This window comes from Mustela nivalis (genome assembly GCF_964662115.1).
Source record: "Mustela nivalis genome assembly, chromosome: 4".
In the NCBI taxonomy this organism is placed as follows: domain Eukaryota; kingdom Metazoa; phylum Chordata; class Mammalia; order Carnivora; family Mustelidae; genus Mustela; species Mustela nivalis.
Window position 1 is genome coordinate 147,554,771 of NC_139023.1, and position 72,089 is coordinate 147,626,859.

At 37.6% G+C, this 72,089-nt stretch overlaps 1 long non-coding RNA gene across 1 annotated transcript; it reads right to left on the reverse strand.

Moving 5' to 3' along the window:
• Window positions 1-2,096: 2,096 nt before the first annotated feature.
• Window positions 2,097-31,594, reverse strand: LOC309862686. The gene is made up of 2 exons (XR_014310655.1): window positions 31,349-31,594; window positions 2,097-2,485 (listed from the first exon to the last, which is right to left on the reverse strand). It is a non-coding gene; the product is annotated as an uncharacterized lncRNA (long non-coding RNA).
• Between the last annotated feature and the right edge of the window lie 40,495 nt (window positions 31,595-72,089).

Sequence of the window (72,089 nt, forward strand, 5' to 3'; positions counted from 1 at the left end):
GGTTTGTGGGGCTCAGCGGGTTAAGCCTCTGCCTTCAGCTAGGGTCATGATCTCAGGGTCCTGGAATTGAGCCCCACATCTGGCTCTACTCAGTGGGGAACCTGCTTCCCACCCCCGCCTGCCTCTCTGCCTACTTGTGATACCCCTTCAAATAAATAAATAAAATCTTTATACAAAAAAAAAAAAAAAATCCTCTGCTTTTGCCTTTCTCTCTGATTTGGTAAATTCTGTCCTTCCCCAAACTGCTTGAGATGCAGAAGTCTGGGTGGCAGTGGGATGTCACCAAAGATTTTGCGCGAGGTGCCGAGAGGGAGGAAAAGGAATGAGATTCTCCTAACTTCTGGTTAGGCTCAAAGTTAGATAAATCCATCTGGGAAAACTTTGGTGACTCTGATGATTAGCATTCTGGGGCAGCCAAGGGCAAAAAAGCTCCAAATAAGATTACTTTGTGCCTGGAAATAGTGGTAACCAGTGGGCTAGTCTTTGCTCTGGAAGAGGAAGAGGTTGGTTCTGGTACTCCAAGGTGGCAGAGATCTTAATGCAGTCAGTAGTTCTTCACCTGGCACACTGAAAAATATGAGTGAGTGTAGGCAGCAGATCAAATACGTCTGCATGTACAGAAGTAAGCCCAGGCTTTAATATTATTTAAAAACTCTGCAACTCATGGAATGGAAGAAAATACTTGCAAATCATACATATATAATTAAAAACAAAAAAACAAACACAGCTGAAACTGGGCAAAGGACCTGAATAGGCATTTCTCCAAAGAAGATAAACAAACAGTCAACAAGTACATGAAAAGATGCTCAACATCATTAGCCATCAAGCGGCAAATCAAAATCAAAATGGGAAACTTCACACCCAATAGGACAGCTAGATTAAAAAAGTCAGACAACAGATGTTGGTGAGGTTGTGGGGAAATCAGAGCTCTTATATATTGCTAGAAGAGATGTAAGATTATTCAGTCTCTCTGAAGACAGGCTGGAAATTCCTCAAAAGGTTAAACATAGACCATTTGGCCCAGAAATTCTACTCTGAGATATATAGGCAAGAGAGTTAACCAACTTATTTTCACTTAAAAGCTTGTACATGAATGCTCATAGCAGCATGACCTGTTATAGCTAGAAGGTGGAAACAACCCAAAGGTCCATCAGCCGATGGATGGATAGACATGATGTGGTGCAGCCACACAATGGAATGTTATTTGGTTATGAAGAGGAATGAAGTACTAATACATGTAACATGGATGAAGCTTGAGAACATCCTGATGGAAGGAAGTCTGTCACAAAGGACTACATTTATATAAAATATCCCAAAGAGGCAAATGTATAGAGACATGAGTGGATTAGGGGCTATTTAGGGCTGAGGAGGATGGGGACACAGGGATCAGAGGGGTGATGCCTTGAGGGTATGGAATTTCTTTTTGAAATGATGAAAACGTTCTAAAATCGTGGTGATGATTATGTGGCTCTGTGAATATACTAAAGGTCACTGAATTCTAATCTTTAAATGAATGAATTGTATACTATATAAATGACATCTCAATAAAGCTGCTACAAAACACACAACCAAATAACCAAAATCTTCCAAAGTGATTCTAATATTGAACTAGAATCGAGAACCTCTCATCTATCTATTGTAACTTATTCCTGGAGGACAGAGATTTAGGGCAGGGTGGGCTGGAAACAGGGACAAACTTAGTGCTTAAGAATCTATGAACTGTACCCTTGAGAAACCAGGTCTATTTGGGCACGGAATCTCCTTGATTGGATTTCCCAGTGGAGGTGGAGCCTGTGATCCTCCCTCCCTTGCAGAAACAGGGTAGCTTTGACACCTTGCCATTATGGGCAGGAGGACAAGGTTCAATCTGTTCAGTGTCCCCTCAGATCTGGGGAGAAATCAGGGCCAAGCAGCAGTGGTTCTTCACTGGTGAATTACTGAATCACATAAAGGGTATGGATTAAGATAGGAATAGCCTGACTATTTGCTACTAGTCCACGATAGGCCATAATTCACATCCCAGTTGAGATATCGACATGCCATTTATATGTGGGGAAGTGCACAGTGAGACGAAAAGGGAACTGTGGACCAAACTGTTTGTTTAATTGAATTTAATAATGTGAACATGGTTCTAAATCAATGGACAAAGGTCCATCTGTTGAGTAAAAAGATAATCAGTCACAGAATTTTAACGATGGATTATTCCTCAAGGAGTGTTAAATCTAATGTATTCTCGGATGACCAGACAGGGCACCAAAAGGTCAGCTGACAATACCGACATTTAAAAATCTGCTTAAAGGACTCCTTCTATTTTGAGCGGCACCTGGCTGGTGCAGTGAAGTGGGCCTCCGACTCTTCATTTCAACCCAGGTCATGATCTCAGGGTCATGAGATGGAGCCACGAGTCAGGCTCTATGGTCAGTGCTGAGTCAGTCTGGGATTCTCTCTCTCTCTCCTTCTGCTCCTCCAGCTTGTGTTCTTTCTCCTTCCAAAAAAAAAAAAAAAAAAAAAAATAAGGAAATCTCTAAAAAAAAAAAAAAAAAAAAAACGAATGAAAAAAAAAATCAAAACCCTCCGTCCATTTTGAGAGGGTAACTAACATTTCCTGGACACAAGCTATATGGTCCCTTGTTTCCCTGGAGCCTATCCTTCCACAGAAAACACAGTGTCAGTTGTATGCTCTACAGGCTTTGACCTCTCAGTGTGGAACATCTGGATGCATTCTTCTACATGTACTAGAAAATTCTTTTTGTTTTTTTAAAGATTTTATTATTTATTTGACAGACAGAGATCACAAGTAGGCAGAGAGGCAGGCAGAGAGAGAGAGGAGGAAGCAGGCTCCCTGCTGAGCAGAGAGCCAGATGCAGGGCTGGATCCCAGGACCCTGAGATCATACCTGATCCAAGGACAGAGGTTTTAACCCACTGAGCCACCCATCTTAAAAAAAGAAAGAAAGAAAGAAAGAAAGAAATGGTAAGAAGATGATGATATCCCTAAATTTTCTAGCCCCTGTACTAGAAAATTCTTAACTCACAAGGGCAAGGAGAATATGCTGCCACTGTTGTACTTTGAGTAGATAATGAAGGCTGAGAAAACTGGTGAGGTCCAGAGCAGCTGGACAAGTTCACAGAAGTGACACAGATTGAGCAGTGTCTTGAAAAAGGCTGCTTTTCCTCAAGTGGTGAGGAGAGAAGGTTATCTAGTTGAGAAAGCAGCATGAACAAAGACACAGGTCTGGGATTGGCCTGAGGAAGGGGGCGGGGTGACACAGAGAAAGCAGCCTGATGGGAACAGAATCCGTGCTGGAAAACCGGAAGACACAAATTGCAGGGATATGGCACCTTAGAAACGCGACTGAAGAATTTAGACTTCACGCAATAACAAAAGGAAGCCACATTCTGCAGAAGCTGGGCATTTATCTGGTGAAAATGGCATTCCAGAAAAAGTTGTCCATTTGGTTAGTGTAATACTGAGAGACAAACAACTGGTCAAAACAGGAGTCTCCAATGGCTTCCTTACAACCAGTCACCTAAACCATCATAACTAAATGTATTTCACTTAAAGTATAGTAATAAAAACTATCCAATAATAACAAAAAATTGATTTCATTCTGCTCTTGGTGTGCCGAAAATATTAAGAAGCAAGTTCTCCAGGCTTTACATGAATTTCAGAAGTGTATTCCCAGTTTTACATATGGCAAACTGAGGCGATGGTTTCAGAATATCATGTAACCATGTAACCTGATAGTCTTAAGAACTGTTGTAGGGATCATCATTTTTAATTATGTTTTCATATTCTCCTTTCAATAATATTGTGATCAGTCTAGAAATAGGCTTGTAGTTGGGGGATTTGTCTCTTTTATTTCCCTTTTATGCAGAGCCTAACTTTGCAAGGAAAATGCTTTTGGAATAATTGAAAACTGCAGTGTGTGGCTGCTTACCATTTGACCAACATTGTTTCTCCCCAGTGCATGATTAGGAACAGAGCCATTTCATTGTCACAGCACAATAATTGCCACTTTCCAATTCAGAGGGGAAAAATGTAAAAATAATTTTATAATCAACAGTTCTCAGACCTTACATATGGAGGGTACATTTCTAGGACAAGTGTTAAGATGCTTAAGCTCATTCCCAGATTATCCCCAGCTATTAAAGGGAAACAGAGAAGCCATGTTAGCAGAGCCACATTTATAATTCCTTTAGGAATGGTAAGAAGAGGGGCACCTGGGTGGCTCTGTTGGTTAAGCATCTGCTTTTGGCTCAGGTCATGATCTCGGGGTCCTGGGATGGAGCCCCATGTCAGGCTCCCTGCTCAGCAAGGAGTCTGCTTCTCCCTCTGCCCCTACCCCTCATTCATGTGCGTGTTTTCTAAATAAATAAATAAATAAAATCTTTTAAAAAATGGTATGAAGATGATGATATTCTTAAATTTGAACTTGAATATCCATATCATGTGTGCAGACCTATCAGATAGGTTCAAATGTTCTGTTTCTTCCCACAAATCACACTACACTCCTTTTTGAGTCAATCTGGATGTAGACACTTCCGTCAGAGACTCGGGAGAGAATTATATATCTTGAGTGACTGATGCTGTTCCTTTATTTTTCCCCCCCTTATAAAATGTTGTAATCTGTGTTACAAGAAACCTGATCCCAAAAAAGTCAACCTCCCTTTCAAACTGCAGTTAAAAAAAAAAAAAAAAATCCTTCTTAAAGGTGACAGTAAGAAGGAGTTGAATTGGAGAGAGTAGTGCTGCAGAAATGAGGGGTTAAAGCCCTGGTCCTCAAACTTAGTTGCATGCTAAAATTACCTGGAGAGTTTTCTTCAAAGATAATAATGCCTTGATCTCACCCCCAGAGATTTGGATTTGATTAGTGTTGAGTGCAGCCTGGGTACTGAGATTTTCAAAAGCTCCCAGGTGATTCTACTGTACACTCAAGGTTGAGCCACTGAGGTAATGGCCATGGGTTTAAGTTGAGCACTAGTGGAGGGTGAGTCATACAGACCCTGGGTACCTTATTTTTCCTGTATGTGAAAATTAGATAAATACCAGTATCTTACAGGGCTATTGTAAGGATCAAATAAAGTAATGGATATGAAATTTCCTTGAAAACCATAAAGGGCCACATAAATGTGCACCATTAGAGATATATTTAGACCCTCTTTACTCCAAAGAAATAATTTAACAATCTAATTTGTACAAAAGGTCATGCTTCAATCACTTCTGCAGGAAACAAAGGTCCTGCCAATTTTTAAGATCATCATTCATCACTTGACAGGTTTTAGAACCCAGTGATCGTTCTGCATGATATGTAGATTTTATACTACAGAGGAATATTTCCATGCTGTTGGTGAGATGGATATATGCATAATTTAGCAGTCCACGAAGTTTCTTTCATCAGGTCCCCCAAGTGGAAAACTGAGGTAGATCACATTGGCTGTAGGATTTTATCTCTGCATAAACTAAATGTAGCAAAGAAGGGGAAGTTTCTGATACCATAAAGAAAATGAAACCTTTAATGAATGTGCAGAAACCTGCAAAAGACAGGGAAATTGCTCATAAATAAGATTTTCTGAAAAAGGGAGGGGAGAAAAAGAGCAAATAGTGGTGAGTTTGGGGGCCACAGATAGTTTATTCATAAGGTACTACAGCAACTAGAATATACTTGGATACTAGTAGGATTGATTCCTGGAGGTTGGAAGGATCCACGGAGGGAGAGCTGATTGAAAGAAGATCTAATTGCCGGAGTGGGGTCCTTCAGAAGGTGTTATAGAAGCTATCCAAAAGGAGTAGCGTCTGGTAAGATAAGAGGTGGTACATTTTTTTTAAAGATTTTATTTATTTATTTATTTATTTATTTATTTATGTATTTATTTATCAAAGAAAGAGAGTGTGTGCACAAGCAGGGGGAGCAGTAGGCAGAGGGAGAGGGAGAAGTAGGCTTCCTGATGCAGGGAACCCAATGCAGGGCTCAATCCCAGGACCCTGGGATCATGACCTGAGCCAAAGGCAGACACTTAATGGACTGAACCACCCAGGTGTCCCGAAAGTATACACTTGTAACAAGAGGGAAGACAGACATTATAGACAAAGGTGCCAGCTCATTATAAATTTAAGAATGAAAAGACTGTTCCAATTTTCTTGATAAAGTTAGAAGCAAGGTCATCCATTAAGAGTGTTGGGAGAAGGATTCCTGCAGGCAGAGGAGATGGTATGTGATACTCATCTTAGAGGGTGGAAAGCATGCTTGGTAAGAAAATGAGGTAAGATTGCTGATCAGTGTTCTATGTCAGTTTACTGTTGGCAGTCATGAATTCAGTACAAGGTCAGTCAGTACAATGGGCATGGGAAGGTAGCTGTTGAGTTTAAATAGCAGGGTGGTTTTGCATGGGGAGGATGATGTTGTTATATTGGTCAATTTAGTATCATGAGACATTTAATGAACACTTGTCAGTGGGGTTTGGAGGTGAAATGTATAGAATACCAGCAGGACCTCTTCTTCAAGTGTCTCTTTCTTAGATCAGTGCAAGATTCGCCTAGTTAAGAGCCACATTTGGGATGGGTCCAACTGGGAAGCTTCAGAAGATCAGCGTGGTGTCTCAGGGACTCAACATCATTAAATACATCAGAAAGAGAGGACCAACTAACTCATGTTTCCACATCCTCTCTTTATATAGCTGACACTGGTGTATTGAATGGTGGCCTACCAAGGTATGTCCCACTGGAACCTGTAAATGGGAAGTTGTTTTGAAAAAGGGCATTTACAGATGTAATTAAGGATCTCAAGATGACATCAACATGGCTAACAGTGGACCATAAATCCAATGACAAATGACTTTATAAAACAAGAGAAAGAAGAAAGAAAGAAAGAAAGAAAGAAAGAAAGAAAGAAAGAAAGAAAGAAAGAAAGAGAAAGAGAGAGAGAAAGGAAGAAAGGAAGGAAGAAAGAGGAAGGAAGGAAGGGATGGAGAAAGAAAGGAGGGAAGAAGGAAGGAAGGAAACAATGAACACTCAGAGGAGAAGACCATGTGAAGACAGAGCAGTGACTAGACTTTTGGGGCCATAAACCAAGGAATGCCTGGAACCCCTGGAACAGCATGATGCAGGGAAGGATTCTTCCCTAGAGCCTTCAGAAAGAGTCTGGCCCTCCAGGCACCCTGATTTTGGATGTCTGGCCTCACAAACTGTGAGAAAATAAATTTTGGTTGTTTTAAGTCACCATATTTGTGGTGATTTGTTATGGCAGCCCTTGGAAACTAATGGAACAGACAAAATGTAAATAGTTCCTGCTCCCAATGAAATGAACAGTGCCCTCAAGTAAATAATAAATCTTGCCAGTGTTGAGTGTGCTTGCAACACGCACATGACAACGTACAGGGCATGACATAGGGCCAGGCACTAATCCTTAACCAGCGGGTCGAGAGTCCCCTGAAGATAGCAGCAGAGCCATCCAAAATTCTGAAATAGAATAGCGCATGGCGTAGAGCTGTTTTTCGAAAAGGAATGACTCATTTTCTTATCTAAAATTAAAAAGCACTAATATCCTATCTAAGAACTTTTTTTTTTTTTTTCCAGAAAACTGAGAAAGAAGACTCAAGAGAGAACAATTGCTAAAGAAAAAGCAATGTTCGGTTGTTGTCGTCCCCGCCCCCCACCCTGTGGAAGTAAATCCGTGATTATGTTCTTGTTACTCCTGTTTTGGGTAAACGTTCCATGCGTGGGATCTGATTCCTGTCTCAGTTTTGAGTAGAAATTAGAATAATATTTTATTTTCTGCTGTTTCAGATCATTAACGTCAAGATACAATAACTGAAATTGATTGCATTAGTTTTTGGGTTTTTTTTTTTTTTTTTTCAGCGAAATGGCAGCTCATATAGTGAACTGTCATTTGACTGCCCCTGACATTAACAGCAAGGATTCTGCCTGGTGCCTGGGATGGAGAAGATTCTGATCGTATTCTGGTCGTGAGAGCATGAGTCCCAGGTAATGATGACTTTCTTTGTATGGCTGGTGATATGAACAGAAGTAACACAGCATGGTAAATGGTTCAGTGTTTGTGGGGGTTGGCAGGGGTATCAAAGCATCAGTTTTGCTATTGCCAATTCTAGACTGAAAGATATGGCTTAAACTTGAGAGCAAATGTGCCATTTTACTCCTGCTTCTGAATTTAACGTAATTGGTCCCCACCAAAGAGCAGAGTGCTGAGTTGAATTATCTGTCGAAAGGCTGGAGCAGAAGGATGAGACACCTAGCTAGAGCAGTCTGTAAGGTGGGATGCAGGTCTGCATATCCCAGGAGATCTGTGGGTATGGGGTCTAGTGACTGAACATGAGAGGAGCTAGAGAAGATGGAACCTGGGTTTTTGTTTTGTTTTGTTTTTAACAGGGTGGTAGAGAATATACCCAGCTCATGCGCACCTCCCCCTCCCACCTCTGATTTCACTATCTGAACCAGTGATGGAGGAGAGGGAGAGGAAGATGTGGGGGAAAAGTCATTTTATTTTCAAGTTTCCAACAAGTGCTGCTTCCCAGATTCAAGACATAATAGAGGATTGCTAATGGAAATTCTGTTTATAAACTTGTCTTGTAGTTAATAAACTTAAAATTACCAAACTGTATTTATGATCATCGATGTCAAATAAGCATCTGAATTCTCTGTGGAAATTTGTCAGTTGAAGATGTTTTCTGTTATAAAAGTGAACCATGTCAGAAAATTTAAAAAACACATTTTTTCCAGCATGAAAGCAAAAACAAACAAAACAAAAACCTCAAACGAAGCCAATAAAATGGATTTATTTTATCCATGGTTGACTGACTGATGCTATCTAGTTATGTGACAAATCATAAAATGATAAACAATTCCAAATAAGTTATAGTGTTAAATTCAGTGCAAGTAATAAATCCCTTAGGTTGAACTCAGTGAAGGAAATATACACTTCCATTAATCATTTCAATCAGTCTGTGGACACCGTGGATCTTGGGCTAGCCCTGCCTGTTATGATATGAGGCTAGGCCATGTCAAGGTCTGCAACCCAGAGAAATACTCAGACAAGAAAAGGCAGGTGATGATGAAGACTCAGTGTTCGTTATTCTGTGATATTCTGTAGTTCAAACATACCACCTCCCTAGTTCTTCTGCATTTGGTGGGGATCAAAATGATAATGAAGAGATTCATTATCAATGGGCATTCGAGGTATCTCTTCTCCACCCTACTTGCTCTTTTATACTATATGACACATTTATTACTTCTTTTTGAGAGAGATTCATATCCAGTTATATTATTAAAGCCTGTCGATATCAAAGGAATGGTTTTTTAAAACAAACTTTGAGGCAGTAATTTACTGAATTTAATAAGCTTACTTCCTTAAAACTGCAAAACATGAGGGATACTCTGCACATGCTAAGACAGGGCCCTAGACAACAAATCTGTCAGAACCAAAGGAAATCAGAGGTGGGAGAGAATCACTTTGGTCATATTGCCAGGAAACCTATGTGTCTACTTCCTTTTCTTTATGTTCCTATCTAGTTCATTGTTGGGTACGCCTTAACGACATGCTTTCCTCGTCCCTTCAAGAGAGCACCCCGTCTCCATTATTCTCACTGAATCATTGACATCCTTTTCTACAAGAACCACTGCTTATTGCTTATTGTCCACAATCCAGACACAAGTGTACGTGCTTTACATTCACAAATTTATTTAAGCTCCACCATAAGCCATAAAGACAGTTACAGCTTTTATGCCATTTTGTAGACGATAAAATGGTTGACACTCAGATAGTCTGACTCAAGCCCACACTCTTAACCAATATGCTACTCTTCCACTCTCTCTTGACTCTTCAATGGCCATTTTGCTCATGAGGATTCCTGCACTGTCTCTTCACTGAGTCTTCTTGCTATAAACGTTTCTGATAAGTCACAGAGAGATTAAAGGGCTCGCTGAAATTTGCACAGTGAGCAAGTGGTGGAACTGAACTTAAATCCAGGCCTTCTGATTCCAAATCCTATTATCTTTAATGACATCACACTACTGGATATAGCTGAAGTTTTCAATTTAGGAGGAACTGGCTCTGAAACAAAATAGCTGGCACTGTTTCATTTCTTTCAGAAATAAATTCCAGATGGATTTAAGAATTAAATCTTGCAAATGAAACCATAAAAGTACTGGAAGAAAATTTTGGTGAATATTTATGTCATCTTGGGGTGGCAAAGGCCATTCTAAAAATGGCCTTAAAGTAGGAAAGATGGATACATTAGATTGCATAAAAATAAAATTTAAAAAGTCTGCTTATGAAAACACTACAAATAAAAAGGAAAGGCAAACAACTCAGTTTGGGAAAGCAATTCTCTCTTTTTATTGATAATTCATTTATTCATTCCAAAAATATTGGCATCAGGGTCAATGGAGATTTGAGACAGATGCTGCCCCTGCCTTCATGAAGTTTATAACCCAGAGAAGGAGGCAGATCCTGACTGATGAATGTGCAACCACAAGAAACAAAAGGGGCAGGGTTCTACTAGAGTAGGTTGCGGATGTGCCTAAAAAGGCCTGACACCAAATGAGATGACAGGAATGGCTTCCTGCAGAGGAACATTTGAGTGGATTTCAGAAAGATGAGTCCAGGAGGCCTGGGGGCTCAGTTGGTTCAGTGTCTGCCTTCAGCTCAGGTCATGATCCCAGGGTCCTGGGATTAAGCCCTACATCAGGGTCCCTGCTTGGCAGGGAATCTGCTTCTCCCTCTCGCACTGCCTGCTGCTCTCTCTGCTTGTGCTCTCTCTGTATCTCTCTGTCAAATAAATAAAAACCCTTAAAAAGAAAGGAAGAGGTAAGGAAGGAAGGAAGGAAAAGAGGAAGGAAGGAAGGAAAAGAAAGATAGATAGATGAGCCCACATTGAGGGGAAGGCAGCAAAATTCCAGACAGAGAGAATAGCATACCCTTTTTGAGTTGAGTACTGGTCCATTTTAAGACAAAGAGGCCAGAAGACCCAAAGCCAAGGAGTAAGAATGTTGACCAGATGAGGTGGAGAAATAGGCATCATTCAATGATAAAGAGACCACAGGAGATGAGTAGGTTTGGACAGGATGGAAGATCAAGAATTTGATCTTGGACGTGTTAAGTTTGAGATAGTCTAGAGAAGTCCAAATTAATGGTTGGGTATAAGGATTCAATGTGTAGAGGATAGGACTGGTCAAGAGATATAAATTAAGAGTCATTGAGATTGTATATATAATATGCAAATACATATTTATGGGCATATATATGTGTGTGTGTGTATATATATATATATATATATATATTTTTTTTTTTTAATGGTCAAGGAGGGGATGAGCCTACACATGTAACTCAGAAGATTGAGCCAATAGGAAAGCCCAGAGAGTGATGTCATGGAAGCAAAGAAAGCAAGTGTTTTAAAAAGGAGAGCCAAAAACAATGCCAAGTGCTGTTTAAAGATCAAATAAAATGAAATGAAATAAGCTGGAAAATACCCAGTACATTTAGGAGCCTAAAAGTCACTAATAACTTTAGTAAATGCTTTGTTGGTGGAATAATGATAATAGAAACCATACTGGAGTTGGTTAAGGGGTGAATGAGTAGGGAGGAATGAAATTGAAACAGTACAGAACATGTTTAACAAGTTTTTCTGTAAACAGGTAAAGTGAATGAATGAGAGTAGAGAGACATAGGATTAAAGGAAGGGTTTTTTGTGGCTTATTAATTTACTTTAGATAGGAGAGAGTTATGAATATAGTGGTATAAGTCTGAGTTTACAAATTTAGTGTGCAGGATGTATAACTTCTGAATTTTTCTTAAACTGAACATAAGACATAATGTCTTATGTCACCAGACTGGTAGAAATTTAAGCTCAGTTAATTCAGAACAATTTTTCCTTTCCTTAAGGCAGTATCTAAATTTTAGGTGAGTCCACCCCGCTATCCTCTATGCTCTTATAATCTCTTGCCAGGAATTCCCCATCTGTCTATGATACACTCCACAGACTCTACCTCTCTAGGTCTGGCTGTTTCTTGGGATCTCACAGGAATGAAGGACTCCTTGCTCTGGAACTCAAGGACCTCTCCCTCTTGTGCTTCTCCCGTACTCTTTTCCCTGACATTGAAGCATCTTTCCTAGTCTGAGTGGTGTGGGCATTGAAGAGGAAACCTTTCTCTCTGCCCTGCTTCTCTAATACTCCTCCTGGTTTCACTATGATCTGATGCAACCCAAATGAAGAAGACTTGCAGTCATTCTGTTTTCTATCCTATCCCTTCTCTACAACTAAAATTCATTCAGGTGATAGTTCTGCTCTCTATTTAGCAAAACTGGCTACAAGCTTTTGGAAGTGAGACAATAGGCTATCTTGTGTGCTGTTATGTCTCCAATGCTCATAACAATACCTGGAAACAAGAAGCTTTCAATGACTATCTGCTGATATTAAAAAAGGGGGGGGAGGAGGGAGGGAGGGAAGGAAAAACGAAACTATGTGAGGTAGCAAGGAGAGAAGGAAGGAAAAGATGGGAGCAGGGAGACAGGGAAAGAGAGAGAGAATTGGTTGATGGGTAATAACAGTGTCCACTTCTCTTAAGAGTCTTCGATGTCAAATGTAAGTGAGAGCTAGCCTCTTAGCAAAATCTCCACTCTGTAATCCTTGATTGACTGATGCATTACCGAGAAATTTTAAAATTTCTCTACGTACTGCCCATGGAGACCTAGAAGACCCTTTCCATGTACTCTCCAGGTGGGCTTTTTCCTCTTCATATGGTGACTTGAACATGAATTGGCCCTTCCTTCACTCCAACTTCTTGTTTCTTGCAGATATCTGTTAACATTTCTGGCACTTGGATGCCATACTTCTCTAGTTCACAATTCCAATATAGTCATGCTTGCGCTGCATTCTTAGTTGGGAATCTAGAGGAAGAGGTAAGTATACATAATTTCCATCTTGAATCAGAGTCTGTGTAATTTTAGCAAATGTTCATTCTGCAGCAGCACTGGAAAGGGAAGCTACTGACTGTCCAACATAGTCAATGGACTCTTTGAGAAGGTTGAGGTCCTTTTGCTCTAATTCCAAGTAATTTCATTAAAGCCAGAGCCAACTTGGCCAAGAGAAAGACTGCAGTGTTTCCACTAATGGATGTCTATGCCTATTTCTTTCCCTGCAAGAAAGTGCCCTCAAGGCCAAAGGAAAAGGAAAGAGACCAGTTACCAGCAGAAAGAAGGTTTCCCTTGCTCTAACCATGCCCAGGACAACTTGGTCCTCAGGCAGTAGTGCTGAACTGTCAGAGCCTGAGCATAGAAACACATTTTTGCATGCGAAGAACGTCTAGCTGGAGGTCCTCTCTGTCATCTCTACTGTTCCTGTCCTCTAAAAGAGGTTTTAAAAAATTCGCTGAAGGAGTGCTTGGAATCTTTTCTCATTCTTTTCTGGCTTCCATCTTGCTTAGCAGCAGGCATTCTGTAACCTTCTATGGAAGTAGAACGCAGCCTAAACAGTTGTCCTCAGTAGAGTGGCTCCCCATCACTCCACCCCCATGAGACATTGACAATGTCTGGAAACACTTTTGATTATCATGATCGTGGGGGGCAATGTTGCTAGTGGCATCAGTGGGTAGAGGCCAACGATGCTGCTAAACATTCTGCAAAGCATAGGATAGCATCCACAATAAGAAATCATCTGGTCTAAATGTCAACAGTGCTGAGGTTGAGAAATTTCGATGTAGAGATATAAATATTCCTTCAAACAATCTCTTGGAGCAAAACCAAAACAAAGCAGAAAGTCTTGAGGCTTGGTTATTTTGGGGGGGTGGGGAGGATGTACAGAAGGGGAACTTTGATTTTATTTCTCATCTATTTTACATACAATTCTCATATATTTCACAAATAAAGGGGAATTTATAGACATAGGTTGTGGAGTCCAGATAACAGGTTTCACCATGATATGTAGTCAGATATACTTAATGGACCCTTTTTCATCATTTCCACTTCAAGACCAAATTCAAAACTTCTTTAAACATCCTTAGTAGAAAGACATATGGATAGTAATGTATTGTTTGAGTACTCCCTTTTTTAACTTTAACAACATTGTATATTTTCCCACTGCCTTTTAACTTTATAGCTAATTTTAATAGGCAGTTTATACCTGTTCCTTCTTTTAAAGATTTTGTAGAGCTTTGTCCAAAAATAAAAATACATTGATTTAATGTAACAGTATTTTTTACTATCATCTCTAAATTATTCAATTTGTGTGCTTTTTATTTTCATCGTGCACTTATTTTACTTGTTTCTGAGAATAAGTTTATATTGCTTGACTTAACTCCACAAAAATGCTTATAAAAATTTCCTGTTCTTGCTCTAAAGTTCTCTTGGAATTATGAGCACGTGTTTTATACACAGCTTCTTCATTAAGAACACCCAGATGGCTAGGAAGTTACTCAAATTGGGATTTCAAAAAGAACAGTGAATAAATGTTTAACTTCTTCAGAACTGACTCCTCAGTGGCAATTTTTAGGACATCTGATTTTTTACATATTAAATGTGGTTTATCATTGGGAACTGCATTTGTTTGTAAATGACAGAAATGAATACTGGCTTGAGCAGAACAGGATTTTTTTTTTTTTTTTTCACTCTTAAAATAGGTCTGGAGACAAGCAGTCTGGGACTGATACTGTATGATTGGCTTCATACTATCCTTCCCCGCTGAAGCTCCTCGCTCTCAGTTCCTTCATCCTCAACGCATGGCTTCTATCTTTAAGATCTCCCCAGAGTTCAAATTGAGGGCTGGAATTCCAACCATCACCTGCACTTTCCAGGCCACAGCAGAGGACAGGGGAACAAAGTGTGACCTTACCTTTCAAGGACTCTCATGTAATACATCTGCTGGCATTTCATTGGCTAGATCCTCATCTCTGTGAGGGAGACTGGGAAATGTAGTCTTTTGAGCGGGGTACCTAGCCATCCCAAATATGATTTGAATTCTGTTACTAATGAGAAAAGACTTTTATAGCTAAACTGTTTTTGAAAACTCCTTTGGGAGTCCACTCATTTTTACTGATTTCCTCTGACATTACTTTTTCCCTCTCAGCCCTCCCAAGGTTTTCGATTTCCATAGAATCCTAAGGATTTCATAGGTTTGAAAATTATTAGCTATGATCATTTCTAAAGGTATATACAAACTTTAAAATTCTGATTCTTTGATTTTGTTATGTCTCGAGTATCACATTTCTCTATTGATGTGCTTTTGAAATTGTGGTTGCTAAAATATAGGTGTAACAACTCAACATTTTAATTAATTTTCCTCTATCTGAGCACTCCATATTCATGAAACATTAGCTCCCCTTTCCTTCCAGGCTTCACCAAGTTCTAAAAATGGATAAGGGTGAATTTGATTTTACATGAATACATTTTTTTAAGATTTATTTTATCTATTTACTTGAGAGAAAGAAAAAGAGACAGAAAGAGCATGCAAGTGGGGTGAGAGGTAGAGGAAGAAGATCTCAAGCAGACTCTGCATTGAGCGTAGAGTCTAAAGTGGGGCTTGATTCAACAACCCTAAGATCATGACCTGAGACAAAATCAAGAGCCAGAAGCTTAACTGACTGAGCCATCATTGTTAAAGGTGCCCCTGACTGAATGCATTCCTAAATTAATTAATTAATTATTTAATTAATTTTCTGTTTTCTTCTTACCATGTATAAGCAAAGTGGTGTTGGAGAAAGTTATTTGTCCTGAAATTGGGTTGGTTGTGTTTTATTGACCCCTGCATTTTCTGGATTATTTGTAAGGCACAATTTATCCCCCTCCATAATTAAAAAATAATTCTGCATTTTATCACTAATGTAAGAAGTTGTAGGAAAAACAGGGGTATTGAGAACACACTCCCTTATTTTCAGATATTGTTTCTGAAAGTTGTGAGATCATAAACAAATTAATTTTCTTACAAGTTTCTTCATTTGTAAAATTAACATTATCTATCTTGTTGATTTTTAGAGTTAAATGAAATAATGCATTGTTGGTGCTCTGTAAATGTTAGTCCTTTTAAAGATTAAAAGTTAATTACATCACAAGTAAGTCTTGGGGTCCTTCTTTGAAAGTGAAGAGCTAGAGGGGGATGGTTGTGTAGAAGGAGTCATAACTAGAAAGGCTTGTCTGGGGACTCATGTCAAAGAATCAAGGAGGCAAAAAGTGTAGGACACAGGTTTAGGTATTTAATCTCAATCTTACATATAGTACTATTCTTGCACATTCACATGTGTACAAACCCGCACACACATGCACACATGCACACATACACACCCACACACTATGTGAATATGAAACATGAACCATCAACAGAAACATGACAGCAGAAGAAAATTTATATTTTCTATAACAATAGTCTGGTCCTGATTCTAAAACTTCTTGGCTCAAAAAGTAGCATTTGTCTGATTTAGGTTTATTCTTGGCTCTCCCATGAAAACAGCAGTCCTGGCCAAAGGCTAAATTATGGATCTTTCAAGTTTGACTTTGGCAAGCAACCTCCTTTCAGCACCTTTCTGACCGCCAGAATGGGGTAGAAGGAAAGAATGGAGAGATAGTCACCAAAAAAAGAAAAGCTTGGGTATGTACATCATTACTAGCTTCAAGGATATGAGGGAATGATGCAGAACACATCAACCTAGAGTCCAGAGTTCCTACTTTGAGAAACACTGACTTAAGAGAAAGTTTCTAAACATGTTCACTTTCCTCAGGAGACTATAGCTGATCAAAATATCTCACCCAGACCCAGCTTAGAATGAGGTCTATTACCATTCTTGTAAAAATATGTTAAGGACAAACTTCTTGAGGAAATTAGAAGATACACTCTCTTTGGCAGCTTTTTCTTTCTTCATATATCTCCTTCCTTCATTTATCAACCTTTCTTTATTCAACCCATTTCATAGGTAGTGATGTGTAATACCTACAATCTCCAACCTTGATAACAATGGCAATTTAATGCCCTGAAAAGCTCAGTCAGCCCCTGACTCTGTACCTATCTGAAAGACCAAAAGTAGTTTTGACTCCTTACTCCTACTTTTCAGTGCCTGGGTTGATTTAGTTATATGCTTGGGTGCCTGCCTTGGTTTCTTCATCTGCAGTCCAACTCCTCATAAGTCTTCAGTAAGTTCAGTAAGCTGAACTTCAGCAAGTTGTGCTAGAGCCTTGCCACTGCTGACCAAGACTAGATGTCTTTCACAAGGGACAATCTCATCCTTACCCCCATGCCAGGTTTTCTAGCTGAAGTTTGCCTCAAATTCTTCTTCTCACTGGAAGCTTGTGAATTTCTATTGTTTGAACTGCCGTTTTCACCAACTTCTCTTACTTATTACCGTTGATCTAACCTGAAACAGGTTTGTTGAGCTTCTTTGGATGGTTGGTCACAACTTTTGAGGATTACTTCCACTGAGGAGTTAAGATTTTCTACAGCCAAGCCTAGCATATCCTATGACCAAGCCCCTGAAGAACAGTGCTCATTATGTCGTTATGTAGCAATGATTGCATTTGAACAATACAATTGTGCATTAAAGATTGCCATGGGACATTAGACTCTGAAAGAATATCAGATGAGGTTTATTTCAAATGCTCTCTTCATATCTATGTTAAATTTCAATATATTTTTAGGTAGGTTTCTGGACTCATTTTTATCCTTGGGCTTTTTGTCTCATGGTGTACCTTTACCACACTATTATAATTATTATAACCTTAAAAATATGGTTTAGTGTATTGTGGAAAAACTTTCTACTATTACTTTATTTCCAAAAATTTTGGTTATGTGGATTTACTTGAGCTTAATTATTTTGGATAACGCTTTCCTTTTTTGATCATTTTCATGTTTTGGCATTTTCCTCTGAATACTAAGAAAATTTCTCAAGCTTTTATTATTTATTCTATTGGACGCAATGTTGATTCTGTTATTCTCTATATCTAAATTCATTTAAAAAATCATAATTCAGGAAATCAGGGGATCCAAGATGGAATGAAGAATGTGACTAAATCAAATCATACCACAAATATATAGAATCTCAGTGAAGGTGATGGGAGGAAAGTCAATAACCTAAGTTATTGGAAATAATCAGAGTCTGTAAGACTAAAAGTAACTGCACATAAGTACTGTATTCTAACTGATAAAGTTGTTTCCCTCTTGGTGTGGGTTAATACTTCTGATACCACTATACACGTATACTGATATGGAACAATTAAGTAAATCGATGGTATATGGTGGAAGCCAAATTTGTCACTGATGGACGTTATTGTTAGAAAAAAAGATGCTAGAATGATCTATGTGGTAATGGATTAAGATTTAGGGACATCAATATTAACTCATGTTTAGCTTAATACAGATACAGAGAGAGGTACATGTGTAAATATTTATAGGTATGTCTATATATTTGGGTCAGTACACAAACCTGTTTTCTTGCACTGACAGCTAAGAGGTTCTAGAAGAAATGACATCCCAGTGTCAATAAACATTCCTAGTGCCCAGATTTTGGTGTCTAATATATTTATCCAATAAAGGAAACCAGGGCTCCTAGAAGAAATACTTAGTTCTTGAGCTGGGAAGAGAAACATATAAGATGAATCTGGAACAACTTGTAGTGCCAGAAAGTAAGGAGATACTAGAGTCTGCAATGATGGGAGTATGCCAAAGGGACATAGGGGCCAACTTAAAGAGGTTCCAATGGCCAAAGGAAGACCATTTGAGCAATAAAATAAAAAATAAGTGAAGTAGGAATATGTGGTCCATAGACACTATGGAGTATTATGCCTCCATCAGAAAGGACGAATACCCAGCTTTTGTAGCAACATGGACAGGACTGGAAGAGATTACGCTAAGTGAAATAAGTCAAGCAGAGAGAGTCAATTATTATATAGTTTCATTTATTTGTGGAACATAAAAAAAAGCATAGAGGACATGGGGAGTTAGAGAGAAGGGGGTTGGGGTAAATTGGAAGGGGAGGTGAATCATGAGAGACTATGGACTCTGAAAAACAATCTGAAGGGTTTGAAGTGACGGGGGGTGGGAGGTCGGGGTACCAGGTGGTGGGTATTATAGAGGGCACGGATTGCATGGAGCACTGGGTGTGGTGAAAAAATAATGATACTGTTATGCTGAAAATAAATAAATGAAAAAAAAGTGAATAATGGATTATAACCCAAGTATAAAGGAAATATCTATGACACCATACTGATTTAAATAAATGATTGAATAATTAAATAAATGTGAAGACCATACAAATTACTAATGCAGAAAAATTCCAAATAATTTATGTAGAAACTCTGCATTCAAGGAGGTGGAACACAAATCCCTACTTATTGAGTGTGGACTGTACATTGTGACTTTCTTCCAAAGAGGAAGGATGGTGGTAAAAAAAGTATGAATGGTGAAAGATGAACTTCACAGTGGAGAAGTCTATAAGCACAACCTCAGGCAAGTGAACGAAGTCAGTTCAGCAGTCATAAATCATGTTAGTAGGTTTTCTTGATTTGATGGGTTGAAAATGGCACTTTATCACTGTGGCCTTGGTCTCCAAAACATATAACCTTGGTCTAATCATGAGGGAAAAAAAATCAGCTAAATTCCAACTGAGGTACATTTTATAAAATTCCTGACCATACAGTAGTCCTCAAAACTGCCAAAGTCATCAGAACCAAAAAAATCTTAGAATCTGTCACAGACAAGAGGACCCTAAGGAGACATGACAGCTAAAACTATTATGGTGTCCTGAGTGGGATCCTGGAACATAAATTGGACAAGTGGTTAAACCTAACAATATCCAAATATGCTCTGGGCTTTAGTTGAAAATGTTATATCAATACTGTTATAATTACTTAAGACAAATATACCATATAATGGTCAGTGTTAATAATAGGAAAAAACTAAGTGTGGGGTATATGGGAATTCCTTGTACTATAATTGCAATTTTTCTGTAATCCAATATTGTTCTTAAAAACAGTGTTTATTTTTATAAAGTTACCATGGCATTTTTTTCTGCATTTTTTTTAAAACACTGTCAGCTCTCTTATCATCTCAGTCTCATCTTTCTCTATTTTTACATACAGTTTTGTTTTATTTAGCTTTTTTGTGAAAGATACCAGATGATATTTAAAATCTCATCCCATTTCCTGTAAGTTTTAGGACTTCCATTTCTAAACAAAATGAAGTAAATGGGACTAGATTTATTCTCTGGCTTGAAACAACCAATAGGCCAAGAGAGACTATATATGAGACAATAGTTTTTAAGACACTAGACATCAACAATGAGAGACAGTGATCTCAAAGAGATGGAAAATAAATCAAATGAACACTATAAATGCCCAACCTTACTGCCTTGAGATAATATTTAACCCTCAGAACAAGAAGGGGAAACCAGGTTGAGCATGGTAGGCTTCTTGAATTGAGGGCACAGAGCTGAAAGTCCAAGTAGAATAAAGACAGCTGAAGTTTGTAGGACTTGAGTACTGAGGAAGAGAAAACTGCACTGAGAGAGAATGTTGGAGATCTTCACAGGTCCCCTTAAGTGGTCAGCAGAGTATACAGCACCACAAGAAAAGAGAGATATTTGACCTTGGAGAAAGAAAATTCAGAAGAATTAAAGGAAATAGTACCTGGTGCTCATAGGGGGCTTTTAAAAGTGCCTCTTTCCGGGGAACCCTCCTACACTGTTGGTGGGAATGCAAGCTAGTGTAACCACTCTGGAAAACAGCAGTGAGGTTCCTCAAAATGTTGAAAATAGAACTGCCCTATGACCCAGTAATTGCACTACTGGGTATTTACCCTAAGGATACAAACATAGTGATCTGAAGGGGCATGTGCACCCGAATGTTTATAGCAGCAATGTCTACAATAGCCAAACTATGGAAAGAACCTAGATGTCCATCAACAGAGGAATGGATCAAGAAGAGGTGGTATATATATACAATGGAATACTATGCAGCCATTAAAAGAAATGAAATCATGCCATTTGCGACGACATGGATGGAACTAGAGGGTATCATGCTTAGCGAAATAAGTCAATTGGAGAAAGAAAACTATCATATGATCTCCCTGATATGAGGAAGTGGTGATGAAACATGGGGGGTTAAGGGGGTAGGAGAAGAATAAATGAAACAAGATGGAATTGGGAGGGAGACAAACCATAAGTGACTCTTAATCTCACAAAACAAACTGAGGGTTGCTGCGGGGAAGGGGTTTGGGAGAGGGGGGTGGGGTTATGGACATTGGGGAGGGTCTGTGCTGTGGTGAGTGCTGTGAAGTGTGTAAACCTGGTGATTCACAGACCTTACCCCTGGAGATAAAAATATATTATATGTTTATAAAAAATAAAAAAATTTTTAAAAAGTGACTCTTTCTAACAGCTAGACTAAGAAACTTTATAGTTAATGGAGAGTTGGATAGAATACTGAGAAGGTTAGTTGGAAATAATTATAAATAAATTAAATGCTGCTCTGGTCCTGTCTAGAAATTCTTATTAGCATAATCAAAAGGCTCAAGTTATTTCCCAGATACTTAATTGCATCCTAGAGCAAAGCTCAAAAATCTTCATGGAATACAAAAATATCCAGTATACAATAAGGCAAAATTCACAATATCTGGCATTACCACATATACCAAAAAAAAAAAAAAAGCAAAGAAATATAACCCATAGTTAAAGGAAAGATAGTTGAAGCCAAACAAAACTGAGACAGGTGCACAGAATTAGCAGAAAAGGACATTGAAACAATAATAATTGAATTCTGTATGTTCAAAATGTTTAAACAGAGACATGGGAATGAGTTTCAAAATCTATATAAAGCCTCTAGAGATGAAAACTAAAATATGTGGAATGAAAAACAGTTGGGTGTGATTAATGGCAGATTAGATATTACAGAAGAAAAGATTATTAAATTTGAAGACAAGCAATAGAAACTACCAAAATTAAACACACAAAGAAAAATGAAATGACAAGAGCATTAATAAGGTGTGTAGCATCATTAAACATCTGTTATATGTAATTAATTTTTAAAGGTGAGGAGAGATGAAGAACAGAAAAAGTTAAAGAAATTGGGACTGAATATTTTCCAAATATGATCAAAGTTATAAATCCTTAGCTCCAAGAATATAAACAAGGCCATGAAGAAAATTTGCATGAAAGCCTGTCACAATCAAATTGCTCAAAACCAATGATAAAGAGTATTTAAAAGCAGGCAGAGAAAACTGTACATTATGTACACAGGAACAAAGATGATGGAAGATTTCTTAGAAATAATTTAAGCAAGACAATGAAGCCACATCTTGAAAATAGGGAGGAAAAAAAAGCTATCAATCTAGAATTCTTTATCCTTGGGGGAAAAAAGAACTTTAAGAAATGAAGGCAAAATAAACACTTTTCAGATATAAGAGAGATTAAAAAAAATTCATCAGCAGCAGACCCACACTACCAGAAATGATTCCTTTCAGGTAGAGGAAAAAATTATACCACATTAAAAGCCTGACAAAAACCTATACAAAGCAATGAAGGGGAACAGAAATAATTCTGTACTATCCAAAGGTAGTGTTCCTAATAAAAGCTTTTATAAGTGAAATGGCATGAAGTGAAGAATCCCATTGCTTTCTAAAAGTTTGCATTATGCCACCTCTTTTTTAGGAATCCCTTCATTAGGACAGTAAGGAGGAGAGATAAAGAGTCTCCCAGACAAACAAAAACTATAGGAGTTCATGACCAGCTTTGCAGGAAATAATAAAGGGGGCTCTGAGTGCAAAAGAGAGACCAAAAATGACAGACATGAAAGGATGAGAGAAAATTTCCAGAAACAATGACAATCAATCAAGATTCATGATTTAATCATGGTAATTTTTATGTTTTTAAGAATTATCTGGTTTTTCCTAAGTTATCAGATTTGTTAGTATATAATTGCTTATAGTAATCTTTTATCATACTATGTATTTCTGTGGTTATCTGTTGTATTGTTTTCTCTTCCATTTATCATTTTGGTTTTTGAGTCTTCTCTCTCCTTTTTCTTAGTTACTATAGTTAAAACATTGCCAATTTTGTTTATTTATTTATTTTTTGAAAAAACTGGTCATTACTTTCAATGCTATGATATTCTTTATTCTTATCTCTATTCTATTTATTTCTGATTTTCCTTTGTTATTTCCTTCTTCTATTAAATTTCAAGTAAGTTTCTTCTTTTCCTAGTTCCTTATGGTATAATATTAAGTTTATTTGAAATTTTTTCTTTACACAAGAATTTATAGCATAAATTTCACTCTAAAATCTGCTTTTGTGGCATCCCATAGGTGTTGGAATATTATGTTTTTCTTTCATTTTTGAGACATAGGTTGATTTGCCATTTGATTTCTTATTTGGCCCATTGCTTGTGCTACTGTGTTAATATTAACATATTAAATATTTAATATTTACATTTAGAATTTCCAGCTTTGTTTCATTTTGGATTTTAGTTTTGTAACATTGTGGTTGGAAAATTTATTTGGTATGATTTCAGACTACTTAAATGTGTAATATGTAATTTAACCAGGAAATTATTCTATGTGTGCTTGAAGAAAATGTGTATTCTATTTTTCTTGGATGGTATGTCTTATATATATTTTTAGAACTGTGTATGCTTCAGGTAAAAATTGTTCTTCTTGAAAAAAAAATAGTAACTTTAATGAGGGTACTCATTTAAAAAAAAAGCATATCAAATGGGAAAAGGGTAGGGGGATGGATGAAATAGAGGAAGGTAATTAAAAGTGCACATGCTTAGCGAAATAAGTCAAGCAGAGAAAGACAACTATCATATGATCTCCCTGATATGAGGAAGTGGTGATGCAACATGGAGGCTTAAGTGGGTAGGAGAAGAATAAATGAAACAAGATGGGATTGGGAGGGAGACAAACCATAAGTGACTCTTAATCTCACAAAACAAACTGAGGGTTGCTGCGGGGAGGGTATTTGGGAGAAGGGGGTGGGATTATGGACATTGGGGAGGGTATGTGCTTTGGTGAGTGCTGTGAAGTGTGTAAACCTGGTGATTCACAGACCTGTACCCCTGGGGATAAAAATATATGTTTATAAAAAATAAAAAATTAATTAAAAACAAACAAACAAACAAAAATGCACTTGTCATGATGAGCACTGCGTAATGATGTATAAAATAGTTGCATCACTACATTGCATACCTGAAACTAATATAACACAGTATGTTAACTATACTGAAATTAAAATAAATATCTTAAAAAATAAATTCCATGAATTTGTGAGTTTCTAATAAAAAATAAAAGGATTAAAGTAGTAAAAACACATTCCTTCAATTCAGGTGAAGTGAATTTGAGATCAATAATAGGAAGATATTTTTAACAATCTTGAATTATTTGGAAAACAAATAACACTTCTAAATAATTCAAAAATTGAAAAGAAATAAAAAAATTACAAAGTATTTTTAATTGAGTAAAATGAAAACACAGCATATCAAAATATGTAGAATGTCACTGAAGTAGTATTTGAGGTGTAATCTATAGTATAAGCCAACTATATTGTGAAAAAAACAAAGTTCTCAAGTCAGTGATCTCTGCTCCAAACTCAAAAGAACTAGAAAAGGGAGAGCAAGTAAAGACCTAAGTGAAAAGAAAAAAGGTAATAATAAAGATCAGAGGAAAAATAATGTAGAGTACAGGTAATATTATGTAAAATCACTGAAACAAAAAAGTATTTTTTTAAAAAAGTAGTAAAATTGATAATCCTTTAAAAAGACTAGGGAAAAAAAGAATGTACAAATTACCAATATTACAAATAAGGTGATAACATTACAAAATCTACATATATTCAAGATTAATAAAGGAATATTATGAACAATCTTTTGTCAGTAACTTCATCAATTTAGATCAATTGGATTATTAATTGAAAGACACAACCACCAAAGCTCATTTTAAAGAAAAACAGGGGACAACTTTTGAAATTATGTCATGAGGAGCTCCATGGACCCACTCACCAGCAAAAGAAGCATAACCAGAGAAAACTATCACAGACATTCAATGATTTTAAGCCTCTGGAGATTGTCCTAAGGGCATATGGCAAGTGAAGAAATATTTATTCAAGAAAATCTACTAACTCTTGGTAAGACAGCAAGAGTCTGTGGTGCTTGAGACATATCTCCCTTCTCATGTCCATTGCACCTCAGTATGTTAGTTTCATTCTATGCACTTAGGGTCAATATGATGGAACTCCATTTTCCCCAAGTCAAGGGCTATGATGTATCCCTTAAAGAAGCAGGTTGGCAACATTTTTCTTTCCTCCCATTCCATGTTACAGAAGCAAGATTCCAGATGTGTGCAGCCAAGAGTTTGAAGGCTCCCATTTTTCAGTCATAAGGTAGAGGCTTTACCCCAGGTATGGAAGGCTGAGAATACTGGGAGGCCAATCATCTTCACCATAGCTTTCTCATGGTACAGAGCTTCCACATTGTTATAGGCAAATGGACATGACCAGAACCACTGCTCCCACTCAGTGCCTCACTCATAAATTATGATGTCACTCAAAAAGAAGTGGGCTACTATACTTGTTCCCAGCCCAGAACAGTGGCTCAGAGATTTTGTCCTGTGGATTAGGCAAGCTATAAAAACAGAGTGCACCAAAGCTCTCCCCAAAGGAATTGATTTAATTTGGAACAGAGTGTATGGAATTTGAAGTTTAAGTATTCTTTTGGAAGTAATAAAGATTTTGGTAATAGACAATTAAAAGGAAACTGGTAGCTCAAAGGGAGAGTAACAAGTTAAACTATAGCTCTAGTTTACCAGACAGACCCCCCCAAAAAGAGAGCCAGGAAGAGACTTCCTGCAATCAGAACAATTCTCAAAGACTGGCCTTAAAAAATACTCCTGGAAAGGGGCCTAAATTTAATTGGATCAGACTGGAGCATTTATGTCTCATGGCCCTGTTAAAAGAATAATCAACTGGAAATTAGTGGAACCTAACAGCTGAATGTGATACCAACAGAGACAGAAAACTTAAGAAATATAAGGAAATAAACAGCCAAAGACAACCCTTTAAGATTACTGTCTTCCAGGATGACTATGTGCTTGCCCAAGGCTGCACCCTGAGCAAGGACATCAGAAGTTTCACACTGTGGGGAAAATATACTTAACTAAAAGAGTCTAGTCAAGTAATTAACAAATACACAACCATAAGTCCCGGAGAAATGGGGAGATTGGGATGGAATTCAGCATCCAGAATTGCTGCAATATACAATAAAAAATGTACAATTTTTAGTCAAAAATTATGAGACATGAAAAAAAAAAAAGGCAAGAAAGTGTGACCCATTCCAAGCAAAATGAAGGCAAGAAAAACGGCTTGTGAGAACATTCAGATATAAAAAAAAGAGATTTCAAAGCAGCATTATATATATGTTCAAAAAACTAAAGGAAGCCATTTAAATAAGTAAAGTGAATGACAACATTTCATCAAATAGAGAATATTAATAAAAAAGAGAAAATACAAAAATGAACCAAATGAAAATTTTAATTTAAAGATTAAATAACTGAAATATAAATTTCAACAGAGGAGCTAAACAGTAGATTTGATCTAGCTGGTAGAAGAAAGAATCAGCAAACCTGAAGACAGATTGATATATATTATACAATCTGAAGAACAGAGGAAACACAGAATGAAGAAAATTTAAATGGAGGTAATGTGTATCTATAAAAGACAAAATAAATGTATATTTTAAAGTTTTCTTCTTTTAACTGGTTTAAAAAGCAGAAGCAATTGTGTGAAACCACATGTATATAATTATACATATAGAATACATATATAGAATAAATATAGAATAACATATAGAAACATACTATACAATAATAGTTCAAAAGAGGTGGGTGGAAGCAAAGTGTATTATAATAAGAAAATGACAACAGATAGTAACTTGAATCTACCAAAGCAAAAGTAGAATTTCAAAAATGTAAAGAAAATAGTTAAAATAACAAACTTTATAAATATATACTGCTTTCCTTTCCTCTTTTTAAGCGACATAAAACTATATAAAGTCATAATACATTTAAATGATATAAAACTATATAAAGTAATAATTGTAACAAGTTATTGTAACATATGTTACATATGTTTGTAACATGTTGGTAACATATATAGTTGCAATATATGACAAATAACACAGATAAGGGGGTGAGGGATAGACCTACATAGGAGTAACATTTCTAGATTCCAATGGAATCACATTAGTATGAACTTTAAGTAGCCTTTTTCAAGTTAATATGTATATGATAAGCCCTAGAACAACCACCAAAGGAATAGCTAACAAAAAAATGAAAAAAAATTATTACAGATAGCACCTAACAACAGAGCCCTCAATATCTGAGAGAACTGAAGAGAGAAATAGACAGTTCTTCAATAATAGTTGCAGACTTTATTACTTCATTTTCAATAATGGAGAGAACAATTAGGCAGAGGATCAACAAGGAAACAGAACACCAGAACACCATGATAAGCCAACCATACTTAATAAATATTTATAGAACACTCCACTTCCAATAATAGCAGGATACATATTCAAGTGCACAAGGAGCATGCTCTGATATGCTAAGATATCAAATAAGCCTCGATAAATAACTATAAAATGATATTACTTCTATAAAATGATAGAAGCAATACAAAGTATCTTTTCTAACCATAAAAATGGAATAAATTAGAAATTAATAATGAAAAGAAATTTGGGAAACAACACACTTTTAAATAACCAATGGGTCAAAAAAAGAATTCTGAAAAAAATGGCAAATGAAAAAGTTTGAGACAAGTGAATGAGAAGAGAATATACCAAAACTTAGAGGATACAGTTAAATCAGTACTTAGAGGCCAATTTATAATAGTAAATGTCTATATTAAATAAAAAAGAAAGAACTCAAATTAATAATCTGATCTTATACTTGAAGACATTGGGGGGAAAACAGCAAACTTAACCTAAAGAGAGTGGAATAAAGGAAGTAATTAAGATTAGAGTGGAAATTAGTGAAACACAAAATAGAAAAAAAAAAATAAAGGGAACAAAAAGCCCATTCTTTGGAAAGACCAAAAAAATTGAAAAATCAGTGGCTAGATTGACCAAGGGAAAAAAAGAGAAAAGATTCACATTAAGGGCATCAAAAATGAAACAAGGGACACTACTATGGACCTTACAGAAATAAAAAGTATTATAAAGGAATAATATGAACAGTTGAATGCCAAAAGTTACAATATTTGATAAAATGGACAAATTTCTAAAATGATATAAACTACAGAAACTCAAGGAGAAATATATAATTTAACTAGAACAATAACAAGTGAAGAAATTAAATTAATAATAATTTTAAAAACTACTCATAAAGAAAAACTCAGACCCATATTGCTTCATTTGTTGCATTCTACCAAGCATTTAAAGGATAATCAATCAAATCCAATACTTCATAAATTCTTCCAAAAAATGGAAAGGAGGAAACACTTTCCCACTCATATTATAAAACCAATGTTTTTGGTTTTATAAAAACATTAAAAGTAAATAAAAATGCAAACCAATATCTCTTATAAATAGGGATGCAAAAACCTTCCAAAAAACTGTAGCAAACCAAACCCAAACCATGTGTCTGTGATCCACTGATTTTTGACAGGTATGCCAAGACTATTCAATGGTGGAAATCATAGTTCTTTCATTAATGGTATTGGGAAAACTGGATAAATAACCAAATGCAAAAGAATTAAGTTGGAATCTTTCCTCAAACCATATACAAAAATTAATTTAAAAATGGATCAAAGACCTAAATGTAAGAGCTACAGCTATAAAACTCTTAGAAGAAAATATAGAGGTACATCTTCATAACCTCAGATTAAGCAATGGACTCAGGTATGGCTCCAAAAGCACAAGTAACAAGAGAAAAAATAGATCAAGTAGACTTCATCTAAATTAAAACCTCTTGTGCACCAAAGAAAACTATCAAGAAAGTGAAAAGCCAATCCACAGATTGAAAGAAAACATTTGCAAATCATACATTTAATAAGTGCCTTGTATCTAGAGCATACAAAGTTGTCCTAAAACTCAACAATAAAAAACAAATAAAACCAATGTAAAAATAGTTCAAAGATCTGAACTTATATTTTTCAAAGAAGATATGCAAGTAGCCAATAAGCACATGAAAAGATCCTCAACATTATTAGTCATCAAGAAAAGGCAAATCAAAACCACAATGAGATATTACTCCACACCCACAGGTATGACTCTAATTAAAAAAACAGATAATAACAAGTATTGGTAAGCATGTGAAGAAATCTGAATCTTTTCACAGTGCTGGTAGGAGTGTCAAATGGTTAAACATAGAGATACCATTATGACCCAGTAATTTTACTCCTAGATATACACTCAAAAGAATTGAAAACATTTCTACACACAAAAAAATTGTACATAGATGTTCATACCAGTGTTACTTACAATAGCCAATAAAGAATATGGAAACAATCCAAATGTTTATCAACTGATAAACAAATAAATGTGATATATCCACAAAATGGAGTATTTTTCAGCAATAAAAAGAATGAATTACTAATACCTATTATGCCATGGACGAAAATATTGTACTAAGTGAAAAGAAATCCATTCACAAAAAAATCTATATAGTCTTTATATTGATTTGCCTATTCAGAACATTTCATGTAAATGGATTCATGCATTACATGGTCTTTGTGAATGGATTTCTTTTCACTTAATACAATATTTTCATCCATGGCATAAATAAAGTACATTAATGGTTGCCTAGGGTTGAGAAGGTGGAGGAAATTGGATATTAAGTGGTAATTGGTATATGCCATTGTAAAAATGTTCTAAAATTGGTTGTGATGATAGTTGCCCAACTTTATGAATATACTTAAAACCATAGAGCTCTACACTTTATAAGGATGAATTATACGGTATGTAAATTATACTTTTTAGAAAGCAGTTATATACAGGGTTATGTGTGTGTTTGTATATGTGTATATAAAGCAAACAATGATACAGTTATTAAAGAAATTGACTCTGTACTTAGATATCTATCCACACACACAAAAACAATAACAACAAAACAAAATAAAACAAAACACCTTCATTGGTGATATCACCCAAGCAGGAGGAAATAACCACGAATCTACCAAAATTCATCCAGGAAAGTGAAGAGAAGGGATTAGTTCCCAATTCATTCTGTGAGGCATTTCACCTTGATGTTAAAACCAAAGATATAATAAAAGAAAACTACAGACCATTGTCTCTCATGAAACCAGATGCAAAATTCTAAATCCATGGCAAATTATATCTAACATCATATAGAAAGGATAATACATCATGACCAAATAGAGTTTATCTCAGGAATGAAAGACTCATTTAATACTCACAAGTCAATGTGATTTACCACCACCACCTCCCCACACCCCCATCTATTAATAGATGCAACAAATGTATCTGATACAGTCTAAAATTCATTCTGACAAAAATTGCCAGGTAAATAGATGGCAACATCCTTAACTTGACAAATAACATCAACACAAACTGACAGCCTCATATTTAAAGGTAAAAGAAAGAAGAAGACTTCCTTTCATAATCAGAACGAAGATAAGGACATTCACTGTCAACCTTTCCATACAACATTTTCCAATCACTAGTGGATTGGAAACAAGAAACCTGTCTTTATCCCAGATGACAGAATTATGTATGTAGGAAATCATAAAGAATCCACAACAAAATATACTAGTAATAATGTCTTTAACCAAGTTGCAAACTTTAAGAACAGCCGTAAGTATCAGGTTAATTTCTCTATATTAGCTGTAAGTGATCAGAAATTGAAGCAAAGAGCAATAACATTTATTGTAGCATCAAAAATATGAAGTATTTAGAGGAGTCAAGATGGCGGAGAAGTAGCAGGCTGAAACTACTTCAGGTAGCAGGAGATCAGTTAGATAGCTTATCTAAAGATTGCAAACACCTACAAATCCAACAGGAGATCGAAGAGAAGAACAGCAATTCTAGAAACAGAAAATCAACCACTTTCTGAAAGGTAGGACTGGCAGAGAAGTGAATCCAAAGAGATGGGAAGATAGACTGTGGGGGGAGGGGCCGGCTCCCGGCAAGCAGCGGAGCAACAGAGCACAAAATCAGGACTTTTAAAAGCCTGTTCCGCTGAGGGACATTGCTCCAGAGGCTAAACCCGGGTGAAGCCCAAACAGGGTCAGCATGGTCTAAGGTCTCGCAGGGTCACAGAAGGATCAGGGGTGTCTGAGTGTAGCAGAGCTTGCAGGTATTAGAACAGGGAAGTCAGCTCCAGAGACAGAGCCTAGGAGTGAGCTCACAGCTCAGGGTTACCTTGAACCGGTGCAGGCTCGGTGAGCTCAGAGCACGGCTGGAGGCCAGGGAGACCAGAGTAAATGGGAGCTCTTCTCTGAGGGTGCACTGAGGAGTGGGGCCCCAAGCTCTCAGCTCCTCCAGGAGGCCACTATTTTCATTCCTGTCCTCCGGAACTCTACAGAAAGCACTCAGGGAACAAAAGCTCCCGAAAGTGAACCCGAGCAGATTACTCAGCCAGGCCCCTGGTAAGGGCAGTGCAATTCCGCCTGGGGCAAAGACACTTGAGAATCACTACAACAGGCCCCTCCCCTAGAAGATCAACAAGAAATCCAGCCAGGACCAAGTTCACCTACCAAGGAGTGCGGTTTCAATACCAAGGAGAGCAGTGGAATTCCAGAGGAGGAAAAAGCAAAGCACAGAACTCATGGCTTTCTCCACATGATTCTTTAGTCTTGCAGTTAATTTAATTTAATTTAATTTAATTTAATTTCTTTTTCTTTTTCAATTTTTTTCTTTATCTCTTCTTCTGCTAATTTTTTTTAACCTTTACCCTTTTCTTTTTTAACGTTTTTTAACTAGTTTATATATATATTTTTTCTTCTTTTTTGTATTTTTTCTTTATTCATTTTCTTTTTTTAATTTTTTTTATCCTTTCTGAACCTATTTTTATCCCCTTTTTCCCCGCTCATGATTTGGGATCTCTTCTGATTTGGTTAAAGCATAATTTCCTGGGTTGTTGCCACCCTTTTAGTATTTTACTTGCTCTTTCATATACTCTTATCTGGACAAAATGATAAGGCAGAAAAATTCACCACAAAAAAAAAGAACAAGAGGCAGTACCGAAGACTAGGGACCTAATTAATACAGACATTGGTAATATGTCAGATCTAGAGTTCAGAATGACGATTCTCAAGGTTCTAACCGGACTCGAAAAAGGCATGGAAGATATTAGAGAAACCCTCTCGAGATATATAAAAGCCCTTTCTGGAGAAATAAAAGAACTAAAATCTAATCAAGCTGAAATCAAAAAAGCTATTAATGAGGTGCAATACAAAATGGAGGCTCTCACTGCTTAGATAAATGAGGCAGAAGAAAGAATTAGCAATATAGAAGACCAAATGACAGAGAACAAAGAAGCTGAGCAAAAGAGGGACAAACAGCTACTGGACCACCAGGGGAGAATTCAAGAGATAAGTGACACCGTAAGACGAAACAACATTAGAATAATTGGGGTTCCAGAAGAAGAAGAAAGAGGGGAGCAGAAGGTATATTGGAGACAATGTGGCAAAGGGAACAAGCATCAAAATCCAGGAGGTGCAGAGAACCCCCCCCTCAAAATCAATAAGAATAGGTCCACACCCCGTTACCTAATAGTAAAATTTACAAGTCCTAATGACAAAGAGAAAATCCTAAAAGCAGCTTGGGAAAAGAAGTCTGTAACATACAATGATAAAAATATTAGATCGGCAGCAGACTTATCCACAGAGACCTGGCAGCCAGAAAGAGCTGGCATGATATATTCAGAGCACTAAATGAGAAAAACATGCATCCAAGAATACTATATCCAGCTAGGCTATCATTGAAAATAGAAGGAGAGATTAAATCTTCCAGGACGAACAAAAACTGAAAGAATTTGCAAACTCCAAACCAGCTCTACAGGAAATATTGAAAGGGGTCCTCTAAGAAAAGAGAGAGCCTAAAAGTAGTAGATCAGAAAGGAACAGACACAGGATATCAGAATGGATAAAAAAACAAAACCCATCTATATGTTGCCTACAGGAAACTCATATTAAACCCGAAGACACCTCCAGATTTAAAGTGAGGGGGTGGAAAAAAATTTACCATGCTAATGGACATCAGAAGAAAGCAGGAGTGGCAATCCTTACATCAGATCAATTAGATTTTAAGCCAAAGACTATAATAAGAGATGAGGAAGGACACTATATCATACTCAAAGGATCTGTCCAAAAAGAAGATCTAACAATTTTAAACGTGGAAGCAGCCAACTATATAAGCCAATTAATAACAAAATCAAAGAAACACATCAACAATAATACAATAATAGTAGGGGACTTTAACACTCCCCTCACTGAAATGAACAGATCATCCAAGCAAAAGATCAACAAGGAAATAAAGGCCTTAAATGACACACTGGACCAGATAGACATCACAGACCCAAATAAATAAAATCATGAATGAAAGGGGAGAGATCACAACTAAGACCAAAGAAATACAGACAATTATAAGAACATACTATGAGCAACTCTACACCAACAAATTTGACAATCTGGAAGAAATGGATGCATTCCTAGAGACATATAAACTACCACAACTGAACCAGGAAGAAATAGAAGGCCTGAACAGACCCATAACCAGTAAGGAGATTGAAACAGTAATCAAAAATCTCCAAACAAACAAAAGCCCAGGGCCAGACGGCTTCCCGGGAGAATTCTACCAAACATTTAAAGAACTTTTTCCTATTCTCCTGAAACTGTTCCAAAAAATAAAAATGGAAGGAAAACTTCCAAACTCATTTTATGAGGTCACCATCACCTTGATTCCAAAACCAGACAAGGATCCCATCAAAAAAGAGAACTACAAACCATTATCCTTAATGAACACAGATGCGAAAATTCTCACCAAAATACTAGCCAATAGGATTCAACAGTACATTAAAAGGATCATTCACCACGACCAAGTAGGATTTATTCCAGGGCTGCAAGATTGGTTCAACATCCACAAATCAATCAATGTGATACAACACATTAATAAAAGAAAGAACAAGAACCATATGATACTCTCAATAGATGCTGAAAAAGCATTTGACAAAGTACAGCATCCCTTCCTGATCAAAACTCTTCAAAGTGCAGGGGTAGAGGGCACATACCTCAATATCATCAAAGCCATCTGTGAAAAACCAATGGCAAATATCATTCTCAATGGAGAAAAACTGAAAGCTTTCCTGCTAAGGTCAGGAACACCGCAGGGATGTCCATTATCACCACTGCTATTCAACATAGTACTAGAGGTCCTAGCCTCAGCAATCAGACAACAAAAGGAAATTAAAGGCATCCAAATCGGCAAAGAAGAAGTCAAACTATCACTCTTCGCAGATGATATGATACTATATGTGGAAAACCCAAAAGACTGCACTCCAAAACTGCTAGAACTTGTACAGGAATTCAGTAAAGTGTCAGGATTTAAAAGCAATGCACAGAAATCGGTTGCATTTCTCTACAACAACAACAAGACAGAAGAAAGAGAAATTAAGGAGTCAATCCCATTTACAATTGCACCCAAAATTATAAGATACCTAGGAATAAACCTAGCCAAAGAGGCAAAGAATCTATACTCAGAAAACTATAAAGTACTCATGAAAGAAATTAAGGAAGACACAAGAAATGGAAAAATGTTCCATACTCCTGGATTGGAAGAATAAATATTGTAAAAATATCTATGCTACCTAAAGCAACATACACATCTAATGCAACTCCTATCAAAGTACTATCCATTTTCTTCAAAGAAATGGAACAAATAAAAAAGCCAAAGTTGGTGGCATCACAATTCCGGACTTCAAGCTCTATTACAAAGCTGTCATAATCAAGACAGCAAGGTACTGGCACAAAAACAGGCACATAGATCAATGGAACAGAATAGAGAGCCCAGAAATAGACCTTCAACTCTATGGTCAACTAATCTTTGACAAAGCAGGAAAGAAGGTCCAATGGAAAAAAGACAGTCTCTTCAATAAATGGTGTTGGGAAAATTGGACAGCCACATGCAGAAAAATGAAATTGGACCATTTCCTTACACCACACACAAAAATAGACTCAAAATGGATGAAGGACCTCAATGTGAGAAAGGAATCCATCAAAATCCTTGAAGAGAACACAGGCAACAACCTCTTCGACCTCAGCCCCAGCAACATCTTCCTTAGGAACATCGCCAAAGGCAAGGGAAGCAAGGACAAAAATGAACTATTGGGATTTCATCAAAATCAAAAGCTTTTGCACAGCAAAGGAAACAGTTAACAAAAACAAAAGAAAACTGACAGAATGGGAGAAGATATTTGCAAACGACATATCAGATAAAGGGCTAGTCTCCAAAATCTATAAAGAACTTAGCAAACTCAACACCCAAAAAACAAGTAATCCAATCAAGAAATGGGTAGAGGACATGAACAGACATTTCTGTAAAGAAGACATCCAGATGGCCAACAGACACATAAAAAAGTGCTCCATATCACTTGGCATCAGGGGAAATACAAATCAAAACCACAATGAGATATCACCTCACACTAGTCAGAATGGCTAAAATTAACAAGTCAGGAAATGACAGATACTGGCGAGGATGTGGAGAAAGGGGAACCCTCCTACACTGTTGGTGGGAATGCAAGCTGGTGCAACCACTCTGGAAAACAGCATGGAGGTTCCTCACAATGTTGAAAATAGTACTACCCTATGACTCAGCAATTGCACTACTGGGTATTTACCCTAAAGATACAAACGTAGTGATCTGAAGGGGCACATGCACCCGAATGTTTATAGCAGCAATGTCTACAATAGCCAAACTATGGAAAGAACCTAAATGTCCATCAACAGAGGTATGGGTCAAGAAGAGGTGGTATATATACACAATGGAATACAATGCAGCCATCAAAAGAAATGAAATCATGCCATTTGTGACGATGTGGATAGAACTAGAGGGTATCATCTTTAGTGAAATAAGTCAATCGGAGAAAGACAACTATCATATGATCTCCCTGATATGAGGAAGTGGAGATGCAACATGGTGGGGTTAAGGGGGTAGGAGAAGAAGAAATGAAACAAGATGGGATTGGGAGGGAGACAAACCATAAGTGACTCTTAATCTCACAAAAGAAACTGAGCGTTGCTGGGAGGAGGGGGGTTGGGAGAAGGGGGATGGTTTTATGGAAATTGGGGAGGGTATGTGCTGTGGTGAGTGCTGTGAAGTGTGTAAACCTGGCAATTCACAGACCTTTACCCCTGGGGAAAAAATATATTATATGTTTATAAAAAATTTACAAAATTTTTTTAAAATAAAAACTGGAAAAAAATATGATATATTTAGAGAAAATATTACAAAAATATTTAATATCAGTACATGGAAAATTACAAAACATTACTGAAGGAAATTAGAGACATGTATAACTGTTTAGTATTTTGTTGCTCTATTTGTGTGTATTTGTGACTTGAAATTGTTATAATTTTAATCCTTCTCAGAAGGATCTGCTGATTCAACCCAATCCCAATTTTTTTAAAAAAAGGAATTTTTGAAGAAATTTACAAGATAATTCTAAAATTCATATGGAGATACAGTAGGTCTTGAATTGCTCAAGCAGTTTTTAAAACTTAAGTTGTGGCTGGAGGACTAATGCTATCTTATTTTAAGACATATTAAAACTATAATAATCAGGACCATTTGGTATTGTTAAAAAGGCAAACAAAGGGGCGCCTGGGTACCTCAGTGGGTTAAGCCGCTGCCTTCGGCTCAGGTCATGATCTCAGGGTCCTGGGATCGAGTCCCGTTTCGGGCTCTCTGCTCAGCAGGGAGCCTGCTTCCCTCTCTCTCTCTCTCTGCCTGCCTCTCCATCTATTTGTGATTTCTCTCTGTCAAATAAATAAATAAAATTAAAAAAAAAAAAGGCAAACTAAAAGATCAATGAAGCTGAATAAAGTGTCCAGAAATAGACCCACAACTTTATAGACAACTTATTTTTTATAAAGGCACAGAGGCAATTCCATGTATAAAATACAGTCTTCTCAGTAAAAGGCACTGGAACCATTGGATTCCCAAGTGTAAAATAATAAACTGTGATCCATATTTTACTCTGCATACGAAAATACAAAAAGTAATTCAAAATGGATCCTAGAAATAAATGTAAAACTAGACAAAGGAGGAGACTTTACAATGCTGTATAAAGTTTTACCGTGATGAAGATATAACATTTCAGAGTATCTATGTACCATATGACAGAGAACCACTATATAAAGAAGAAATTAGAGGACAAGAAAGGAGAAATAGGTAAAAATAATGTGCTATAAGGCACTTAAACAAAAGAAGTCAGAACGCAAACATGATATGTCAAATTGACAAACAAATAAAAATGCTTTGGAGCTTCATTACCTTTGAAATAGGATTGCAACCCTTGCTTTTTTAATGTCTCCATCTGCTTTGTCCAACCCTTTATTTTTAGGCTTTTTAAACTATTCAGCTGTAGGTATGTCTCTTGTGTAGGTGATGGAGTTAGGTTTTAGTTTATAAGCCATTTGAAAATATTTTCTTTAACTTCATCTATTGACATTATTGATTGATGTGCCTGGGTTCAGCTGTGTTATTTTAGATTACAGCTTTTAGGTTACATGTTTTAGGTTTCAATTATAATCCCTGTATGTATTGTGCTGTATTTACTATGTTGGTTTATGTGATGTGTTCTCTGTTCTGTTTTAGATTTTACTTTTGTTATTTATGATGATTTGTATTTATATTCAAATGGCTACCTTTATGTTGGTATTTTTTACAGTTTTTCCTTAATTCTTTACTTTCTAGTTTTTCAGTTGTATTGGTTTTCCCTTGCTGCCATAATAGAGCACCACAAACTTAGTGGTTTAATCACAAAGCAAATGTATTATATTATTTTTTGTGATTAAGGAGTCATCAAGGCAGCAGTCCTGTCTGGAGGCTCCAGGGAAGAATCCGATTCCCAGCTCACTCAGACTGTGGGCAGAATTCAGTTCCTTGTGATGGTGGAACTGAAGCCTCTTCCTTGCTGGCTGTCAACTGAGAGCCATTTCTGTCTTCCAGACACCACCCACACTCCTTGGCTCCTAGCCCCCCTCCTCCATCCTGAATCTCTCCTGTCTCTTCTTCCCATATGCGTGATTCTCCTGACCTTCCCTCCCATTTTTAAGAGCCCATGCTATTACAGGGGGCCATCCAGATTCATCAAGGATAATTTCCTTCATCTTAACTTCATCTGTGATATTCCTTCTGTCATTTAACTGGAGATTGTCACAGACCTTAGAATTCAGGCATGGGTATCTTTGTGTGTGTGTAGGGGGGTCCTTATTCTGCCCATGAGGTGAGTGTTAAAGGGTACCTTTTAACCCTCATGGATTCCCTGAACATCAATTAATGCTCTTCTTTTACTTTTTAAATTCCTTTTCCTCACTTTTATTTTAGTCATAAAATTTCCATTTTATCAGAGCATATAATATTTGTATATTATTTTTCTATCTATGTGTTCACCCCCCTCTTTTAGTTTTAGATATTCAAATAAATATATTAAATGCTCACCATCTTTTTTTTTTTCCCTCCAAGATTCCCCAGTCACTTCTTGGTAGGATGAAGTTCCCCCTGCTCCTGCAGTAGATTTTTCCAGAAGAGTTTATGAGTACAGCATTTTCTAAGGACTTAAGGGTTAAATCAGTTATCCATAGGGGGAGTCTGGGAAGCTCAATCAATTAAGATCCAACTCTATTTCAGCTCAGGTCATGATCTCAGGATTGTGAGATTAAACTCCAAGTTAGGCTCCATACTGGATGTGGAATCTGCTTAAGATTCTCTCTCTCAATGTAGTTTTAATTTGAATCTCCCTGATGGCTAGTGATGATGAACATTTTTTCATGTGTCTGATAGCCATTTGTATGTCTTTATTGGAGAAGTGTCTGCATTGAGATATCACCTTACACCAGTTAGAATGGCCAAAATTAGCAAGACAGGAAACAACATGTGTTGGAGAGGATGTGGAGAAAGGGGAACCCTCTTACACTGTTGGTGGGATTGCAAGTTGGTGCAGCCTCTTTGGAGAACAGTGTGGAGATTTCTCAAGAAATTAAAATGGAACTTCCCTATGACCCTGCCATTGCACTCCTGGGTATTTACCCCAAAGATACAGATGTAGTGCAAAGAAGGGCCATCTGTACCCCAATGTTTATAGCAGCAATGGCCATGGTCGCCAAACTGTGGAAAGAAACAACATGCCCTTCAACAGATGAATGGATAAGGAAGACGTGGCCCATATACACTATGGAGTATTATGCCTCCATCAGAAAGGACGAATACCCAACTTTTGTAGTGACATGGAGGGGACTGGAAGAGATTATGCTGAGTGAAATCAGTCAAGCAGAGAGAGTCAATTATCATATGGTTTCACTTATTTGTGGAGCATAACAAAAAGCATGGAGGACATGGGGAGTTAGAGAGAAGGGGGTTGGGGTAAATTGGAAGGGGAGGTGAATCATGAGAGACTATGGACTCTGAAAAACAATTTGAGGGGTGTGAAATGGCGGGGGGTGGGAGGTCGGGGTGCCAGGTGGTGCGTATTATAGAGGGCACAGATTGCATGGAGCACCGGGTGTGGTGAAAAAATAATGATACTGTTATGATGAAAGTAAATAAAAAAAAAAAAAAAAAAGATTCTCTTTCTCCCTCTGCCCCTATCCACTCACTCTCCAAAAAAACAAAGACAAAAACAAAAACAGTTACTCATAGCACTGATACTTCAACAATCATTTAGCTGGATATAAAATCCTTGGCTTTTCACTGTATTTTTTTGAGTTTCTTGAAAATGCTGTTTTGCCATTTCTGTGCTTTATATGTTTCTCTTGTCACGCCATCCTAAGTTTCTTATAAGTTGTTTGAGCTTTTTGTCTAGATGCCTGGAAGATTTTTTCATTGCCTTTGAAATCTAATTGTCTTTCTAGAATATGTCTCAAATTCAATTGTTCGGAACCAATTTTCTTAGGTATATGGCATGCCCTTTCAAGTGTGTACATTTGATTCCTTTGGTGTCTGAAAAGTTTTCTTGAATTATGGTTTTAAATGTTAGTTCTGTTTTCTTGTTCTGTTTTTTTTTTCCCCCCCCCAGGGTCTCCACTTACACATGTTGAATCTTTTTTCAGTCTTATTTTCAACCACTTTCTCTTCACTTTTTTTACCCCTTTATCTCATTTTAGTCTTATATTCATGCCTTTCTTGATTATCCATTATTAAATTTTTATTTGACTTTAGTCCACTAGGGCTTTGGAATTTATTTTTTATCCCCCTGCCCAGATTTACTCAGATAGAATTGTCAAATAAGAGTTATATATTTAAGATGTACAATTATACAATGATGGTACAATGCACCACATTGTTTGTGGTGTGAACACCTAAGTCTACTCTATTTCAAGTATATAGGTTTCAAGTATACAAGTATACAGTATTATTACTATAGTCAGCACATAATCTTTATTTCTGAGTTGATCTTTTTGCATTTTCTTTAATTTCTTTCCTGATTTTGATTAGCTCTTGTTCCATTTCTTTCTGTGTTTTGTACATTAATATTTGCATGATTGTCTTAAAAATATTTCTAGATACCTGTTTGAAGGCATTTAGCTCAGTTTGGAATATTGTGTTAATTCTGCTTCTGTTTTTTCACTGATTTGGGGGGATAATTTCCATTTTCTCTTTTCTTCTTTCAGTACTGTGTAAAGTTGGTCTGATATTTCCTATTTCTGGGCATCCTATATCCAGAATAGTAAAATGTACTTCCTTTAACACATAATATTGGGAAGGGAAAGGGCAATGTTGTCATGCTTTTTATTTCTGCAGTATCTTTAAATTCCTCCTTCCTTCTTTCTTTCCCTTCATTATCCCATCTACTGGGGGTGAGGGGCTTCTTTATCTCCTTCTCCCCCTGACACAAAGCTTCTCTGAAGCTGTCACCTCATCTCACTTTCAAACCACATTAAGCAGCTGGTGCTGTGAATTTCCAAGTCTCGGGCTGACATGGATATTTTAATACTTAGTGTTGGGTCTTTTCTTTCTTGGAGAGTGAACAGGGAGAGGAAGGTTTTGTTGCTTGGAGTAGCAGTTAGAGCTCAAGCTTTGTTGGAATTTGGTATTTATTTTCCTCTTTGTAGGAAATTTTAAGGTGCTAACAATTTTATGCTAAAGGCCCTGGTCATGTATGAGATTATTTGCACTCCTTGCTGATGCTTGGGTTTATTTCTGGATTCTTGATTCTGTTCCATTCATCTATTTGTCTGTTTTTATGCCAGTATCTTCCTGTTTTGGTAAACATAACTTTATAGTATAACTTGAAATCAGGAAGTTTGATACCTCCTGCTTTGTTCCTCTTTTTCAAAATTTGCTTTGGCTATTTATGATCATTGGTAGTTCCATGTAGATTTTAGGGCTTCCCTCCCCCCACTTCTCAAAAAAGCCATTGGAATCTTGATAGGGATTGAATGTTTATGGCTGACTTTTGATAGTATTGACATTTTAGCAATATTAATTCTTCCAATCTGTGAATATGAAATATCTTTCCATTTATTTGTGTCTTAGCTTTCTTCCATCAGTTGTAGTTTTCAGAGTGGAGACCTTTCATCTCTTTAGTTAAAATTATTCCTGGGGTGCCTGGATAGCTCGGTTGGTTCAGTGTCTGACTCTTGATTTTGGCTCAGATCATGTTATCAGGGTGGTGAGATTGAGCCCCTGTCAAGCTCTACACTCACATGGAGTCTGCTTGAGATTCTCTCTCTTCCTCTGCCTCTGCCCCACTCCCCATTCCTTTGCTTTCTCTCTCTTTCTCTCAAAATAAGTAAATAAATAAATCTTTTTAAAAATTATTCCTAAGTATTTTCTTGGTTTTGATACTATTATAAATGAGATTATTTCTTTTTCAGAAAATTCATTGTTAGTGTATAAAAACATTAATGATATTTGTGTATTAATTTTATATTCTGCAAGTTTAACTAAATTCATTGATTAGCTCTGTTTTTTGATCCACTCTTTAGTATTTTCTATGTATAAAATCATGCATCTACAAATAAAGAAAATTTTACTTTTTTCTTTACAATTCTGATAACTTTTATTTCTTTTTCTAGCCTGATTTCTCTAAGATACCTAGTACAATGTTAAACAGGAGTAGAAGAGTGGGCACCCTTGTCTTACTCCTGATTATAGAGAAAAACTTACACTATTAAGTCTGATGTTAACTGGTAGCTTGTCATATACAGCCTGTATTATGTTGAGATATGTTCCTTATATGTCTAATTTGTTTTAAAGTTTTTCTCATGAATATATGTTAAATTTTGTTGAATGCTTTTTCTGTATAGTGAGATGACTAAAAGATTCTTTTCTTTCATTCTATTCTACCACATTGATTGATTTGTGTATACTGAATCATCCTTACATCCTAGGATAAACCCCACTTAATTGTGGCAAGTGATCTTTTTAATGTAGTTCTGCATTTAGTTTGCTCATATTTTATTGAGAATTTTTGCATTTATATTCATCAGGAATATTGGCCTGTAGTTTTATTTTCTAGTTGGTCTTGAAGTTGATGTTGATAATTGATGTTGGTCTTATAAAATGCGTTTGGGAATGTTCTTTGCTCTTTAGTTTTTTGGAAGAGCTTAAGAGGATTGCTGTTAATTCTATTTAAATGTTTGTTAAGGGGCACCTGGGTGGCTCAGTGAGTTAAGCCTCTGCCTTCTCAGGTCATAATCCCAGGGGCCTGAAATCAAGCCCTGCATTGAGCTCTCTGCTCTGCAGGGAGCCTGCTTACCCCCCTTTCTCACCTCCTGCCTCTCTGCCTACTTGTGATCTCTCTTTAGCAAATAAATAAATAAAATAGTAAAATAAATAAATAAATGTTTGTTAAAATTCGCCATTGAAGCCATCCAGTCCTGGCTTCATTGAGAGATTTTTGATTGCTGATTCAATCTCCATATCAGATTTTCTATTCTTCTTCATTCAGTCTTGGTAAGTTGTATGTTTCTAAGAATTTTTTCCATTTTTTCCATGTTGTCTAGTTTCTTTGCATATAGCTCTTCATAGTAACATCTTATGATCCTTTGAATATTTGTGGTATCTGTTATAATGTCTTCCATGTATACTTTGGTTGGTATGTGTCCTTTCTCTTTTTGTCTTGGTTAGTCTAACTGAAATTTTGTCAATTTTGTTTTTATATTCAAAGAATCAACTCTTAGTTTGGTTACTCTTTTCTATTTTTCTGTTCTTTATTTTATTTATTTTTGCTCTAATACTTATTACTTCCTTTTTTTCTGCTAACTTTGGGCTCAATTTGTTCTTTTTCTAATTCCTCAAGGCAGAGTTAGGTTGTTTGGGATCTTTCTTGATCCTTAATGAAGGAGTTTATTGCTATGAACCTTCCTCAAGGGGTATCTTTGTCATATCCAGTAAGTTCTGATATGTTGTATTTCAATTTTTGTTTGTCTCAATAAAATTTATAAATGCAGGGGGAGGAGTCAAGATGGCGGAGAAGTAGCAAGCTGAGACTGCTTCAGCTAGCCGGAGATCAGCTAGATAGCTTATCTAAAGATTGCAAACACCTGAAAATCCATCGGCAGATCAAAGAGAAGAAGAACAGCAATTCTGGAAACAGAAAAACAACCACTTTCTGAAAGGTAGGACCGGCGGAGAAGTGAATCCAAAGCGACGGGAAGATAGACCCCGGGGGGAGGGGCCGGCTCCCGGCAAGCTGCGGAGCAACCGCGCACAAAATCAGGACTTTTAAAAGTTTGTTCCGCTGAGGGACATCGCTCCAGAGGCTAAACTGGGGCGAAGCCCACGCGGGGTCAGCGTGGCCTCAGGTCCCGCAGGGTCACAGAAGGATCGGGGGTGTCTGAGTGTTGCAGAGCTTGCGGGTATTGGAATGGGAAAGCCGGCTACAGAGACAGAGCGGACAGTGAGCTCGCAGCTCGGTGTTACCTTGAACCAGTCGCAGGCTCGCTGAGCTCGGAGCGCGGCCGGAGGTCAGGCAGACGGGAGTGACTGGGCGCTGTTCTCTGAGAGCGCACTGAGGAGTGGGGCCCTGAGCTCTTGGCCGGAGACCAGGAGGCCGCCATTTGTATTCCCGTCCTCCGGAACTCTACGGAAAGCGCTCAGGGAACAAAAGCTCCTGAAAGCAAACCCGAGCGGATTACTCACCCCAGCCCTGGGTAAGGGCGGTGTAATTCCGCCTGGGGCAAAGATACTTGAGAATCACTACAACAGGCCCCTCCCCCAGAAGATCAACAAGAAATCCAGCCGAGACCAAGTTCACCTAGCAAGGAGTGCGGTTTCAATACCAAGGAGAGCAGCAGAATTCCAGAGGAGGAGAAAGCCAAGCACGGAACTCATGGCTTTTTTCCTGTGATTTTTTTTTTAGTCTTGCAGTTAATTTAATTTTTTCTTTTTCATTTTTTTTTTTTTCTTCTCGCCTTCGGGTAAATTTTTTTTTTAACTGTTACCTTTTTCTTTTTTAACGATTTTTTACTAGTTTATCTAACATATATATATTTTTTCTTTTTTACATTTTTCTCAGGTGTTTTCTTTTTTTAAAAAATTTTTTTCTTTTCTTTTTTTTTTTTTTCTCTTTTCTTTGTTCTTTTTTTTTCTTTCTTCCTTTTTGAACCTCGTTTTATCCCCTTTCTCCCCACTCACGATTTTGGATCTCTTCTAATTTGGTTAAAGCATATTTTCCTGGGGTTGTTGCCACCCTTTTAGTATTTTACTTGCCCCTTCATTTACTCTTATCTGGCCAAAATGACAAGACGTAAAAATTCAACACAAAAAAAAGAACAAGAGGCAGTACCAAAGGCTAGGGACCTAATCAATACAGACATCGGTAATATGTCAGATCTAGAGTTCAGAATGACAATTCTCAAGGTTCTAGCCGGGCTCGAAAAAGGCATGGAAGATATTAGAGAAACCCTCTCGAGAGATATAAAAGCCCTTTCTGGAGAAATAAAAGAACTAAAATCTAACCAAGTTGAAATCAAAAAAGCTATTAATGAGGTGCAATCAAAAATGGAGGCTCTAACTGCTAGGATAAATGAGGCAGAAGAAAGAATTAGTGATATAGAAGACCAAATGACAGAGAATAAAGAAGCTGAGCAAAAGAGGGACAAACAGCTACTGGACCATGAGGGGAGAATTCGAGAGATAAATGACACCATAAGACGAAACAACATTAGAATAATTGGGATTCCAGAAGAAGAAGAAAGAGAGAGGGGAGCAGAAGGTATACTGGAGAGAATTATTGGGGAGAATTTCCCCAATATGGCAAAGGGAACGAGCATCAAAATTCAGGAGGTTCAGAGAACGCCCCTCAAAATCAATAAGAATAGGCCCACACCCCGTCACCTAATAGTAAAATTTACAAGTCTCAGTGACAAAGAGAAAATCCTGAAAGCAGCCCGGGAAAAGAAGTCTGTAACATACAATGGTAAAAATATTAGATTGGCAGCTGACTTATCCACAGAGACCTGGCAGGCCAGAAAGAGCTGGCATGATATTTTTAGAGCACTAAACGAGAGAAACATGCAGCCCAGAATACTATATCCAGCTAGGCTATCATTAAAAATAGAAGGAGAGATTAAAAGCTTCCAGGACAAACAACAACTGAAAGAATTTGCAAATACCAAACCAGCTCTACAGGAAATATTGAAAGGGGTCCTCTAAGCAAAGAGAGAGCCTACAAGTGGTAGATCAGAAAGGAACAGAGACCATATACAGTAACAGTCACCTTACAGGCAATACAATGGCACTAAATTCATATCTCTCAATAATTACCCTGAATGTGAATGGGCTAAATGCCCCTGTCAAAAGACACAGGGTATCAGAATGGATAAAAAAACAAAACCCATCTATATGCTGCCTCCAAGAAACTCATTTTAAGCCCGAAGACACCTCCAGATTTAAAGTGAGGGGGTGGAAAAGAATTTACCATGCTAATGGACATCAGAAGAAAGCAGGAGTGGCAATCCTTATATCAGATCAATTAGATTTTAAGCCAAAGACTATAATAAGAGATGAGGAAGGACACTATATCATACTCAAAGGGTCTGTCCAACAAGAAGATTTAACAATTTTAAATATCTATGCCCCCAACGTGGGAGCAGCCAACTATATAAACCAATTAATAACAAAATCAAAGAAACACATCAACAATAATACAATAATAGTAGGGGACTTTAACACTCCCCTCACTGAAATGGACAAATCATCCAAGCAAAAGATCAGCAAGGAAATAAAGGCCTTAAACGACACACTGGACCAGATGGACATCACAGATATATTCGGAACATTTCATCCCAAAGCAACAGAATACACATTCTTCTCTAGTGCACATGGAACATTCTCCAGAATAGATCACATCCTCGGTTCTAAATCAGGACTCAACCGGTATCAAAAGATTGGGATCATTCCCTGCATATTTTCAGACCACAATGCTCTAAAGCTAGAACTCAACCACAAAAGGAAGTTTGGAAAGAACCCAAATACATGGAGACTAAACAGTATCCTTCTAAAGAATGAATGGGTCAACCGGAAAATTAAAGAAGAATTGAAAAAAATCATGGAAACAAATGATAATGAAAATACAACGGTTCAAAATCTGTGGGACACAACAAAGGCAGTCCTGAGAGGAAAATATATAGCGGTACAAGCCTTTCTCAAGAAACAAGAAAGGTCTCAGGTACACAACCTAACCCTACACCTAAAGGAGCTGGAGAAAGAACAAGAAAGAAACCCTAAGCCCAGCAGGAGAAGAGAAATCATAAAGATCAGAGCAGAAATCAATGAAATAGAAACCAAAAAAACAATAGAACAAATCAACGAAACTAGGAGCTGGTTCTTTGAAAGAATTAATAAAATTGATAAACCCCTGGCCCGACTTATCAAAAAGAAAAGAGAAAGGACCCAAATAAATAAAATCATGAATGAAGGAGGAGAGATCACAACTAACACCAAAGAAATACAAACTATTATAAGAACATACTATGAGCAACTCTATGCCAATAAATTTGACAATCTGGAAGAAATGGATGCATTCCTAGAAACATATAAACTACCACAACTGAGCCAGGAAGAAATAGAAAGCCTGAACAGACCCATAACCAGTAAGGAGATTGAAACAGTCATTAAAAATCTCCAAACAAACAAAAGCCCAGGGCCAGACGGCTTCCCGGGGGAATTCTACCAAACATTTAAAGAAGAACTAATTCCTATTATCCTGAAACTGTTCCAAAAAATAGAAATGGAAGGAAAACTTCCAAACTCATTTTATGAGGCCAGCATCACCTTGATCCCAAAACCAGACAAGGATCCCACCAAAAAAGAGAGCTATAGACCGATATCCTTGATGAACACAGATGCGAAAATACTCAACAAAATACTAGCCAATAGGATTCAACAGTACATTAAAAAGATTATTCACCACGACCAAGTGGGATTTATTCCAGGGCTGCAAGGTTGGTTCAACATCCGCAAATCAGTCAATGTGATACAACACATCAATAAAAGAAAGAACAAGAACCATATGATACTCTCAATAGATGCTGAAAATGCATTTGACAAAGTACAGCATCCCTTCCTGATCAAAACTCTTCAAAGTGCAGGGGTAGAGGGCACATACCTCAATATCATCAAAGCCATCTATGAAAAACCCACCGCAAATATCATTCTCAATGGAGAAAAACTGAAAGCTTTTCCACTAAGGTCAGGAACACGGCAGGGATGTCCATTATCACCACTGCTATTCAACAAAGTACTAGAGGTCCTAGCCTCAGCAATCAGACAACAAAAGGAAATTAAAGGCATCCAAATCGGCAAAGAAGAAGTCAAATTATCACTCTTCGCAGATGATATGATACTATATGTGGAAAACCCAAAAGTCTCCACTCCAAAACTGCTAGAACTTATACAGGAATTCAGTAAAGTGTCAGGATATAAAATCAATGCACAGAAATCAGTTGCATTTCTCTACACCAACAGCAAGACAGAAGAAAGAGATATTAAGGAGTCAATCCCATTTACAGTTGCATCCAAAACCATAAGATACCTAGGAATAAACCTAACCAAAGAGACACAGAATCTATACTCAGAAAACTATAAAGTACTCATGAAAGAAATTGAGGAAGACACAAAGAAATGGAGGAATGTTCCATGCTCCTGGATTGGAAGAATAAATATTGTGAAAATGTCTATGCTACCTAAAGCAATCTACACATTTAATGCAATTCCTATCAAAGTACCATCCATCTTTTTCAAAGAAATGGAACAAATAATGCTAAAATTTATATGGAACCAGAAAAGACCTCGAATAGCCAAAGGGATATTGAAAAAGAAAGCCAACGTTGGTGGCATCACAATTCCGGACTTCAAGCTCTATTACAAAGCTGTCATCATCAAGACAGCATGGTACTCCCACAAAAACAGACACATAGATCAATGGAACAGAATAGAGAGCCCAGAAATAGACCCTCAAATCTATGGTCAACTCATCTTTGACAAAGCAGGAAAGAATGTCCAATGGAAAAAAGACAGCCTCTTCAATAAATGGTGCTGTGAAAATTGGACAGCCACATGCAGAAAAATGAAATTGGACCATTTCCTTACACCACACACAAAAATAGACTCAAAATGGATGAAGGACCTCAATGTGCGAAAGGAATCCATCAAAATCTTTGAGGAGAACACAGGCAGCAACCTCTTCGACCTCTGCCGCAGCAACATCTTCCTAGGAACAACGCAAAAGGCAAGGGAAGCAAGGGATAAAATGAACTATTGGGATTTCATCAAGATCAAAAGCTTTTGCACAGCAAAGGAAACAGTTAACAAAATCAAAAGACAACTGACAGAATGGGAGAAGATATTTGCAAACGACATATCAGATAAAGGACTAGTGTCCAGAATCTATAAAGAACTTAGCAAACTCAACACCCAAAGAACAAATAATCCAATCAAGAAATGGGCAGAGGACATGAACAGACATTTCTGCAAAGAAGACATCCAGATGGCCAACAGACACATGAAAAAGTGCTCCATATCACTCGGCATCAGGGAAATACAAATCAAAACCACAATGAGATATCACCTCACACCAGTCAGAATGGCTAAAATCAACAAGTCAGGAAATGACAGATGCTGGCGAGGATGCGGAGAAAGGGGAACCCTCCTACATTGTTGGTGGGAATGCAAGCTGGTGCAGCCACTCTGGAAAACAGCATGGAGGTTCCTCAGAATGTTGAAAATAGAACTGCCCTATGACCCAGCAATTGCACTATTGGGTATTTACCCTAAGGATACAAATGTAGTGGTCCAAAGGGGCACATGCACCCGAATGTTTATAGCAGCAATGTCCACAATAGCCAAACTATGGAAAGAACCTAGATGTCCATCAACAGATGAATGGATCAAGAAGATGTGGTATATATACACAATGGAATACTATGCAGCCATCAAAAGAAATGAAATCTTGCCATTTGCGACAACATGGATGGAACTAGAGCGAATCATGCTTAGCGAAATAAGTCAAGCAGAGAAAGACAACTATCATATGATCTCCCTGATATGAGGAAGTGGTGATGCAACATGGAGGCTTAAGTGGGTAGGAGAAGAATAAATGAAACAAGATGGGATTGGGAGGGAGACAAACCATAAGTGACTCTTAATCTCACAAAACTGCTGGGGGGAGGGGGTTTGGGAGAAGAGGGTGGGATTATGGACATTGGGGAGGGTATGTGCTTTGGTGAGTGCTGTGAAGTGTGTAAACCTGGTGATTCACAGACCTGTACCCCTGGGGATAAAAATATAGGTTTATAAAAAATAAAAAATTTAAAAATTAAAAAAAAAAATTTATAAATGCAAACTTTTTTATTTCCCCTGTTGTATCTTCTTTGTCCATTGGTTGTTAAGGAGAATGTTGTTAAATTTCAATGTGGTTGTGTTTTTTCCAGTTTTCCTCTTGCTATTGATTTTTAGTTTCATATCACCATGGTCAGAGAAAATACTTGATATAATTTCAATCTTCTTGAATTTGTTAAGACTTGTTTTGTGGCTTAATATATGGTCTACCCTAGAAACTGTGCCAGCTATGCTTGAGAAGAATGTGTATTTTGCTATTGTTGGATAGAATGTTCTGGATATGTTTGTTAGTACCATTTGGACCATAGTGTTATTCAGATACATTATTTCCTTATTGATTCTCTGTCTGGATGATCTATCTGTTGTTAAAGTTGAGGTACTAAAATTCCCAAATATTATTGCATTACTGTTTATTTCCTCTTTTAGCTTTGTTAATTCGGACTTTAATTATTTAGATGCTTCCATGTTGGACACATAAATATTTTAAACCACTCAGTCTTTTTGTGTACTGCCCCCTTTATCATTATATAACTATCTTCTTTGTCTCTTTTTACCATTTTTAGTTTAAAGTGTATTTTGTCTGATATTTATAGCTACCCCTGCTATTTTTGTTTACCATTTTTTTGAAATGTCTCTTTCCATCCTTTCACTCTATGTGTGTCTTTAAGGCTAAAGTTAGTCTCTTGTAAGCAGCATATTGTTGGATCTTTTCTATTTTATCCAATTAGCCATTTAATATCTTTAAATTGGAGAATTTATTTGTCATGTTTAAAGTAATTATTGACAGGCAAAAATATTATTGACATTTTGTTAATTTTTTTGGTTGTTTCATAGATCTGTTGCGCCTTGTTTCTTAGCCTGCTGTCTTTGATTTCGTGCATGTCATTTAGTATCAGTATGCTTTGACTTCTTTATCCTGTTCTTTCATGTAATTACTATAGAATTTTCCCTTGTGGTTACTATGAAGCTTTCATAAAATATCTTAAATTTTAAACTTAAAACAACTTAGCTTCAATAGCTTCAATAGGATTCATAAACTTTATACTTTTGTTTCTCCTTCCACTCATGTTTTAGGTTATTGCTTTTAAAAAAACATTTAAATGTTTTTTTTTAATTGTGTAACTAATAACAGATTATTATAGTTATGGTTATTTTTGCTACATTCTCTTTTTTAACTTTAAAAATAGGATTGTAAGTGAATTATGCACTACTATTATCATATTGCAGAATCTAACAATGACTGTATATTTACCATTACAAGTGAGATTTACATGGCCTTTTTATATTTTCATGATGCTAATTAGTGTTGTTTTACTTACACTCAAAGAACTGCCTTTAGAATTAAGGCAGATCTGGTGGTAATGAACTTTCTCAGCTTTTGTTTGTTTGGGAAAGTCTTTATCTCTCTGTTTCTAAAACATAGCTTCATCCAGTATGAGATCCTTGGTTGACCGTTATTTTCTTCCAATATTTTGAGTATGTCATCCCATTCTCTCCTGGCTTAAAATGTTTCTGTTGAGAAGTCTATCAACAACCTTATAGGGGTCCTCTTTCCTGTAACTTCTCTCTTTTCTCTTGCTGTTCTTGAAATTCTTTCTTTGTGTTTAATTTTTGACAGCTTAATTATAATGTGTTCTAGGGAAGCCCTACTCAGGTTCAACCTATTTGGGGTCTTTTGGACCCCATGTATCTGGAGGTCTATTTCTCTCACCAGATTTGAGAAATTTTCAGCCACTTTTGCTTTAAATATATTTTCTGTCCTTTTCTCTTATCCTTTTGAATTCCTAAAATGAAAATGCTGATTTTTTTCATCATGTCCCATAATTCCTATGGGCTTCTTCATCCTTTTTTATAATTTTTTTTTCTTTTTTGCTCCACTGACTAGGTATATTCCAATATCCTATGCTCTGGGTCAATGATTCTTTTGTGTGATCAAGTCTACTTTTGAAACTCTCTATTTAATTCTTTAGTTCAGTTATGGATATTCAACTCTAAGGTTTCCTGTTTGTTTTTGATGGTTGATATTTCCTTGTCAAACTTCTTTTTGTTCATGTACTGTTTTTCTAATGTTGTTTAGCTACCTCTGTTTTCCTATAGTTCACTAAACTTCCTTAAGAGGATTATCCTGAAATCTTTGTCTGACAGATTATAGATCTCCATTTCTTTAAGACAAGTTACTAGAGCTTTATTAGTTTTCTTGAGTGGTGTCATATTTGCTCGATTATTTTGTGATCTTTGATTCCTTACATTGGTATCTGTGCACTTGAGTAATACGATTCCTCTTCCAGGCTTTATACATTTGCTTTGCAGAGACAATTCATCACTAGTCAACTCAGATTGGGTTTCTGGATGTGTTTGCTGGTAATGTCTTTGGGCAGGTGGGGCCTGCTATTATAGTCTATTTTGGGGCAAGGCAACTGGTCAAGGACTGATAACAGGAATGGGAGTGTGTGCCAGTGGCTGAGAACTATTGGGAAGTACTCCTGGCTTGGTTCCTTACCCAAGAGAGACTGCAGAGCAGGCCCTATGTTTCCCTGGATTCTCTGGTCAGTATTCAAATGGGCAGATCTCCATCACACCTGATGCCCTGGTGAGACTGCATCCCAACACAGTTCCATAGATGAGCAAAGCTGCTGTTTGGTATGACTACTTGAACACTGCAGGTATAACTTTGGTCTCCCAAGGTCCCTGTGCTGCTTATTGCAAGCCCCTTTCCCTTTCTCTGTCACAGTGAGATTCCTTCCCAGTAGTTGAGCTCCCAGATTCCCCTGCTATCTCCATGGTGTGAGATCAGAGTAGGGGCTTCTGCAAATTGACTCTAATGTAAGAGAAGCTGGATTTCCCCCATTTTTTTTCCAGCTGGAAAAACTGTAGGCTCAAGGAAGACCTCTCTGAGTGGTGCTGTGTTGGTCAACATTGAGAGGCTTCTCTTACCCTTCTAATGCAGTCTGTCTTGGTCTCTGTGTGGAACAGGGGGTGCTCTGGTTTCACCACTGTGTTCTAGGGTTTCTCAGTGACATCTCATTTTTCAACAGTTGTTACTTTTTCTTCTTCTTGGGAGCACCTTCAGGAATGGCTTATGTTGCCATCTTCGTAACAACCATCAATCCTTGCTTCCACTTCTTATTCCTTCATGTTAGCAACTATAAGAGGGCTTCTGCTGGCATCCACTTTCATTCTGCTTCTTCTAGCCATTCTCTCAGTGTGAAGATTTGCTTAGCAGTTGATCAACTCCATAGACATTACATCTAAAACCAGTTCTTCAACCTTGTGATGAGGAGGTGACCTCCTTCTCTAGGATCCAGCCCTCAGGCAATTCCTCCTAATCGTTACATACCACTTGTCCAGCACTGCTGGCAAAGAGGACTGGGAGGGAGGACAGTGCTGACTCCACAGTCTTCCCCAGAAGCACAATAAATACTTGTTTTGTGGAGAATTGTTAATTGCCTACCAGGTTGCCAGGCACTTATGTAGGCACTTTGAATGTCAGCCATTTAATCCCTAAAACAACTCTGATACTGTTCTAGAGTGCAGCGTTGAAAAAGAGACACAAGCAAATTCAAGCTCTTTCTCCCTTCCCTACCTGCCTTTTATATTGAAAAATTTTTTCAGCAAAGGAAAGCTATTGTTTTCCAGGCCTGAAAACTGGCTGATCCTTTTATATTGGATGTCCAAATATATGGACATATAAATATATATATATATGCATATATATATGCCTATACATATATATGTATATATATACACACATATATACACACATATATATGGCATATACCTGAGCATATATAAATATGTATTATATATGTATTTTATATATATAATGTATAAATTTATATAATTTTATATATAATTTTTTCTTCAACTATACTTTGGCTAAAAACCTTGACCTCTCTTTCTGGCCTTTAGAAATAAAGAACTATCAGATATATCTTCTTCATAATTAAAAAGAAATACCAGGTAAATCCCACAAAACAAAATCCTTTGTATTCTGTGGCATAGAGTCAGTTCAGTTGGGAGAATGTTGAACACAGTAACAGGTGGCCTAGGCAAGGTATTTCACATTCCTGAACTTGAGATCCATCTGATAAGTGATAATATTTAGTTGGACAGCTTCTAAATTTCTTCTTGCCTCTAATATTCGATAATCCCACTCACTTATAGGTCTCCTGCAACATGCACAGTCATCACTCAAAAAGAGAATACATATGACCCCTGTTCCATGGCTCAGTATTATGAGTGACCAATATTAGCTTGTGGTTTGGATTCTACTTGAAGGAATGCTGGGAATGAAGATGAATCTAAACTTTAAGAGATTTGGATTGTTGCAGATGATGAAAGGGCTTTCTTGAGGCCCTTTTCATATTAGTAAGCGCTGACAATGTTAATTAATTCATTGGCATGATTTGCTACCTAATGAGATGATTGCACTCTGACGCACCAAGCTTGTGAGACTTGCTAACCTCAGGGTTCTTACGATTTAGTTTTACCTCCTACTGACTCGCATTTTTCTAATGGCATGAATCAGCTCTCATTCTAACTCCTTCGCATTTTTTCTAATTTCCCTGCTGAACACTTCCTGCCTGCATCTTCAAGACAACAGATTGGGGATTTTAACTGGAGAATTGGAGAAATACTGAATGAGTAGGCAATTAGTAGTTGAAGGATGTGCCAAGTGTCATTGGAAATATAATTTTCCCCAGATTTGCAGGAAGGGATTCGGTTACACAGAGTGCTTCTGAACAGTGGTGATTTAGGCTGTCATACTTGCCAGGTCTGTAAATAGGCACCTAAACTTCATCTTCTTGGATCAAAACCTAAAAGTCTGCATTTTATTGTATTAAGCATGTCTTCAAATGTAGCTTCAACTTTTATTGATTTACTGCTTAATTAGGAATCCTGAAAAATGGCCACTTCTTTACTATTTTGTAAAAATCATGTTAGTGATCTCTATAGACAGGATAAATATGCTTTAAATTTTATTGCACATTTGTATTTTGGAACCATTGGCCATCTATCCTCTTTTGGGGAGAGAAACTGTCAAAAAAGAAGGCTAAGCTTCCCTATCAAACCAAAATGATTTCAGAGATAAGAAAGAGCGCTGGTAATGGTAGCCATCTCACTTTACAGATGAGGAAACCATGATGCTGAGACATTGAATATCATGTTCAAGGTCACAGAACCGGTTATTGAATAGAGCCACATCTAGTATCTCCTTCGTCTAGTGCTCCTCTCCCCAACCACATACCCTGTCCAATCAGAGTTACTGCCCTTGTGGACCAGAAAAGTAGGGATACCACCATGGTGGGCCTAGAGGACAGGGTGCTGAGCCAAATATTATGTTTGAGGCTTAAGATCTAATGGAATTTCCCTTACTATCTTTCAGACTCACTTGGATCCATGACTTCTTCCTTCTTTTCTATTTCTCCCTTGTAAAATGGGAATATCTATCTTACGCTTGTCCTACCATTGTATTTTGGAAGCACATAACCTTCCCATTTCATAGGTTCACAGCCTGAAGGAATTTTGACTCAGGATGGATCATATCTTGAGTCTCTCCCATATCTGATTTGGATGATATGTTGTTACGATTTTGAACTTTAAGCTTATTCTGGAATAAGGTCATTTAGGGGGCTGTTGTAATGGGGTGAATGTATTTTGCATATGAAAAAGCCATGAATTCTGTGGGCAGGAAGGTTGAGTATTATGGGTTGAATTGTGCCCTCCCGAAATTCTTAGGTTGAATTTTGTTATGTTATTGCTAACCCCTACCCCCACATACCCCATAATCAGATTGTATTTGGAGACGAGGCCTTTAAAAAAGTAATGGAGGTAAAATAAGGCTGTATGGATGAGCCCTTAATCTAACATAACTGGTGTCTTTGCAGGGAGAGAAGATTAGGAGACAAATACGCACAGTGGGAAGACCAAGCTGGTGTGGTATTGGAAGAAGAAGAGAGCCATGTATAAGCCAAGGAGAGAGGCCTTAGGAGGGAGCACCCTTACTGACACCTTGATCTTGGACTTCAAGCCTCTAAGAGCTGTGAGAAAATTAACTTCTGTTTGTTTAAGCCACCTAGTTTGTGGCACTTTGTTATAGCACCGGAAGCAAACCAGCACACTACCCTTGATTATATTGTCAAAGTACCATCAGCATTTCTGGATAGTCACAATTTTTTGCATCAATTTCCTTACAACTGGATATTCCCAGGGTCCTTACTACTCATCCTCCACACATTAAGGATGTGGCTGCAGTAATGGGGAATATAGATGGAAAACTGGAAATAGATTAACAATCATGAACATCACATTCCCAGATTATTTGTAAAATTCTGATTTAAAGAATTGTGCCTAAAGAAGGGAATGAGTAAAAAGCGAAAAGCTGTGGAGTGTTGCTTCTATGACAGGCAACTAGGTTGAGATGGTAATATTCATTCTTGAAAGGAATAGTGATTTTATGCTGAGCATATATAGTATGTCCACACAGAACTAAAAGAATCAAATCTTTCCCTCCATCATGTCTTATTTTAAAGCCTGCATTAGAAGCCATCCCTGTCTGTCTGGTTACTCAGTGATTCAAAGATTAGTTTGAATATTTTAGAAATAAATAAAGACTAATTTGGACCCCTTCTATTCTCAGCTCATCTACTGCACTTTGTGATTTATTAAGTGTAATTTGAAGCAGACCAAGAACATTTTCTTCTCTACCCTTTATCGACCTTCCTATCCCACTCTATAACTCTGTTCATTGATTAAGCCACAGCCCCCCTAAGGATCTGACTGGGAGAGGGATCAGAGACTCCAGATGTTGGCCTCAGCTGGAAAATAACTGCAGGATAAAATTCCCTGCAGGATAACTTTTCCTGCCTTAGAACAGACCTATGCACTGAGACTACCTTCTGGGTACATCCAACCTGAAGAGCCCATGTTGGTTAGTCCCCACACTATTGAGTCTTTTGCATTTGGCAGGAAGTTCCTGTGTGAATGAACATGAAGCTCAGGAAGGAAAATCAAGAATGAGTAAGGGGACTTCCGGGGAAGGAGCCAGTGACTCAGAGGACAGATTCTGAAGTCAGTCTCTGGACTGATCTCCTCACCCAATTCTGCCTTTTGAGTTATTACAGGCACCAGAGGAGATTTCCAGAAAAATTTTGGAAGATGCATTTTTTTCTTCTCTTCTAGAAAATATACTCTTCCACATTAAGTAGTTTTCTTTGCTGGCATCTGGTTCTCTCCCAGCAGCATGGGGTTCTCCACACTGGCATTACCCAGGCATCCCTAGCCCTGCACCATAAAAATTCAACAATTGGAAGAAAGAAGCTAACCTTCCAGAACCAAGGGCCTCTATAGTTCTCCAAGCACCTCTGAGCACCTGCTATGAATTGGTATGTTCCATATCCTGGAAAAGCACCTGACCCTGGGCCAGACACTGTGGGAAACACGATACCTGCATTGTTTTATTCAACTTCCACAATAATTGAAGTTTTATTATTGGCCCATGTCACATGAAGGTTAAGCACAGAGAGGTTAATTTACTCGCCCAGTCACACAGTACTGAGTCTCCCAGTTTTTCCCTCTCTCCCAGCTACCTACTTTTTTAAATGGGAAAGGGTGGGGTATTTTAAAACCAATCCAAGTGATGACGTGATATCATTTCACCTATTTCAGAATGTATCTCTAACAGATGAGAACTTTAAAAGAAAACATAACCACAGTCCATATCACCCTTAATAATATTAAGAATGGTCCTTCAATGTCAACTAATGCCTAGTCCATAATTGTTTTTAAGGATTGTATAAATCATATGGCTAAAGCATGATTTCGTTAATGAATTCGAAGTTGATAGATATTTAGTTTGTTTCTAATTTAGGGTGACTATAAACAGCATTGTTATTATCGTCTCTGTGACTAAATCTTGGCATATTTTCTTGACATTTTTCTTACAATAAATTCTGAGAGACAGAACCAGTTGTAACTGTTACTCTCATGTTAAAGATTTATATCATATATATATATATATACATATAATTGTGGGGGGCACCTGGGTGGCTCAGTTGGTTGAGTAGCCAACTCTTTATTTCTCTTACATATCTCAGAGTCCTGGGATCAAGGTCCATATTGGGCTCTGGGCTCAATGGGGAGTCTTCTTGAGGATTCTCTCTTTCTCTCTCTCTCTCTGCCTCTCCCCCGGCTCATGCATTCTTGCACACACGGTGGTCTCTCTCTCTCGCTTTCTCATTGTGAGACTTCCAGAAAGGCTCAGTTTGCCAAGCCATCATTGGTATTTGGCATCTTCTCCAAGATTATTAGACTTCATTAGCTATCCTTTGGGTCATTATAACAGGTGAGAATGAGGCTACATGGAGTTTGCATTTCTATGCTAACTGGAGTATGATTATTGGCCATCTACACTTTTTTGGAGGGTGGGGGTAAATTGCTTGCCTTGTGCCTATTTTGAAAAGGTATACCTTTTTCTTTAAATTGAAGTATAATTGACATTCAATATCTTAGTTTCAGGTATATATCATAGTGACTCAATATTTTTAAACTTTACAAAATGATCCCCACAATAATTCTAGAGACTATCACTCATCTTTTGCTTGAATTTTAAAGACTCTTTTATACTAAGGTGCAAATCCTTCGTTCAGAGTGTATGTTGCAAATACTTTCCCAGTTAATTTGTTTCTTCTTTCTCTCTCTCTCTCTCTTTTTTTTTTTTTTTTAGGGAGAGAGAGTGCACACACATAGTGGGGAAGGGGCAAAAAGAGAGGGAGAGAGAGAATCTCAAGCAGACTCCTTGCTGAGTGCAGAGTCCCATGCGGGACTTGATTTCACAACCCTGAGATCATGACCTGAGGTGAAATCAAGAGTCAGTCACTTAACTCACTGAGCCATGCAGGTGCCCCTCTAGTTCATTTGTTTCTAAACACTGGGGTATTTTTTTGTTATTGTAGTTTGAAGAAATTCACAACTACCTAGCTTTTCCATTATGCATGCACTGGGATCATGTTTATAAAGATGTTTCCCCACTCAGGACCCAAGTTTATATGGTTATATATTTCATTCTTGTATGTTATCTAACATTGTCATCTTTAATTTTTCTGGGACTGCTGTAAAATGTAACTAAAATGTAGCTAGCATGATATAAAGTATAACTTACTAACATAAAGGTATAACTAACTAATATATACAAACATTTATTTTTTTTATATAATTTTAGCTAATTTTCCCAAGATTGTGTATATATAAATTCTCTCTATATATTCCATATCTCAATGTAGCTGTAGATAGAGTATATATATATATGTGTGTATATCAGGATTACATGCATTTTTCTCATATTTTTTATGAGCATATAATGCTTTCATTTCCATCTTTATTATCCCTCTAGTGAACAACAATCATTGAGCTCCTACTAGATTCCATACACTGTAATTAATAGGTACTGAGGGTATCTTTGGGAGCAAAACTGAGAAAGGCCTCTCCAGCGTGGAGAACTGACTTCAGAAGAGGAGGGGTGGGCAAAACAAAGGAAATGTGTAGATACACAGTGGAATCTGAGTGCTCAGAAGAAAACAGGAAGGCAAAGGAGTAAGATAGTGATGAAGACAGGTGGAATTAGGAATAACTCTAAGGAAGTCAAAGAAGGCTTTTCTGAGGAGGCAACATTTGATCAGGATTGTGAATATTTATGGCATTTGTGTTTTTTTTGGTCTTTTTTTAAATTGTATTAGTCACCATATATACAGTACTTCATTAGTTGTTTATTTTTTAATTTAATTTATTTTTTTTCAGTGTCCCAAGATTCATTGTTTATGCACCACACCCAGTGCTCCATGCAATATGTGCCCTCCATAATACCTACCACCAGGCTCACCTAACCCCCCACCCCTCCCCTCCAAAACCCTTAGTTTGTTTCTCAGAGTACACAGTTTCTCATGGTTTGTCTCCCCCTCCGATTTCCCCCAACTCACTTCTCCTCTCTATCTCCCAATGTCCTCTGTGCTATTCCTTATGCTCCACAAGTAAGTGAAACCGTATGATAATTGACTTTCTCTACTTGACATATTTCACTCAGCATAATCTCCTCCAGTCCTGTCCATGTTGATACAAAAGTTGGGTATTCATCCTTTCTGGTGGAGGCATAATACTCCACTGTATATATGGACCATGTCTTCTTTATCCATTCATCCATTGAAGGGCATCTTGGTTCTTTCCACAGTTTGGAGACCATGGCCATTGCTGCTATGAACGTTGGGGTATAGATGACCCTCTTTTCACTACATCTGTATCTTTGGGGTAAATACCCAGTAATGCAATTAATTGCAGGGCCATAGGGTAGCTCTATTTTTAATTTCTTAAGGAATTTCCTTATATTATTATTTTATATATAATTTATATATATAATATATAATGTTTATATATTTATATATAATATATTATATTTAATATAATATATTTATTTAATATATATAATATATATAATATTATATAATATTTACATACTATATAATATTTATTTTGTTCTTATTTTATAGAGTCTAGAGAGGCTTTGGGGTAGAGAGCACTTATGAATAAAAGAGAGCTCAGTTCCATCCTCTGGCTGTGCAGTCAAGGACTATAATTCCCTGGCCTTAGAGAGGACACATTTTCCTGCAGGGCTCCAGCAAAGAGCAAACTGAACAGTGGCCAGAGTTTGCACACCCCCTTGAAAGGACTCAGCCCTCCAACTTTAATGAGAAGATTTACAGATCGTTATTTAAATGGTTACTCTTTACTCTAGAATTTCCTTTTCCCTGGAAAGAAGAGAAAAGATTTCTTTTCCCTGACAGTCTTGGGGGGACCAGCGTTCAAAGGTTGTCACGAAGAAAGAAACATTCTTTGCCCCCAAGTGTGGTACTTTTATGTGGTTGACACTCACTGAACCACGGCATTTGCAGCTTTAAAGCAGCCTGAAGTAGGAATCTACCTACAAGAAAGTGCTTTTTCATGCTAATTTTAAATTCAGGATTCATAGTACTGAAATGGAACCAAGAAGAATAACTCACTGTGAAATAGCATTAGTTGTATTTGAAGCTAGAAAATTCATTGAATTTTTCTGGCTCCTAGATTAGGCTAGTCCATTTACCAATATGTCTTTCATTCTCACATCATTTGTCCATTTCACTATTCAGGGTGATTTTTAAATTGCATAGCACCTATTCAAAAGGTGAGAGGAAGCACAGGGGCTATATATTCGAGATGGGAAGGACCATAAATCACAAAAACAATGACAACCCTAAAAATCACCCATCAGAGAGCCATCATGAGCCCAGATACAGCCAAGTCCAAGGACCAGATGCCCATGATTATTGTAGATGGGTCTTGGGTTATTTTCATCACTGGGCAGAGAGATTATTCTTTTGCTCATGGATAAATAGCTTATTCATTCATGTCAGCATATTTAGTAGCGTGTTAATTTGAGATGCAAATCAAAGGGTGTTTTTTTGTTTTTTGTTTTTTCAGTTCTTGCCTTTTACTTCTTTATTGATTCATGAATTGTCCCCTGCAAAGGGCAAGTTCCTGCTCAACCAGCCCTTTGGCCTCAGAAGCCAGCCTCCCTGCTCCTTAAAGAAGGTTCAGGCACCACTTGGACAGTCCTCCACAAATCCCATCCCTCCAAGGGCAGCACTAGCTGGGAGACCCGGCAAGCCCAGGAGCCCATCCCCGTGGTTCTATGTGTGGGCAGTGGCCTTTGCAGGTACTCTACACTTCCCGTTCGCCAACAAGCTCTCTTCTTTCCTAAAGAAACTTTGAGATGAACCAATGCATAAATCAATAAAGAAGTAAAAGGCAAGAAGAAAAAACAAAAAAACAAAAAAACACCCTTTCATTTGCATCCTAAGTCTCAGTTTTGGTGGGGGGAAGGAGCGGCTGAGTCCCTAGGATTCTGGCCATCCTCATCCTCCCCTCCAGGTGGCTGTTGAGGGGGAAGCACAGGTGGGATGGAGTCTCAAAGGCTGGCCAAGGCTCCTTCTGTCCCCTTATTAGCTCTTGTCCCAAGTCCTTCCCCAGAGATACCTTTGTGTTTCAAACTTGTTAAAGAAATGAGCATCTGTTGCCTCAGGGCACTCACTTTCTCCTGCTCCCTCTGTCTTTTTTTGGCTTGCACACTTTGGTGCTGTCAACTTGGCCTTGTAGATGCTCCCAGTGAAGTCCACAACTCAGCAGCAGGGAAAATGACTTAAGGCATGGAGTATACTCAGGTATTTGAAATAGGCAGAAGTAGTTTCAGAAATTGACTGGTTCTCATTTCCCCCAGGTCCTCCCTGCTAGGATTTCTAAAAGATTTTTTGAAGTACAAATCTATAGAGAGAGAAAGAGAGAAAAAGAACAAAAGAGAAATTTTGACAACTTAGTTTATGTCATCTCCTTCTTACAGATTCACCATATACATCTTTGTAATAGAGACTGAAAACAATCCAAGAAACCTGTCTCATTTTATGTCACCTAACACTTCCTATAAAATTTGAAGAAATGAGTATTTCATGAAATATACATTGGAAAGCACTGTTCTCTTGCTGAATAGAAAATGTTAGTAATTTATGATCCATCTATGGCTGGTGCCGCATTAACCTGGAACCATAAGCTTACCTGGATTCTTAAACTTTTAAACCATCATGGCAAGTAATGCTGTTCTGACTGATTTCTCTATTTTACACTCATCTCCCAATGGTACACCTGTCACAGTTCTTTTAAAATCTTTCCATGCATCTGACACTTCTTCACCTACCTTAAAGGTTGTCTAATGCCGATTTTCTTGTTCTGAGACAATAATATTTTGGAATTCACAAAAATATATTTGGGTCACAGTACCTAAGTCAAGTCATAATATAAAATCTGGTTTGAGGAGATTATAAAAATACTTCAAATCTAGTCTAATGATGTGGGCTTCAAATTGCTCTCTCCTCTGTGTGGTCTTATTGATCACTGGTTCACTGAGGTCCGGGGTCCAGAGAGTTCAAGGCCAACCCATCCAAATGTTGGCTGTCTCCCACAGCAGCTCCAAGGGGATCCCCCACCGTAGCTGCACATTCAAATCACTTGAGAGTAAAACCATTGGCCTTTGATTATTGACGCAGTCTGCAGCCCTAATCCTCCTCGAAGGTCCAGTCAAAAGTCTGGAGCAGGGAGCTAAAAATTCCACTCCTCTAATCACGTAGTTGTGTCCTCTGATAACCAGCCTCTATCCTCAAGACTGACCTCATTAGCATAAATCCCTGACAAGGGCTTATGAATAACAAAAGACACTCCTCTCATCCCTATCTCAGGAAATTCCAAGGGTTTTAAGAGCTCTAAAACCTTACTGCTAGGAATCAGTGAGGAAGACCAAAAATAGATATATATTTGCATTTATGTTTTTCGTAGCCATTTTATATATGTCAAAATGTGCTACCATTTTTATTCATTCTCTAGCGTTTTTTAATGTGCCACTTTTTTTTTTTTTTTAAGAAGGGTACACCCCCAACTCCATTATTTCCATAAGGATTTCCATTGCATGACTTTGCACAGTGTGATGATTTTTTGCAATTTGTATCATGTTACAGCAGAACTGACTGTATTTAGAACAGTGTCAGGTTTGCAATAAAACAGTCCGTAGATCATAGCTATTATCATGCTAAACAACTAGAAGGCCTGGAGGAAAGAAATACCAGCTTAGGCCTGAGGAACTGAGGGCGATTGCCTTGCCTTTTTGAGAGCCAGCCAGGGAGGAGCAAATGAGTGAAGGGGAAGATAGCAGGTTAAGAAGGGCCTGGTAGAATCTACTTGGAAATGTCCTTAAGTGATGGGAGACCATGGAAAGGTTTTGAGAGGGGAATTCAGGTGATCACATTTTTCCCTTTGGAAATAATCACTCTGATTTTGAGTGAGCAAGGGACTGGGGAATGAGTCTAAAGGCAGACCAAGGAGCTTTAGGAAGTCACTGTGATGTGGAAAACAAAGACAGAAGAAAAACTATTAAATTTCCTTACTACTTATAGCTCATTGACAAGTCCTTGAAACTGCAAGAGTGATTCTCCTCCCACACCTCAGCTGCCTCAATGTTAATACTTTGCTAAAGGCAAAAGGCAGTCTTAGCCCCAACCCTCCAGGATCCTGTGAGTCTCTTATAAACATACAGACATTCCTTTGGAAGCTCCCTTTTTCTCCCCAGTGTCCTGCTTCCCCCATAGCCACACTTTAATAATCATCCTCCAACCATATGGCCCATTGGCATACATCTGAAGGGAATTCTGACTGAGGGTTTACTAAACAATAGTAAATGACTTTCCCAACAATAGCTAGCCCCCTCAGAGTCCTGGAAACTTTGTTTCCAAAATACCTGGAAGGCTTATGCTATCCCCAACACCACCCCACCCCCCAATCTAAAGACAAATAATCCCCACCCTCAGGATTCCATTGCAGCTCTTTCTGCCCAAGGGTTCTGTCCCCTTGCTTTAATAAAAACACTTTTTGCACCAAAGACTCAAGAATTCTTTCCTGGTCATCGGCTCCAGACTTCACTTATATTTCCAAAACTACATCAACTGCACAAATATGGACCGGAAATAATGTGTGGACCTGGGCAGTGAAAGGGAAAGCAGGCCAGGAGATGAATGAACAGGGTTTGGCAGGATAGTGGGAGGTAAAGGATGACTTCTCTTGGTTTGGGGTTCTGGGTGGGGCAGGGGGAGAAGGTGGTGCTGTTTCCTGCGAATGAGCTCAGAAGGGAAAACAGATTTGGGAGGAGAGATAATGAGTTTTGAATCCACTGGGATTTAACCATGGAATCATGGTGTTGTGGGAAACAGAGGCAGAAGAATAATTATTAAATTTCCTTACCTACTGACAAGGTCTTAAAACAGGCAGTGACTGTCCTCTAGGGACTCAACTACCCCCACCTTAAGGCTTTGCTAAGGGCAAAGGACCAGCCTAGCCTGACCAGCCCCTTCCCCAACCAGGATCTGGTAAGTCTACTTTAATAATTCCTTTAGGAAACTTTATCTCTAAACCTCCAAGATAGTGTCAACAATCATTCCCAAGCATATGGCCCACAGATATCTAAAGGGTTTCACAAGAAGGTTTTATTACTGGTAATGAATAACCTTTTCCCCAGATAATAGCTAACCCCTCAAGGTCCTAGAAACCTTGCTTCCCAAATTCCTTAGAGACTTACATCATCCCTAATCCCCTCCCCAACTTACAAGTATATAATAGACCACTCCTCACATCCCTGGGGCAGCAGCTCTTCCTGCCCACAGGTCCTGTCCCCATGCTTTAATAAACCACCATTTTGCACCAAAGATGTTTCAAGAATTCTTTCTTGGTCATCACCTCCAGACTTCACCCCACCGAACCTCACCTATGTTCTAGAACTTCATCAATGGGACCAAGAGCCATGAGGACTGGGAAGGGCCCAGCAGCTCCCCAGGGCTCAGATGAGACAGGGAAGCTCTGAGGGAATGAAAACTTAGTGGGTATTTTAATCCAATTATATTTGGCAAAACATGACTTTGTGCTCCTAAGATGAAAGTGCCTGGTAGACTCTGTAAAGTGATTCTGGAACCCAGTGTCTTTTATAAGTAAGGGTGTTTGGTTTTATTTTAGTACATGCAGAGTTATGCTGTGAAAAGTTTTGATGAGCTAAGTGCCAATGAATCTGAAGCTGAGATAAATGTTTACGGTCACTTAAAAATGAAAAGAAAGAGTGTTTAGGACAAAGTACATTCTGAATTTCTCTGAGCCCAAAACATTTTATGGAGGTTATGAAATGCAAAGAGGCAGCCAAACTGAGGCCCCATCCATCCCTGATTGTAACAGAGTAACATTATTAGAAACCCAAAGACTTAACCCAAGTGGCTTCCTCGAATGGCAATACAAATCCAATGAAAAGCCCCATTTCTCTGCTTTTTTACCTTAGTAGGCAACGAATTCTAAAGGTATGAAGACTACAGCAATTTCATTTCTTTGAAAAAGCATTATGTTATTGTAATTGTTATTTATTTTCTAACTGGGGTACATTTGTGGAGTAAGCTGGTAGACTGACTCCGCTTCACATCAGTTTCAACTCAGCAAACGAGGGAGTGAAGTGCAGCATGGCTATAATTATGGGCTCTAAACGTGTACAGTTCCAGATAGACTATATCATTATACAGTACGTGCAAAGCTGGAATAAACACTGGGCTTTCCAAAAATAATGCTTATAAAACAACGAATTGCAATTTACCTTTGTTCTACTTGTGGGGTTTGTCCTAGGATATACCAGCTGATTCCTCATGTTACATAAAGAGCCTTCTTTAAAAAAGGTTTCCTTTGTCACATCTGAAAAAATATAATAGCTGAATAAAGGTATATCTCAGTTAGGTGCATTTCATTTGTTTTTTTGAGAGCCTGATATGAAAGTGGAGATTTAATTTTTTTTTTTTTTATAATTACTACCTATTGAACTGAAAGGAACTAGAGATCTACAAATCTTACTTTTTTTTTTTTTTCTGTCTTTTGAAGTGTTCTTATTTGTGGATTTTAAGTGAAGGAAAAAAATCTGTTCTCAATTTGACTTTCGATCATTTGTGCGTGGGGGTGTCTGGGTGCCTCAGTCAGTTCAGCTTTCTCTCTTCTACTCAGGTCATGGTCTCAGGGTCCTTGGATCAAGTGCCACATCAGGCTCCCTGCTCAGTGGGGAGTCTGCTTCTCCTTCTGCCTGCCGTTCCCCCCACCCCCACTCATGGTCTATCTTACTCTCTCTCTCTCTCTCTCAAATATATAGAATCTTAAAAAGAAAGAAAAAAAAGAAACTATTAAATTCAACTGCACAGGATATGCCATAGAAACAGTATATGAGAAGCAGTAAGTAGGTAGGTGTTTTCTAGAATCTGACCAGTTGTACCCTGGCTGAAGAAAACCATGGAGTGTATAGTGGTTAAGAACTTGGGATCTGTAGTAATACTTCCTGGGACACAATCCTGCCTTGGGCAGATTACCTCAACTCTCATAACCTCAGTGTCCTTACCTGTAAAATGAGAATAATCATACTACCTCCCTCGGAAGATTATACCAACAATTCAGTGACAGCATGAGAAAAGCCCTTAACACAGAGCTGGGCATGTATGAAATGCTTTACAAATGTTAGTTCCCAGAACAACATCTTGGTTGTGTCAATATTTTTTTTCTGCTTTTTTCATCCTGCTTTCTTAGAAATACTGTCACTTTTTCTAGTTCCCTGTGCTACTTGTTTTATTTTATCTTTAAAAATTTCTCTTGATGGAAAACATTTAGAGCTACACCTTTGTATCCATTTTCATTTAATTTTGTGGTGATATCCATAAGATGTGATGTTCCTATTGCCTTATTCTCAACTAGTCTATAACTACAATTTTTTTTTACCTTTGGGGCTTCTTATTAAGGATAATTTATTTTTCATTATTTATTTGGGGCATGTTCCTGTGTTACAGAGAATGTTGCTTATATGAGCTCTGCTTTTTGGAGTTTATTGTGGCTGTGATTTAGTATATAATAGTAGAAGTTAATATTTACAAAAACTTACTATTTAGAGATATTATAAGAAGTTCTTTAAGTGCAGGTTTTATTTAATTCTCATAATAATCTTGTGATGCGGGTATGACTAGTATCCTAATTACACATAAGAGGACATGAATGCTTGCAGAAGCTGAATCATTTACCGAAGATTAAACAGCTGTCAGTCAGACCTCAGGTCCAAGTTAAAAGCCAAATTAGACAATGACCCAGGGCACCATGTTATTAAGGGCGATATGTTAGTTTGCAGTCACAACATACCATACATTGGGAGGCTTACACAAGAGAAATGCATTGTCTCACATTCATGAGGCTAGAAGTCTGAGATCAAGGTGTTCTCGTGGTTGATTTCTTCTGTGAGATGTGACAGGTTAATCCATTCCCTGTCTCTGTCCTACCTTCTGGTGACTTGTGGCCAATCTTTGGCATTCCTAAGCTTATGGACACATCCCCTTCATCTCTGCCTTCCTCTTCACAGGGCGTTCTCCTTGTAGGCATGTCTGGGTCCAGATTTTCCCTTTTTTTATGGACACCAGTCATACTGGATTAGGGCCCACTCTGATGACCTCATCTTAACTAATTACACTTGGCAATGAACTCCTTTCCAAATAAAGTAACATTTGGAGGTACTAGGGGTTAGGACTTCAGTATATGAACCTGGGGCGGAGGGCGATAATTCAAGCCATCACAGGTGACAAAAACCTATAAAAGTAAATGAAAAAAATGGGTTTCCAAGTAATTTAGTTTTTCTTTTTTCTTTGTTTTTTTCTTTCTAAGGTTTTATTTATTTATTTGTCAGAGAGAGAGAGAGCACAAGCAGTGGGAGAAGCAGCAGAAGGAGAAGCAGGCAGGGACTCTATTCCAGGACCCTAGGACCATGACTTGAGCTGAAAGCCAACACCCAACCAACTGCGCCACCCTGGTTTTGCATAATTCAGGTTTCTAAGCAGAGCTTCTCAAGTAACTCCTGTTGTAAACTGGAACTGCTCTGAAGGCATAGACAGGCTTCAGAAGACACTGAAAACGACAAGATAAAATTCTGCTCCAGTGCTGAGCTGTCAATTTATCTTCTTTGTGACAAGCATAGGCAAGTCGGTGACAGTGACCATGCGCAGGGGCCACCTTCTCTGAGATTTCTTATGGGCCTGTGCCTGATGTTGGCAGTAGCAGCAGCTAACAATTTTGAAACTAAATGCGGTATGGTGCTATTTATTTAAAAGAACTCATTTTTTCTATAAAAGAAATTTACATATTTCAGTAGTTCTCCCAAGGAACTATCAGGTTCTAATATCATGTTTAAAAATGAAGGCAACATATACCTAGGAAATGCACATCTGTGTTCCCCAAAAAGCATGCACTGAAAAGTCCATAACAATACAGCTGCCAACTGGAAACAACCTGAAACCTATCAGCAGAATAATGGACAAGCAATCAAATGGCTACTTCAGACCTAAATATGAACACAAGAACCTCGACACAAAAGAGTGTATACTGTGCGATCCCACTCACCTAAGTATCAAAACAGAAACAGTTTTTGCGTGTCGGGTGGGGAGGTTTCCTTAGAGATGACTGACTGGAAGGGGCTGTTCCAAGATACTGGTAATGTTCTGGTTTTTTATTTAGTTGCTGATTACATAGTGTGGTCAGTTTGTGAAAAATCATTGATCTACAACCTTATGAAATGCATTTTATTTCAATAAAAAGTTAAAAATAAATGAAACTATTAAATCTCTGTGCTTTTTTTGTTTTTATAAAAGTGTGGGATTACATTTTTATTCTTGAATATTCAAGAATTTTATTCTTGAATTTTTATTCTTGAATATTTTGAATATTTTTGAAAACCTTAAAAAATTAGTACATCATTTCTCTTTACCCCCACAATGCAAAAGCCAAACAAATATTTAGAGGGAAGAATGAAGCATTTAACATGGCTTTTCTAGAACAAATTGCATAACTGGATAACCAAATAGCAGAAGAGGGAAAGCATTTCTTTGTAAAAGCATTTTATCTAATAAATGAAAGAAAAAATGATGGAATTGAAAGATCACCATTTTGCAACCACTAATGAGTAGATGAATCTAGGCACTGAGTATCAACAGCTGCTGAGACCACAAAGACAAGCAGACAGGTTCCTCCTGGTGGGAGCATACCATACCATGTAGTTTTTCCAAAGGAGTTATGCCAGAGTCTCATTGATTGTGGGGTTCAGCTGCCAATTTTCAAGAAGACAGAGAAACTGCACTATGAGTCCACAATAAATAGAATTGAGAGTGTGGAATATTCTGTCAGGCAAAGGCCCTGGATTCCTAAATAGATAAGTTATGAGAAAAAAGAAGAGATGGAGGGCAAATCTATGGGGTGAAATTGACATAACATACTAACACTTTTTAAAAAGATTAAACTATAATTTCTAGGGGTGCCTGGGTGGCTCAGTGGGTTAAAGCCTCTGCCTTCAGCTCAGGTCATGATCCCAAGGTCCTGGGATTGGGCCCTGCATTGGGCTCTCTCCTCCACAGGCAGCCGGCTTCCTCCTCTCTCTCTCTCTCTCTCTGCCTGCCTCTCTGCCTACCTGTGATATTCGTCTGTCAAATAAATAAATAAAATCTTAAAAAAAAAAAAATAGACCAGTGGAACAGAGTAGAGAGCCCAGATATGGACCCTCAACTCTATGGACAAATAATCTTCAACAAAGCAGGAAAAAAGATACAGTGGAGAAAAGACAGTCTCTTCAATAAATGGTGTTGGGAAAGTTGGACAGCTATATATAGAAGAATGAAACTCAACCATTCTCTTACACCATACACAAAGATAAACTCAAAATGGATAAAAGATCTCAACGTGAAACAGGAATCCATCAGAATCCTAAAGGAGAACATAGACAGTATCCTCTTCGATATCAGCCACAGCAAATTCTTTCAAGATATGTCTCCAAAGGCAAAGGAAACAAAAGGGAAAATGAACTTTTGGGACTTCATCAAGAACAAAAGCTTCTGCACAGCAAAGGAAACAGTCAACAAAACAAAGAGGCAACCCATGGAATGGGAGAAGATATTTGCAAATATCTTTGCTGTCATTTGCAAATGACAGTACAGACAAAAGGTTGATATCCAAGATCTATAAAGAACTTCTCAAACTCAGCACACAGAAAACAGATAATCATGTCAAAAAATGGGCAGAAGACATGAACAGACACTTCTCCAATGAAGACATACAAATGGCTATCAGACACATGAAAAAATATTTATCATCACTAGCCATCAGGGAGAGTCAAATTAAAACCACATTGAGATACCACTTACACCAAAATGGTAGAATGGCCAAAATTAGCAAGACAGGAAACAATGTGTGTTGGAGAGGATGTGGAGAAAGGGGAACCCTCTTTCACTGTTGGTGGGAATGCAAGTTGGTGCAGCCACTTTGGAGAACAGTGTGGAGATTCCTTAAGAAATTAAAAATAGAGGAGGCGCCTGGGTCACTCAGTCAGTTAAGAAATTAAAAATAGAGCTTCCCTATGACCCTGCAATAGCACTACTGGGTATTTATCTGAAAGATACAGATGTAGTGAAGAGAAGGGCCATCTGTACCCCAATATTTATAGCAGCAATGGCCACAGTCACCAAACTGTGGAAAGAACCAAGATGCTCTTCAACAGATGAATGCATAAGGAAGATGTGGTCCACATACACTATGGAGTATTATGCCTCCATCAGAAAGGATGAATACCCAACTTTTGTATCAACATGGATGGGACTGGAAGAGATTATGCTGAGTGAAATATGTCAAGCAGAGAGTCAATTATCATATGGTTTCACTTATTTGTGGAGCATAACAAATAACATAGAGGACATGGGGAGATAGGAGAAGGGAGTTGAGGGAAATTGGAAGGGGAGATGAACCATGAAAGACTATGGACTCTGAAAAACAATCTGAGGGTTTTGAAGGGGGTGGGGTGGGAGGTTGGGGGAGCCAGGTGGTGGGTATTAAGGAGGGCACGTATGGCATGGGGCACTGGATGTGGTGCATAAACAATGAATTCTGTTACACTGAAAAGAAATAAATAAATTTTTTAAAAACCTATAATTTCTAAGAATGGACATTTATGTCATCTCTACAAAAGTCAGTGTAGTGGTTGTTTTGGGGAAGAGTGGATTGTAATTGAATCAGGCCACATGTCTTCACCTGGGTGGGAGCTACAAAAAGGCCTAATAAAAACTCTACGCAACATATTTGTTTTGGAAGAGCTTTCTGTATTTGTGGAGTTTTTAAAAATAAGACTATTATAGTTTTAAAAGTCAATAGTGTTACACATCAAGTTGTTTGCAGTTCCTTTATTGTTCTTTGAATATAAGACCTCTTGACTGCTGAAATTTGTCCCCCTTTTTAGGTAAGCTATTTACATATAAAATGTACTTTTACTGTTTTCAAAAGAAATTTTTAAATTATACTCTTGTATTTGAGAAATCATGAACATCATGCTGATTTTGTAGTTCAGCAGATTGTGATTGACCTAAAATATCTTCCAGGTGTTCAATACCACTTAATTCAG